The following is a 72,089-nucleotide window of genomic DNA, read 5'->3' on the forward strand; positions in this document are numbered from 1 at the left end:
ATTTCATTTTAGTGTTTTGAAAAAAGTTGAAATATATATTAGAATTTAATAGCATAAATTTTAGAAAATTGATATTTTAAAAAAAATGTTAGGAAAACTTAAATTTATAACTAAAGATTTATTGTTTTTATAAACCCAAATCTCATGAAATCAAACCAATTTTGTATGGATTTCACTTAGTTAAATGAAATCTCATCAAATCTCATCAAATACCAATCTTGTTTTAAAATTTCATTTAACCAAACACTAACACAGTATTTGCAGATCTAAATCTCACCAAATCCCTTTTAAATCTAGTCCACCAAACACAGTATCAATATTTGTATCCAAAACCGCCCACATGGGCATAGGCAAGTTGGTAAGGCCCGAGGTGACGTGGGAAGAAATTCCCCAGCGTTGCGGGTTCGATCCTCGTGTGGAGCATATTCCTCATTGAAATATTTGGGGGTATGCTCTGGGGGTTGGACCATGTTGTTCCCTCCCTCAGGTCCCTGCCTACTCGTGCACATCCTTCGATTTAACCCCGCGTGAGCCAATGAGCCTCTAACTCAAGTGGGATTTATTAAAAAAATATATATATTTGTATCCAAAACCGAACCAAAAATCGAAAAACCAATCCTAAAAAACCAAAATTTTAATTTCGATCGGTTTTTTTCATTATATCAAAATAATGAACATTAATGACTGAACGGTATTTCCCTTGGAAATTAAATAATAAATAAATATCGTGCATCCCAATAAGATATTTTGCGGCAAACGGACAACTCAAACCGTTTGTTTCCGTCATACTAAAATATGCAGGTACATTACACCTCTCACATGCCGCCACCTCTACAATCAGATTCACGATTTTCAAGAAACCCACTCCTCCTTGATGTTCATGGCTCAATCATTCTGTTGTATTGATGCGTGAGATTTTGGCTTTGGTGGTTGTAGAAAAGGGTTAAGCATTAGAAATGGTGAGATTTTAGTTTGACTGTTTATGTTGTTTACTTGCTTGTTGAAATGCCCAGGTGATTTTTGGTTATGGAGAAGCAGGCTTTGTATGGAATCACGGAAACTTATTGGCCTTAGCCCTTCTATTTTTCTTGGCTTGATCACGGATTGTTGTTTAATGGGAGGAAGATGTGGTGATAGGGTCTTGATTAGCTAGTCAAATTGATTGATAAGATGTCTGCACGAGTTCTTGTTTGTGTAAAAAAGGTAGCTTTCTGAAATTATTACTAAAAGTATGTTTCAATTGCTGAAGAGGGATGGTGCATTCTATAGTTTGGAATTCACCTTATTTTGGTGTTTCCCAAAGATTTAGCTTTGTTGCTATGTTTGATTGATAATTTCCGCTCTTGCTTCGGAGTTCTAGCGTGAACATCCATGGGGAATAAGGGGATTTTTGTATTTGAAAATGCTACTTTATATAAGTTTCTGGCACTAGTCTAAGCTGACCAAACACATTAACTTACTTTTTTCACTCTGTTATGTTATAGTCCATGGCGGTCTCATTGCGGCCCTCGTGTAAGGTACCTCTGTTAGTTTGTCTACCATCAAACAGTTGTTCCTTTAGTTGCTGTCCTCGAAGTTTAGATATCAGTCGTCATCATCAACCACAATTACGCCAAGCCATCAATGGGAAATTTAAGCTGAAAGAGGCACCATTATTTAGCCGTCCAGTCAGCTCTCACCATCTCAAACCAGTTTTTGCGCTAGATGCGAACCTTCCGCATCCCGCCGATGAGGTACTTTCTTTTGTTACGATATATAAAATCATGCTTTAGCAAATGTTTTGCTTTTCTTTCAACTGCTCGAACTAAATTTATGTGCATTACCTTATCATTTACACGCACACTGATACTCTTGAAAAATCATAGAATCACTCCTCTTTTCTTGTTGCCATTGCTGACTACGAACTAAATTAATATGAAGGAACCGGGTAATTTGAAAAGAGGCGAAAGCTTTGAGCAATGGGATTCGCTCACTGGAAAATTTGCAGGAGCTGCAAATCTACCATTTTTACTGTTGCAGCTTCCCCAGATCATACTAAATTCCAGGAATCTTCTGGGTGGAAACAAGTCAGCACTCCTGGCCGTCCCGTGGCTTGTAATGCATTTAGTGTTCCATTACTTTAAGATATGGGTTGTGGTTAATATAACTCATGAGATGTGATTCGTATGATTTTTTAAATTGTTTTTAAGGGTATGCTGACTGGAATGCTTGGGAATCTTTCACTGCTGTCATACTTTATTAAGAAGAGGGAGACTGGAGCAGTGGTGGTGCAAGCATTAGGAGTAATATCAACTTATGTCGTGATTTTGCAGCTGGCATTGGCCGAAGCTATGCCTACATCTTATTTTATTGGCATTTCTATTGTGGTTGCTTCTGGTCTCTTATTAAATTTTATGAAATATTTTGATTTGCTCAAATCAGAAATCTGGCTCTTTTGGGAAGAATTTATTACCATTGGTGGGCTCTCAGTTCTTCCCCAAGTAATAACTTCTGTCATTGCACAAAAATGCATATACTATATGGTTTCAATGCTACATTAGTTTCTTAAAAATCATGTCAATGATGTGTTTAGGTGATGTGGTCAACCTTCATCCCCTATGTTCCCAACTCTATCCTTCCTGGGATCATTTCATTTGTCGCCGCGATACTCGCTGTTCTTATGGTAAGCATGGCATTACAGGCTTCTGCTTCATTGTTTAACCGCTAATACGCATTAACGATCAACATGGACAGATTGAACCAAATGCATTACCATTTACCACACTAAATGGTAAGATGTCTGACGATGCATAAGCAAAAAAACCCACCTTTTGACCATGGTTACCTGATTATAGGCATTCAGATCTTAAAATTTTGAGTCTTATTTCTCTCTCTCTCTTAAAAACTGACAGTACAAATAAAAAATTAACTACAAAGGAATAGAAAAAGTAAATCAGCAAAAATGACATGAAAATGTGAAGAAAACAAGTTCAAGTACCAGTTCATTGTCTTGACATAATAATAATTACATCAGAGGATCAGTACTCAAATGCAATTATTAAGTGATTCTGAGTCATCATCTAAATCCTTGTGATACTTACCGGCTTACTTTTTGGGACATTTCATTTTTCATTCCGCCTCGAGAGAGAACCTGGAATTTTTCGTTATAGTTCCAAAAAATCTTCTCATCTATGTGCTAGCATTTAATAGGTCATTTCAAGGCAGTGATTCTAGCGCGCCACCTCCTGGCTGGGATGAGTTCATTTGTGCGTTTTGTTTTTATCGGATTATCAGTTGCCAACATTCTTAGTATTGTGATTCATCCTATATGATGCTAGAAGTTACTCTTAGCCTGAGTCTAATTATTCGAATGAATGGGCTGCTGAAAGCTTTTAGAATATGTGATCAGTAATTTTTTAACCTGCTCGATAATGAATATGAGTTTTGTTCGCTCCATTTCTTATCTTGATTTGCAAGAAAGAACCTTAATTTGATATTCTTCTTATGTCGCAGCTTCTTAATTTTTTCAGGCTCGGATGGGCAAACTCCCTGATAAAGGTGTCAAAATTTTAGGATCGATATCTGGATGGACTGCCACTCTTCTTTTCATGTGGATGCCCGTTGCGCAGATGGTAAACTTTACTCTTCTTTGCAGACTCGTTTACATTCTCTATGGCCGTAAGAGTTACTTTGACTCAAAATAAATCTTTTTTCAGTGGACGAATATTTTGAATCCTGACAACATAAAAGGATTATCAGCTATTACAATGTTGCTGGCGATGATAGGCAATGGACTTTTGCTCCCACGGGCCCTGTTTATTCGTGACTTAATGTGGTATGTTGATTTCCTCTGTCCCATCTATGAACTCAATTCCCTTAAAATGTGGTCTGGCTAGTATAATAAACAGAGGATATATTGACATCAAAATGGAGTACATCATGTTTCCTTTTTACTAGTTTAGAATCACAATGTTTTCAATCTCAAACGTGAACATTTCTTTTTGTGATGATATTTTGTTTTAGCACAAGATGTGTCAACTCCGTCGGTTACTTCAATCTTATGTAAACAATCCTCCACCTTGTTTTCATCTTAATCACACATGTTAGTCTTGGGACGGAGAAATTGTTAAAGCAGAGAATTGGTGAGTTGACCCTGTCTTAATTTGCAGGTTCACTGGCTCAGGCTGGGGGTGTGTTTTCTATGGATGGGGAAACCTTCTATGTTTGTACTGGTAATCTGTTCAATATTATCTAGACATTAGTTCCTTTTGGCAAAATCAGGACGGAAGTTCTTAACTGATTTACTAATAATGTTCTTTGATATCAGCTTAAACAGTACAAGCAAGGAGCTCTTTGTGGCTGCAACACTTGCGTTTTGTGCCTGGATAGGTGTGTCCGACAATCATGTTTCATTATGATTTAAGTTAATGTCGTGCATGTTGTTGTTAAAATACACAAAGTATTGTTTAAACATGGAATATTGCTAGCCTCTTCTCATGTTCAATAGACCTAACATTCAAGATTTATCTTTTTTTCCCATTTTATGTCCTTTCCTTCTCTTAATTTCTCTCCGACATGCACATTTTCCAAAATGGAATATTGCTAGCCTCTTCTCATGTTCAATAGACCTAACATTCAAGATTTATCTTTTTTTCCCATTTTATGTCCTTTCCTTCTCTTAATTTCTCTCCGACATGCACATTTTCCAAAATGCTTAAAATTTTCTGATAATCAATCATAGAATTATTAAGGCCCACTATTTCCAAATCTTCGTTTTTTATTGTCCCCTTCCATGTTTCCTCAGGACATACTTTCTGGAAAGATTCGCAAGTCTATGGACTTCATTCCCCATTCTCATCTTTCAAGGAGCTCATTTTCGGTCCTTGATGTTAATGTCTCGCTCCATTGTTAAATGAATGATGCTGCATGAGAGATTGGCGATCCTTTTTTCCAGCTCCATCAAGATTATATGTTGACAGCACGAAGCAGAAGCTGCCTTAGACTGGTTTTGATGCTTACTGTTCCCACCATCACATGATATCCTGGTGCTATCATCTATGTAAATGAGCCGATCCTATCGCTATAGTCTTGTATCTATTCTGAATAATTTGTTGTAATTAGGAAACTTAAGCAGTCAAAGATGCATGCTCTCTTCTTTATGTACCATCGCCTCTTCAAAAAATATTTTTTCAGCACTTCTTGATCTTCTCTGTTTGTGATTGCTTCTCTGTTACTGTGTGGCGATTAACATTCAAGTTCCTCGCAGCGTTTTCAAGTAACCATATGCTTTCCGGAGTTGAGAACTATTTTGGAAATGGAATTAGTATTGCAGTTGATGTATTAATGGTGTTTGTAAACAAGGCAAGATCAAGAAATGGTTTTTATTGGAGCTGGCTCATTATATTATGGAGATGGAAAACTTGCACTTCATACTATAATACATAAAAATGGTAAAATTTAAAAGAATATTCATGTGGAAAAGTTAATATTCAAGTTCAGCTCATTTAAATATAATTTGGAAAACAGAAGGATACTAGGGGGAAAAAATGGAAAATCACGTAGAACATGCTAAGGGGATGGTGGGGAAGAGGTAGATGATGAAGAGAAAGTAGATATTGATATTGTTTTACATAATGGCATTTTCTAAGTTTTATCCATAATGAAATGGAGAGTATTTAAGCCCCCGGTGAAAATTTTTTAAGCTAATAACCCCCTGTGATTCTAAATTTGTAGCATACACACCATTTTCAGTTAAAAAATGACGAAAATACCCCTACATAAAATAAATGATAAATTAAATAGTTCATAAAAGGAAAGGGCATTTTCGTCATTTTTTAGCCAGAAGGGGTGTGTATGCTACAAATCTAGAATCACAGGGGGTTATTAGCTTAAATTTTTTTCATAGGGGGTTATTAGCTAACACGGGATTTCACAAGGGTGATATATGCAATTTTCCCATGATAAAATATAATCACCAAAGAAATAAATATTTATTCGAAAAAAGTCAAAAGAAAATATAAATATATATATATATATATATATATATATATATATATATATATATATTTGATGTTGCACTAAACCTTATTGCCTTGAAGAGGGTCTTTCGCGTGCTTCAGTCAATTAGAGATAGAGTAAACCACAACTCTAGGAATATACATGCTCTTTGCGTACCCAATCCAGCTAAACTAGGGTCGTCATCTGCATCATAAAGTGAGGTTAGAGGCGTCGGGGTATGTCCAACGAAAATCCTCTGACGCTCAAGTCAGCGATCTACCCAAAATATATACTCACAAAAACTAAAAAGCTTTTAGAGTATAAATTGAAAGAAAGTGAGAGAATGTACATTGAAAATGGGGAGGAGTCTTATATTTATAGAGTTCTTTGGGTGGTTCTATGCTGCACCGATGAATTTCACCCGATGAAACATCCACTATTCATGGGGTCAGGACCCCACACAATTTGTGTGGGGGGCCCGGGCCATGAATGTCCAAGATCCACCGGGTGAATTGGGTAAATTCACCCGGTAGAGGATAGAAAAACCCGAGTTCCTTGTACATGGGTCATGGGCCTCCTAAATATATGGAACTTTATGAACAAAAGCACAAATAAGTTAGATGGGATTTTTAAATTATTATTATATATTTAAAAACAATTTAAAGAAATATAATAAAGCGGGGCAAACCTCAAACTTTGAAGACACAATTTAAATAAAAAAATCCACTATTATCGAAACAAAAATAATTATATATAAAATAATATTAAATAGTAGTAATATTAAATTTTAAAATAAGAATATAACAAATTAATAATCAATGTTTTCATAATTAGGCCGATGATTAAAGATGTAGCCACCGTGAGGTTAGTGGCTGCAATTGCCACCCTTCAACTTTGTCATTTACAGTATTATATCCTTTAAATTTACAACAATATTTCATTTTTTAAATGATTTATTAACGCAATCCTCCATCATCGAATAAAAAATCAATTTTGATTTATCTCTTGCTTGAATTTTTTAGCTCCGTCCTTGCCGATAACGTATCAGTTAATCTTTCAACAATATTTCAAGCGCTTCGGACAGGTTCAATTGGACAGTCCAATCGAGAAACTAATATATTATATTAAATAATAATATAATATAATAGATAAATATATTTAAAATTTTAGAGATCTTAAATATGTTTATAAATAATAAAAGTATATATTTTACAAGTTTAAAATTCAAACAATAACATACATATAATCAAAATATGAAATATAAGTATATATTTTTTAGGAAAAAAATATAAATCAAAATACACTTAAATACTACTATAAAACAACATTTCTAACAAATTTTAAAATCCAAACTATCATACATTTAATAAAAATAAAATTTTAGATAAAATAAATATGTTTTTTTAAATAAACAAGAAAAAATAAATATTTAAAAGAAAATTAAGTTTGACCGTAATATTTTATGACTTGATCGGACCGAACCCTAACCAGTTCTCCTACAAAATCGGTTGGTCCGATCCAATTTAGACTTAGGTGTTTGTCACTTTGGTGTTCTTATCTTGTTTTCATTATTAGGAGCAATTCTCCTCATTGTAATGTTTCATATTTATCAATAAAATAAGTAGCTATGATCACCTTTTATTTAAAAAAAAAAAACCGATTTGATTATCAATCTGATTATGAAAATACTATAAATTAATTTATTAGTTTCTTATTTTAAATTTAAATATTATTACTATTATTTAAAAATATTTTATATATTTATATTTTTATCGATATTAATATGTTTTTTTAGTTTAATTATCCTTAAGATCTAAAGTTGTATTAAATTAAAAAAAAAAAATTTTTGTCTTGTTACTTTTTCTGACACAAGGTGATGAGTCGAGGTCTCAAACCCCGAGACTCTTCACATAATGTGGGTCTAGGATCCCTGTAGCGATCCAACCCGAATCCACTACTAATCAGAGAATTAGAGCTTAATTAAGCATGCAATTAATACTAATCAGAATACACTGCGGAAAGCTTAAATAAATACTGACCGGCAGAATATAACAGGTTAAATAAATTCAATATACAACCCAATCGAATGAATTTTAATAACAATAGAACCTACATCTAATCCTGATGTCCTCTCTGGTCACCGACTACTTCAAGTCACTGGGCGCACTACCTGCACCTGCACCTGCCCCGTCGAATGGGGTTTGGAACGCTGTTCCTGGATCTGTGTGATCCGGCACCCAAGGCAGCGGAAGTTTAAAATTTTATGATCTGGAACAATTCCAGATCTATGGATGTCATATCCTTTGTGATTAAAACAATTGAGTAAAATAATAATAACAATTATAATTTTACCTCTTCAAGCTATGGCTTGATCTATGGACTCCAATAGATTAAATCTGCTCTTGTTGTAAATCCCAGGAACTGAAGTCTGGATCAACTCCTTAATCAGGTCCACGAATAGAAAACTAAACCTTCTGATAGATTGCACTAGAAAATCTATCAGATGTTTCTCGATGAGATTTACAGATCTGATCTGTCAATTCAGAATGTAATTTTTCAAAAATCACAGACTGAATTCTCTCACGAAAGGGAGAAGGGATTTTCGAATTCCTAGCTTGGAATAATAATAATGTGTGTTCGAAAATCCCATCATGTACTATATATAATTTCTGTACTGGACTAACTTATATGTCTAATGAGACACTAACACCTTAGGGCCCATTAGTCATAACTTAAGCCCAACAAACCAAGCCTGTTATTATAAAAATTAATATAAAATTCATCATGACTCCGATTGATAAACTGATTTAACCAATGTGCACATAAATCATTTTTGCACCTTTTAAAGTCAAGATAATTTTTGTGAATCCGAATTCAGTGATTTCCAAAAATGTCCATCCCTATGTCATTTTAGGAAACCTTACTCCCTTTGCTTTATTATGAGAAGTCCAACTTCTCTGTCGCTAAATTTAACTCTTTAAATTTAACTATCTCAACGGGGATTAGAAATCCATTACTTGTGTGACCCTCATTGGTTCAGGGATACAGCTAGCCGTGGGTTCACAACTCCTTGTGACTCGAAACATCATTTCCGACTTACCCATCGAATCATGGTATGAACGCCTAGCAACATCGCCCCATGATTCCCTAGGTATCACTGATAGCGCCTGCAAGAACCAGTAAGTTTTGGTTAGCGTACAGTACGGTCTCTTCATCCAAATATCCCGATCGAATCAACAACCATTGGTATATCGAGAGTTGTTAGAGATTCGATAACTATGCAATACATCTGAGATCAAATAGTGACATCGCATATGCAACTAGGAAACCACGTAACCTAAAGCATATCAAGTACTTTGGCCAGAGATTTGTCACACTAATATCTACTCAGATCACATAGGATATCCACTCCCGTAGGTGTATGGTGAATCCTTGACAACCAATCATTGACTCATATATGTGTCGTGACTGCACCCAATCTCGACACCTGATGACCCTCACGGAGTCGGTAAACGAGTCAAAGTACAGTACTAGCATATAGAGTCTCCATGATGTTTCAAGTAGTAAGAACTAATGGTGTACAACCAAAACCACGAACTTCATCCACTCGATAAGTGATAACCACTTGAAAAGTCCTAGTAGGATAGTTCGATCATTCATCCAATGAATATCCATTTGCATGCTTTGAACATCTCCATGTTCCTTACCAATGAAACGTGGTACTCGGCATCGCAAATGCTAGTCTCAATCTCGAGCGATCCTTATCCTTATTACGGACGGCCCAAATTGACTAGGAACGGTTTAGAATATACAGTGACTATAAGATGTGTTTCATGATAGTGTTCTCTCTCAATATTTTCTAAATTTCCTGCAGAAGCTTATGAGATGCTTGAGCAAATGACTATTAATAGTTATCAGTGGCCGAGTGAGAGATCTGCAATAAGGAAACCTGCTGGAGTTTATGAAGTTGATGCGTTCACGACCTTGACTTCTCAAATGGCTATTATTTCTACACAGTTGACTGCATTGACCAAAGGAAATAAAGTTTCTACTGAGACGGCATCTCTGGCGAATGCCGTAAATTCTGCTTAAGGATTTGAGAGTGTGGAGCAAACTCAATATGTGAACAACATAAATTACAAAAATTATCGAGGTAATCCTGCTCCCAATCAATATCATCCTATTTTACGCAATCATGAGAATTTTTTCTATGCAAATAATAAAGCTATATTTTATCTTGAGTTCTCACTCATATGCATTGATTTATTTGATTCTTCTGTGAATAATTTTGGTGTAGGAATAGAGTTGAAGAGTGCGCGAGATCCGAAGGTGGCGAAGAAGGTGAAAAAAAAAGCTAAGTCCAAGATGATTTTTGAGTATGTTTGGAGGGTGAAAGAGAGGAACAAAACCTCCAATAAAGTAACAGGAATTGGCTAAAATCAGCTTCAAGTCGAGCTGACGACTTTAAACCAAACGCTTTTTGGGAGGCAACCCAAGTTTTATTTTATTTTTGTTTTGTTTTAGTATTTTTAATTTTTTTATTTATTTAATTTTTAAATTTTTTTGAAGGCATGTCTTGTTCACGCGCTAACATTGAATTTTCTACTCTAGGTCCTTGTAAATTAATATCGAGTATCCATGTACCTGCCCCCGAAATTATGATGGGCTATGACTACTGACAGTCATGCCACAGGTATGTGCATTCATCCGTTCTTGTTATTGAATTATCGTACATTGATGACAATGCAAAATTTATGTTTGGGGGGTGTTTAAAAATTGTGAAAAATTTGAAAATTATTCATGAGTTAGTTTGAGTTAAACGCATGATGTGTAATTGTGTTGTCCTATGATGAAAATAATTTTTTGTGCTGAAAGGTCAATGTTAGCTATATTTTATCTTGAGTTCTCACTCATATGCATTATGCCTTGATTGTTGACACTTTAGTGATTAGAGAAGCTTTGTGATTTTGTGAGTGGATTGAATGATTTGATTCTTAACTTTGGTGATTTGTATTCAAAACCGAGGTAGACTTCTACAATCTTAGAAATGATTTAGACAATTTTTTTAAAAAAGAATTGATAACTAAAAAGTTTCCAAAGCAACATAGAAAAAAAAATTTTTACAACTCCATTCGGGCCTGGAAAGGGATTGAAATCCTAATCACCAATCCATGACTAAGTTTGCGGACAAAAATGGGGTTGATGCTCCATCCGGGCTATATACGAGGGGATTGAAATCTGAATCCTATCTTTAGTTATAGATAAGTTTGCGGGTAATTTATGAGGCTAAAATAAAACTGGGTGAAAAATCCAGCGATGTTTTGAAAAAAACTATGATATAACTTGAAAATTCCTTTTGATCTTACTGAGTAGAAGATGAACTTGGTGGAGAGTGTTTTGAAACTAGAGAGCAGAATTGATGAATCTATGAAACAAACTTGTTGCATTAGTGTACCGAAAGCGAGGAGGATAGACAAGATTGACAAATCACACACGCACATGAGAACTCTTAAGAAAATTAGTGGACATGTGTATTGAATCTTGAAATGTAAAAATTCGGAGGTCGACTATATTGTTCATTACTGTTTTGCTCGGGACTATCAAAAGTCTAAGTTTGGGGGGATTTGATAAGTGCATTTTATGCACTTAATTTGCTTATGATTTGACTTGGCTTTTGTGATGTATCGAGTAGATTTTATGCGTATTTGTTGTTGTTTTTGTTAGATGCAAGGATTGAAGGAAAAGTACCGAGAAGAGACGAAAAAAGTAATTACGGAGCTGCAAGTTTACAAAAATACTGGAGCTGGTAGATACATCAAAATCCAATCTGCACTGTTCAAAATGAATTTTGGGATGTTTTAGAGCTTCTGTCAAAATTTCAACTCGATCCGACGGCTAGAACTCAAGTTATGATTTTTGCAAGAATGGTGCGCGAGCTGAATGCGCTTTAGCGCACCCGCGCCCGGAACCGGCGCACCCACGCCCTGTAGCTCTTATTTTTGAGAAAATTATCGGCGATCAGTGCACCTGCGCCCTATTATAGCGCCCCTGCGCCATGGAACCAAAAAATGCGGTGTACCTGCGCCCGAGGGTAGCGCTCCCGCGCCTGACGTGTCGTATTTTCAAAAACTTTTAGTCTCGAACTTTAAAAGGACTTTTTGGCATATATCAAAGTATTATTGAGGGTTTGCATAAGTTTTTGAAGGCTAGAGATGGCTAGAGACCAAGGAAAATGGAGAAGATGCATTCTTGGCACGGAGACGGACGAAGCGACTACCGGAGACGGAGAAACATCATCTACTTTCGTTTTTATTTCATTCTTTCTCCTAATTTTTGAAGATGTTCAAGAACATGCTTTGTTTGATTTTTATTTTCGTTATGAACTAATTCCTTTGTTTAGAGGAACGACGTAGCTTGACTTGAAACCATGTTTTTGATATTTTGATTGATATATTAGAATTATTCATTCGGTTTATTTGTGTTTTCGTGAATTGATTGCGTTCAATTAACTAATCATTATTGAATTATTATATTTATTTGAAATATAGCACTCGAGAGAGGCGATTTTGAATAGGATCATAGAAAAATACATAATTGGTGTTTATAAAGTTTGAAAGGCCTATAACTCCATTGAAGCCTTTGTAAGAATTACTGTGTCATTTATCGGATTTAATAGTCGAACTTAGATAGAGATATTGAGTTTACTATTGAATACGAATTTCTGCTTACACTCGAGAGAGGTAGTAGAAAATAATAGGGATTCTTGGCTAATAAACTAGAAGAATTTATAATTAAACAATCATTAGAAATAAATTATGGTGGACAGTCAAGTGAAGTCGAACCTCTAGCATTCATCTCGTATTGAATTTTCATCTTGCGAACTCTTCGTTATCTAATTTTAATTATTGCGTATTTTAGTTATTTAAACTCAAACCATTCTCGTAGCTCCACATAGGATTAAGATTTGATTAGTTGCAAATATTTAATATAATATCATTTTATTCATTCTCCGTGGGATCGACTTGGACTCATTTTCTATATTAAAACTTGACACCGTGTACTTGCGGGCACAAAATTACGCAACAATTGCATGTAATTATAATTTTTAAGCAAGTATAATTCAGACTAAACATTAAATTTACAGTGATAATTTTTTTAAGATGTTTAAAAATTATTAAATATTAGTGATCATTTGCATATGTTTTCTGCTTGTATAATATTTTTTATAACTAATTCAATTTATATTAAAATTTTTATAAAAGGTAGTGGAGAGTCATACTGCAATTTGATATGATCATATTTAAATGGGATCATACCTTACTTATAAAAATTAATGAGTGACATAATACAAATTAAAATAATGAAATTAGAAAAGTAAAAAGACAAAGAGACCAAACTATAATTTAAAATGATAAATTAAAAAAAAAAGGAAACAACAAAAACCGTTTATGACACCAAATTTTGTCTCTATTACCTTTGAACATAATAATAACTAGCATAATCTTATATATGTGTTGCGTGTGTATAAAATCATATAATATATTTAATATTGTATGTTATGTATAAATATTATTTTTTGACAATATTTAAATTTATTTTTTTCATTTATAAAATAATATAAAATTAAATTTAAAATTTATTTATCAATTTATCTTGTCTATAATGTTTAGTTGACAAAAACATAAAAATTTGAAATATCGAAATTTTAAAAAAATAAAATAAAAATAGAAGTGTAATATTTATATCAGATAAGGAAAATTTCGACAAATGAAAAGATGATGTCTAAGGGGAGATTCTTTATATATAGAGAGATATAATAATAATAATAATAATAATAATAATAATAATAATAATAATAATAATAATAATAATAATAATAAAGAAGTAAAGATATATGTAATTACTAGATCATTCTATTAAACGCTTCAACCAAGTATCAATCGGCAACCGGTAATCGTCATTAATTATTTAATTGATTAAATATGATGGGATACATACAGCATCATTGAATTTGTAATTGGGACCATTTTTGGAGTCATTGGAACTAATTATAGCTTTAATCTTAAGCTCGTTCTCTGTATGATATCTAAGTCTAAATTCATGTTTTTAAACTTTGCGGGTTTGGAATAAGTCAAATCACGAAACTTACAAAAATAACAAAAGTCGTCCCGTATGAGATAATCTTATTGATCTATATGTATGAGATAAATTAATTCGTCTCATATTATGAGATTCGTCTCACAAAATTGACATGACTATATAACACTTTAAAAGTTAGATTTGTCTCACAAAATTGACATGACTATATAACACTTTAAAAGTTTTGTGAAATAATAAATGATGTTACTTAAAACTTACCAAAACCATTTAAAGAAGGTGGAATGGAAAAATGAGCAAAACCATCAAAGCATCTTTGAAAGATGGTATTATAGAAATGGCCCACCTTTGGCTCATTATTATTATGATTTTATAATCTAGAAGAATAATATTATTGTGCAAAGTTCAATGATGTAATAGGTGGAACAAATACATAACAGCGGCTGTTTTGTATTACCGCCTCATGGTTAGTATATTTGATTTTTCTTTCTGTGCACGATACAAACTCTCGTAATGATGTAACAGCCTGTAAACCGAGCTAGTTAGATCAATCGTATTAGGCAAACTTTATATAACAATTTCGTTCAAGAAATGTTGGTATGAAAAATCATTCTAGTCTGATCATTGGTCAAAACTCAAACGTTCACCTACTCTATCAAATATCAACCAAGTTTATCTTTTCAGAAGTTATCATGCACAAAAATTGTAACGTGTCAGGAAAATAAGTGTTAAATACACAAGATAGATTAATACAAAACTACACAAATATTAAACATAGGATATGATATTCAAATAGAGATGAAGATATATATATATATGTTTATATATTCGACTTAGAGTACATGTTTTGATATCACGATGTAATCTTATGATGGTCATAGGACGTGCATAGCCCATAATCTAAAAAAACAAAAAACAAAACAAAGCACTCTAAATTTTAAAAATGACAGAAGATTATTCTACTCAAATTTTAACATCACTGAAAATTTTTAATTCAATCCTTAGATTTTAACTCAAAAAATGTTAAAATGCCTAATTTATGATAAATACATGATTTGTGCTCATAACTACTAATTTTATAATAGGTTAGAAGACTTCAATTTTCAGTGAATATAACTATTCAATTATATATGTATGTGTGTGGACTCTTATAAGAATACCATGAAACGGAACAGCGAAAACAGAGGGAATCCAAGTAAGAGCAAAAACCTGGGACTGCCTAGTGTATTATCAAATACAATTCTTTATCGGAAAATGTAAACAAATCGAGACCAATCAAACCAATTGCATGATTCATTTTCCCACTATAAATACCTCACCAAAAAGTGGCATTTCATTTCATATCAGCGATCAAAACAAAAAAGAAGAAGAAAAAAATCAATCTTTTCTAACCATTTTACAGTGATCAAGAAACAGATATGTCGAGCACTGAAGGGAAAGTGATCAAGTGCAAAGGTGTGTATTAATGGCTTCGAGATTCTTGGATCATTTTTCGTTTTCGGGTTGTTTTAGTAATGTAGGGCTAATTTCTTCTTTCTTTCTTTCTTTCTTTCTTTCTTTTTTTTTCTTTTTTTTTCTGGATTTTATTTCTGTTGCAGCTGCGGTGGCATGGGAGGCCGGAAAGCCGCTGGTGATTGAGGAAGTAGAGGTGGCGCCGCCGCAGAAGATGGAAGTGCGATTAAAGATTCTTTACACCTCTCTTTGCCACACTGATGTTTACTTCTGGGAAGCCAAGGTAACCAGAATGTTATTATTAAAGTATAGATACTCTTTTTTATATAAGATGCATCATCATCATCATCATTATATGTTTTCCTTTCGTTTCTTGAATTTTATAGGCTCAAGACTCGATCTTTCCTCGAATCCTCGGCCACGAAGCCGCAGGGTATGTTCCATGATCTTTATTTGTTGCATAGATCTATGTAGTAATGGGGATGTTGGATTTTGGATGAAGGGGATCTGTGTGTTTTGTATGACAGAAACTTTTGGTTTTTGAACAATCACAAAAGAAATTTTAAGTATTGCTTTTGTTGGAATGGTGTGAAAGGATGGATTTTGAATGTTTTCGTGGGGTTGGATAGGATCGTTGAGAGCGTAGGGGAAGGGGTCACCGAACTCGCGCCAGGGGATCACGTGCTGCCAGTATTCACAGGAGAATGCAAAGAATGTGCTCACTGCAAATCAGAAGAAAGCAACATGTGTAGTCTGCTGAGGATCAACGTCGAAAGGGGGGCCATGATTCACGACGAAAAGACTCGATTCTCAATCAATGGGAAGCCCATTTACCATTTCCTTGGCACATCTACATTCAGTGAATACACTGTCATTCATGTCGGCTGTGTCGCGAAAATCAATCCCCTTGCTCCTCTTGACAAAGTATGCGTACTGAGCTGCGGGATTTCAACAGGTTTAAACTCAATCCCAAAAGGCATCGTTTTTTCGTTCTTTGGCTGAAAATCTTTGGTAGTGAATGACTTATTGATGACTTTTGTATAGGACTTGGAGCAACATTGAATGTTGCAAAACCGAAAAAGGGCTCATCAGTGGCGATTTTCGGGCTTGGTGCAGTCGGACTTGGAGTATGTTTCTTGATTTCCCTTTAAAAATTCTGGTTATTCCGCAAAGACATATTGCTAGTTTATGCAATTTTTTTTTTAAAAAAAGGCAGTAAAAGTAGACAAAATCTGTCATTTGATCTTATTTTCAATGAGATTTCAGGCAGCAGAAGGAGCTAGACTTGCTGGTGCTTCAAGAATTATTGGGGTGGACTTGAATGCCAGCAGATTCGAAGAAGGTAAAAATATGAAAATGTTAATATTATACCAATCAACACAAGAAGTAGCTGCAGATTATTCTTGAATTAATATTTTAGAGTTTTGGCAAATTACATTGGCACTCTGTCTTAATACACGACACTCCCGAATCCCTTCAGTTCGAAGACTTAAAAACCGACATGTACTGTTGCTTGATAAAACCGAATATCAAATGTTGTTTTTATGTGCAGCAAAGAAATTTGGTGTGACTGAGTTTGTGAACCCCAAAGACCATGACAAGCCAGTCCAACAGGTAATACATTTGTCTCACAACGAGTTGTTCCAAACACACCGCCCCACATATCACGCGTATTATTGACATTTTTCTTGTGGTTGTATCATGTCCATAGGTTCTAGCCGAAATGACGGGTGGAGGAGTGGACAGAAGTGTTGAATGCACAGGAAACATCAATGCAATGATCTCTGCATTCGAATGTGTTCACGATGTATGTCCCCCCAATCGCATTAATCTTAAATCAGACTTACCATTTGTTGGATAGCAATAGTTTCCTGGATTGTGCTTTTTTGGCTGTTTATCAGACGTAATGATCGAAACGTGGTGTTTAGATTGCTGCACAATGAAAAAAATTTGATTTGTGTCACTACTAACATCTATATCTTTTTGAGACAATGCCTAGTGTTTGATCCTGATCCATTATCACAAAACATTTACATTGGTCACTTGATAAATAGGGATGGGGAGTTGCTGTTCTGGTTGGCGTCCCACATAAAGACTCTGAATTCAAGACTCATCCGATGAACGTGCTGAACGAGAGGACACTCAAGGGAACTTTCTTTGGCAACTACAAACCGCGATCTGATCTTCCATCCGTCGTTGAACTGTACATGAGAAAGGTATGTGTTTCAAGATCCCAGATGAAATACTAGACAGTTTCTTTTCTCATCATAGTCGTGTTTCTTTCGTGTTCAGGAGCTCGAGCTTGAGAAGTTTATAACCCATGAGGTGCCGTTTTCTGAGATTAACAAGGCTTTCGAGCTGATGCTGAAAGGCGAAGGGCTTCGTTGCCTCATCCGGATGGAGTGATCTTGATGTTTCAGCAGCAAAGGAGAAGAGAATAATGAAGTTTGTTGTTATGGTTGTGGAATGTCTCTGTGTTTTGTTTTGTTCTGTTTTTCCCCATGTCTTGTTGATAGTGGAATAAGAGTTGTTGGCTGAATTTGAACAGTTTTTGATCCAGCAGTCAGGGGATAGCTTATGGATGTAACAAATTTTGATTATTCAATCCAGAGTTTTAATGACTTTCAGTGACTTTTTAAAATGATAGACTTTTGTAGAGTTGATGGATTTTTATTGACTTTTATAGAATCTCACGGATTTACAAACAGATTTCCGTGGATTCTTTGTAGACTTTTGCAGGATTTTTATACAGATTTGTAAACTTTTCATACAATTACGTGAATTTCTATCTTTAATATATCTTATTATTTTTATTTTTTTATTTGAAATAATAATTATTTGACATAAATAATAAATTTATTTGAAATATTTTTTTAATTTATTGATGAAATGGATTTCATTTATTTTAAATATATATATATATATATATATATATTAATGTAACAAAATTATAAACTAAAAACTTTGTTATTGTGTAAAGTTAAATTATTTTATCAATTATATCATAAAAATTTGTTTGTCAATTTTTTATTTTTTATCATGTCTGTTATCCGCTATTCAAATATTTGAATTAAATCATATTATAATTTTTTGAATCATATATTATTATCATTAAATATTAAAATTATTGGTATAAATCATAAATTAAAAAGCACAAATTATTTTGAAAATTTCAAAATTTTAAATAATTTATTTTATTTTTATTTTAGGAAAAGAACGAAAATATATATATAGATATATTAATTCATTTTGAATATGAGAGAAAGTGAGATAGAGGAGTGAGATAGTGAAGAGTGAGGAAATGTGAGAAAAAGATGGAAATTATAATTTAGAAATCCATCCAAATCTTTGGGTTAGACCAAAGATTTTTTTTTACAAAATATAGTTGTACCTTAAGCATTAATGTTTGTATGTCCATGATTTTCATGGAGTTATTAAAAGTTCATTGACATTTTGAATAACACTAGACTTTTGTAGAGTTTTTAAAAGTCAAGGTTGAGTACCACTTGACTTTTAAAACTCTAAAAAAGTCTATTTTGAATACCACTAGACTTTTATAGAGTCTGATTGAATACTACTATACTTTTAAAATCCATAAAAGTCATTAATTTTCCAAATTGAATACACGTGTTTATTTTCGTGCACACGTTGTGTTTTTTGTACAACCCGTATTTTTGTAACTAAAAAACATAAATGGTAAGTGGTAACGTTTAAAAATGCAAAAAATATAACATTTTCATAAATAAATAATCACAAAAGCGCAACACATACATCAATTTTATAAAAGTGAGTGACATTTACGTAAATAAAAAAAATCAAAGGACATAAAATGAGTGTCATTTTGATAAATAAAAAGCATTAAAGAGATTTTTTTTTAAAAAAGTCATAAAAAATGACTAATTTTCTTAATAATTTTCGTTTTGCTTACGATCAAATATTGATTTATTAAAAAAGAAGTACGTCTATTGTGAAACAATCAATCTTACGAATTAATATCCGTGAACGGGTTGATCGATTCATACTTATAGTGAAAAGTAATACTTTTTAAAATAAAAATAATAATTTTTCATGAGTCGCATCTGATCGAAGATTCATCAAACAAAATTGATCCATGAGGCAATATCATAAAAAAATATCAATAAAAATTATCAAACTGTTTGTTTGATAAAATAATAATAATAATAATAATAATAATAATAATGGGACATGCGAGTTTGTAATTTTTATTGAGTTTTTTTTTAAAAAAAAAACGTTTTTTTTTATTTAAATTAAATTAAGATTTTAGACTATTTTCTTTGATTTGATGAACCATCTGTTCAATACGACGTCGTCGCCAGCTTCCTTTCACCTGCAAAATCTCACTTCACAGTAACCTTTCAAGCTTTCAATCAATTGCGAGCATGAGCACAAACACCAAGAGCACCAGATTATTCTCTCCCCACCACCACGCCACCGCCGCCCAGTGCACCCGAACCCACCAGATCGGAGCCCTCGTCCTCGTCGCCTCCACCTTCTTCCTTACCAGACTCTTCGACCACTCCCTCGGCCCCTGTCCTTCGACTCTCCGCAGCTCATTCTCCGCCTCAAATGGCAATGATTCTCCGCAGGATGCCGCATTCGGCGTCCGTGGGTTTGGCGCGCACCTGGATTTGAAGATTTACGTGTACGATGAAAACGAGATCGAGGGTTTGAAGCTGCTGATGTATGGTCGTGATGGGAAGATTTCTGCCGACGCTTGCGTTAAAGGCCAATGGGGCAGTCAGGTGTTCTTTCTCAGTAATTGTTTTTGGTAATCTTGAAGAGTGTAGTATTTGATAAGATTTCGGATTCGGGGTATACTAATTGGATGAGAAATAGTTGGGGGGATATAAATCGTTTAAGCTGAAGACTCAGAAATACATTTGTAAAATAGCAGATTCAAGGTGACGAGGAAATTCAGGCCAATTGTGATTATTAATGTAGATAAAAGATGTAGCAGCAAAATCTTCAAAAAATGAATTTCATGTCTCCGATTTTCTTTTATTTGAGAAGAAATCCATGAAACAAACTATAGTACAAAGGTAAAGACTAGTCATCTATTTGTCAACCGAGAATCAAATGCTTTTGCATTAACAGTTGAGTACTAAATAGCTTTGTGTGTTCAACGTCTGTGTGCTAAAACATCGTTCAACTGTTCTAATCAGCTCATGTCTCTAATATGTCGGTTGCTGGCTTTTCAATTAATTCATCTTAATTCTCTTGGCCATTACCACTCTTTAGCTTCGATGCACTTGATTTATTCTGCAAATGATCTATATATCTCTATTTAGAAAGGTCGCTTTTCCAAATATAGCTGTTATAAAATAGTTGTTTTCAACTAGCCGTTACAAACTCCTTTGGATGTTTGCTTATACTGGTTCTGTATGTAGTAATATTGTCTTAACTGTCTGCTGTGCAGCACCTTTGTTATGCTTCTGGTCAAGAGAATTTCTATTATGCTTATGCCTAATGGTGAGAGCAAAGCATATTCCAATAACTACACTATTAATTAAAATGGCGTGACACCCTTGTTTGGTAACGATCAAAATAAATATGTTTCCGATAATATTGAGACATTATCTTTGCTTCGTAAAGATCTGTCGTTTCAAATTTGACGGAAAAGTAATAAGCCTGCGAATATTCCAATTTAATGTAGGTTTTTTTCAGGAAATAAACATCTAAGATTTGCCCCTCTTCTTTGTCTATGCTCTTTGTCGTTTCACTAAATGATTCACTTCTTGCTTGCTATCTTATTCAAATTCTTTATCAATGTAGCAGGAATTACAAATGCTAAGAATATCATAGATAAGATTATGGTATGTGAGAGAGATTATCTCACATAGTTTTCTTAGATTAAGAAAAGAATAAAAGATACAAAAGATACAGTACTCTTTTGTAATTTATTAGTGGAAAATATCTTTTTGATGCATGAACAGTACTGGAAATTGTAGAATTAATACTTCCAAGTATTTGATGATAAAATTATCACTGAGTAGATGAGGAGTGTTTGTTGTTTTCCTTTGTTTTTTTTAAAATATTGGTGAAATTGCCGCAAGCTAGTATTTGCAGCTTCCCTTTTGCACCTTCTTTCCTTCCTTTTCATTATTTGTGCTGATTATTTAGTTTCCTTCAGGTTAAAATACATAGGCTGCTTTTGCAATCTAGGTTTCGGACTAGAAAGAAAGAAGAAGCAGATTTGTTTTTTGTGCCGTCTTATGTTAAATGTGTCCGAATGATGGGTGGCTTGAATGATAAGGAGATCAACCAAACTTATGTCAAGGTAATGGTGTGATTCATTTTTTTTGTAAAATGGGCAGTTTCTTGGAAATTATGCTGATGCTATTATTATTTATATCAGCATCTATTTGGTTTCAGGTTATAAGTCAAATGCCGTATTTCAGGTTATCTGGTGGCCGCGACCATATTTTTATTTTCCCAAGGTAGCTGAGGTTATAGTACCTTTCTGTCATTTGTATGAGCTACTTCATTGAAATATTCGTAAGATCAATTCAGGAAAAAGGTGGAAAAATGGATAAAAAATTTAGTTTGAATTATCTTATTGGTTTCAGCTTTTTTGAATCTGATGAACTAGGAGGATCTTGTATTGCTTTTCATCTGTGCTTTGTTTATTTTGAATTGCAGTGGTGCTGGAGCTCACTTGTTTAAGTCTTGGGCTACATATTTGAATCGTTCTATTATTCTGACTCCAGAGGTATAGTCCTTTACAAACACATGTCTTGTGTTTCCATGGTGAAGAAAAGTTTAAGTTATTGGCATTTCTTTTTATCTTGGGGGTCGCATCCTAGCACTGAGTGTTTGCTGTCTGACTTAAAACTTTAATAAGACAATGGTGTGAGATTCAACACATCATTCTTTGGATACTGAGGTGTGATTACCCGGGAACAAGAAGTTCATCTTCACAATTATTTTAAGATAGTTGCATAATATTTCTAATTAACATCTGATTTGAAAAATCTATTATGCTTGTGCTTGCAGGGAGACCGCACAGATAAACGAGACATCAGTGCCTTCAATACATGGAAAGATGTAATCATACCTGGAAATGTTGATGATGGGATGACTGCTGCTACGGCTAGACTCGTTGACCCTTTACCTTTATCAAAAAGGAAGTATTTGGCTAATTATTTAGGTCGAGCACAAGGAAAGGTTGGGCGTGTGCAATTAATAGAGCTTGCGAAACAAAATCCTGATAAGGTATGTATTTTCTAATGGTTGGTTACGTCTTATTTTTCCATTTGAAACTCCTTGGCTGGTTAATTTAACGGGAGGAAAACAGTTAGTCAAATGGCAGATTTTATGGATTTATACGACCATTTTTAACTTATTGTTTAATTGAGATAATTATGAATCTTTTCTACGTCAATACCAAAAAGAAAAAAGTTGCCTATAGGCCATACATTAACATCTTTCTGAAGTCTTTGGACTCCTGCACCCTACCTCCAAAGAAGAAAACTAAAAAACCGAACCTCAAAAGAATCATAATTGATTGGAGGAAAATTTTAGGAAGATTTGAAGAACATTTGTTGTAACTTGTGGTTTAATTGAGAAGGAATCCATGATTAACTTAGATAATGGGATTAGTTGATTGTTCTTGTCATTTTCTGCACCTTGGTAGAAATGTCAAGAGGGATCACCTAAAAGAGAGAGTTGAATCTGCAACAGTGAAATGAAATCAATGCTACTACCCAGGGCCTATAATCTGATTTCTATGATTTCAAGAAAAGTAAACTTGTGTTCTCATGATTTTAAATCCTTCGAAAAGATATGCATGTTGATACTGTGAACAGTTGGAATCTCCAGACTTGAAGTTCAGTGGCCCAGATAAACTCGGAAGGATAGACTATTTTCAACACCTCCGCAATGCCAAATTTTGTCTGGCTCCTCGTGGGGAGTCATCATGGACTCTTCGCTTTTACGAGTCATTCTTTGTGGTATGTGTCTTACCTTATTCTTACAAGTGTTCTTTATCTCTAACACAAAATTATATTGAACACGCTGCTGCCCATTATTTGCACCAAACAGGAGTGTGTCCCAGTTGTCCTGTCAGATCAAATAGAATTGCCCTTTCAGAATGTAGTAGACTATACCCAAATATCGATCAAATGGCCATCAACTCGTATAGGTCCTCAACTTTTGGAATACTTGGAATCAATTCCAGGTGAGACCACTGAATTCCATTCTTGTTTCTCTCTTCTTTACAAGACCAAATGAATCAAGGATATATATATATATATATATATATATATATATATATATATATATTTGGGCTTCTTGCAGATAAAACTATCGAAGAGTTAATAGCTAACGGTAGAAGGGTAAGATGTTTATGGGTTTATGCTCCAGATTCCGAATCTTGTTCTGCTTTTAGTGGAATTTTGTGGGAACTTCAGAAGAAAGTAAGACGATTCCATCAGTCTGCAGAGACGTTCTGGCTGCACGATGGATCTATCGTCAATAGAGATCTGGTAGAATTCAAGAAGTGGAAGGCACCCATGCTTCTGCCTTAGCTGTGGCATGGGAGGTTTTTGGTTTTGGCTCATCTGTACTATTCTCCTCCCATTTTTATTCATTTCATTTGATATTTACAAATACGTAAACGAACAATGTATAGTAATTGTTTGAGTACGAGAATATAGACCTCATGTAGTCATGTTCCAACTTTTTGGGGTAACATCTTCTAGGGAAATTCTAGCATATCCACCGGGACCAAATCATGCATGGCGGATGTTGTACCGGTGAAATCAATCATCCTGTGTAACATAGCATTTATCGAAAGCGGACTGATTCACCCGCACATAGAAAACACATCAATGCAACGAGATTCTAAGGACGGGCTTTATCGAACTTCATGAAATGAAATATGAACCGGCTCAATCCACCACATTTTGATCAACCAGAAAACCCCACGATTTATATGTTTATCCGATCTCGAATTACAACTTAAACCTTAAAATAAATACCACCATGTTTCACGTGTCGAACTCTTACATGCCTGATCTACTCTATCATAATTCATAGATGAGCTGTTTGGCTGTGGTTCAGATAAATTACCTTTTTTTTTTTTGAAGAAAAAAATAGAAAGGAAGAACGAAAATAAAGAAAGGAAATTTGATTTCCCAACATCGCTCAATTCTTCCACCAAAAACTAAAACAGTCTAAATTTCCACATTTTCTCCTAATTTTTTTTTTTCTCTTATTCCTTCCCACCAAATTCCTCGGTTAGGAGACTATGGGAACCATCATACAGACCACATGTTGCCTTTCTTGGAAGAACAACAGCCAGCACAATATGGTATCGGCTCAACTTGGAAACGGGAAAGTTCACTCAAGAACTATCAAAGAAACTACAGATTCAAGTTCAACCAACAATACGGGTGTCGATTTCGCAAGATATGAGGAACTGAGAGGGTTGTTTGGTAGAAGGGCAGCTGTAGTTTCTGGGGTGGTTTCTTTAGTTTCATCAGCAGCTCTGGGATTTGCTGGAGAAGGATTGGGGGTGGTGAAACAAGGTCTTCTGGCAGGGAGGATCCCTGGACTCTCTGAACCTGATAAAAATGGTTAGTTTTGATGGGCTTTTGTGTAGACTACTTGATTATGTATGTTACAATTCTGTTGGATAGGATTTGAATGAACAAGGATGTACCAAGTGCAGTTTTGGATTCAAGGACGCAGTGAAAAATTTGCGAAGAAAAGCTCATACTCACTTGTTTTTAGGCAAACACTACCTATATCCCATGTGGTAACCACTAGAATTTTATAAATTTTTTTAAAAGAAAATTATTTTCTTATGAGTGATATCTCGCCGCTGGTGAGTCAAAAATGTGGTTAAAAGGTGTTTTGGTGTGTTTCAGGCACACAAATTATAGTTTTCAATAGTTATATATTGAATTTTTCATTGAATCCTCTGTGTTCAGAGGTGTGGTAATAACTCAAACATCTAACTGAAGTGTTCTGGTTCTAACAACTTCGGTGAATTGACCTACCTAGCTCATATTTGTGTGTTTCTTTAAGTAAGAGTGTAGGAATCTCCGTTAAATGTTAAAACAGCTGCAAATGTATGAATGTTTTTTTTCTTGGGATTCATATATTAATGGTGACAAAACTTTAGCTTCTTTATATTTTTCAATTAAGGAGATGCAATTTTTATTAGATAAAAAATGCTCAGACAGGTTGGAGAACATACCAGAGACCAGATGATAAGTCGGGAGGTCACGGCGTTGGTTGGAGTCCCATCATTCCTTATGCATTTTCGGTGCCTCAAGATTGGGACGAGGTGATAACTTACACTGCTTAACCTCGCAGAACCCTGCTTTGTTTCAGGAGTTTGATACCGCCTATAGGACTGGGACACACTTTATAGCTTTTTGACTACTCATTTACACCTAATGAGGAAATGAAAAAAATTGCTAAGTCGTATTATGCAAATTGTAAAGTTCCAGATACAGATAGTAGATGCTATGACATGAATCAATTTTGTGTTACCCTTTGATCCCATGTTGGTCTCTTATGGTGTGCTGTCTGCTGGACAGGTTCCCGTGTCAATTGCTGACTTAGGAGGCACAGAGATTGATTTGAGATTTGCTAGTCCGAAAGAAGGACGTCTCTCTGTCATTGTTGCTCCTGTTTTGAGATTTGCAGATAGTGGGTTTTACTTCCAAGAATGTTTCACTTGCATATATTTTTTATTCTTTCAATTTAAGGAGTTTTTCATTAATAACATTCAAAAGAATCCTAATCTGGTCGCACTATGATCTCCAGATCTTGGTGATAATGCAACTATAGAAGCTATAGGGAGTCCAGAGAAAGTTATTAATGCATTCGGGCCAGAAGTGATTGGAGAGAATGTAGAAGGAAAGGTTTTAAGTTCTGCAGTAGTTGAACACTTGGGAAGAAAGTATTACCAGTTCGAGTTAGAGCCGCCTCATGTTCTAATCACAGCAACAGCAGCAGGAAATCGACTATACTTGTTCAGCATCACTGGAAATGGTAAAGATTCAGTTTTGCCGTTCAGGTCTCACATAATTGATTTCAACATTCAACAAGAAGCTAACTAGATTACGTGTGTATGTTTCTTCAGGGCTCCAATGGAAGAGACATTACAAGGACTTGAAACAAATAGCTGATTCTTTTCGGGTAATCTAGTAGAATTACCATAAGATATTGGGGAATGTATTAGTTGTGTACGCCTCATATTCAATCTACCGATATTGTTTAGTGCACTAGAGGTTCAACCTCTAATTTGGTTCCTAATAACATATTCAGTTATTGGCGTGAAATGACATGCATTTCGGGACGAGTCCACCTTTTGTATTACAACACTATGGATGTTTTTTTAATGATTGTTTGTACCTTTCTTGTGCATGGCGAACTTCTTCCCAGTTCACATCACAAACAAAACCCTCCAATTACCGTCAGAAATTCCACGTAGGCTGGAGACCTTGGGTTATAATCTTTACGTAATTGCGCTGCATCCAGGTATTATATCTGACCCTTTATCAGCAAATACAGCTCGCAACCGTTCAGCTGTCTCCCATCTTTCACAAGCTGCGTATATGTTCGACAACACCACATAATGCCCATCATCATGGGAACGATGATCAGAAATCAGCTTGCCTACCAATTCTAGCACCTTCTCTGCCATGATTGTGTCGGAGTGAATTTGACATGCCCCAAGAAGTGATCCTAGAACTGTGTCATTTGGCTCTAAAGGCATCCCCTCAACCAAGTCCATAGCCTCTTTTAGTTTCCCGGCCCGTCCTAGCATATCAACCACACACCCATAATGCTTTGTGTTGGCTGTCAATCCATATTGTTCCATCTTAGAAAATACTTCTAAACCTTCTTCCACTAAACCTCCATGTGCACAAGCAGATAAAACAGATAGAATTGTCACACCATCAGGTTTTATACCAGACACCTCCATTTTCGTGAAGAATTCAAGAGCCTCTTTAAAATGACCGTGAATGGAAAATCCTGTGATCAAAGAATTCCAAGTGGCATAGTTTATTGATGGACTCCCTTCAAAGATCAATCTTGCATTTCCCAAATCTCCACATTTCGCATACATGTCAACCAATCCATTGACAACATACTCATTCAAATCAATCCCTTTATCCACTATCATCTCATGAATTTCTTTACCAACTTCAAGCATTCCTGACTGAGCACAAACTGATAAAACACTCACTATTGTTACTTCATCTGGCTCAAATCTTTCCCCCCTCATGTTCGTGAAAGCATCCAATGCCTCCGCAGACATCCCATTTTGTGCGTAGCCAGCGATCAAAGAATTCCAGCACACCAAATTCCTTGAACGCATCCGATCAAAAAATTCTCTTCCCCTCACCACATCCCCTTTCCTGAAATACCCCGAAACCATCACTGAGCAGACATAAAAGTTCCTCTCTGGCATCACCTCATACACTTCTTCTGCACCCTCCATATTCCCATTCCTAACATACCCATCGACCATCACTGTCCATGTCACTACATTTTTCAACCCCTCAGGCACACTCTCAAAAACTCGCCTGGCCATTGCCATATCCCCATTCTTTCCGTAACCACCGATCATCTCATTCCAAGTCACTGGCGTCCTTCCCTCCATTTTCTCAAACAAACCAAAGGCAGATCCCATATCCCCATTCCTAACATACCCACCAATCATAGCATTCCAAGTGACCACGTTTCTCTCAGGCATATAGTCAAACACATTCCGGGAACTCACGATATCACCACACTTACCGTACATGTCAACCAAGGAAGTCCCCACCATTACATCCCCTTCAACTCCAGATTTTATGGATTCGCAATGCAACGCTGTTCCAAAACAAAGATTGAAAAGGGAAGCGCAGGCTTTGAGAACCGAAGGGATGGAATCCAACCCAATGCTGCCATTACCATGGTACCGAGAGTATATCAAGATTGCTGATTTGGGTTTCTTCTGATCAATGCAGTTTCTTATGCAGTAAAACCAGTCTGATGATAGATTTTGAGGTTCAAATGCTTGAGATTTGATGATTTCTTGTGCAGCAACTCTAGTTTTCATATCATATACGTAGCTCAAAATCACCAAAAATATTATTATTATATACAGTATCGTATTGTCTCGAATTAATATTTCACTTCATGTGATTTATCTTCATTTAGTCATCGAGCTAATTGCATTAATCTCCCATGTTGAAAGTGTAAAAATCATAAACTCCTTAAAAAATATTAATAGGCTAATGCATCCTTTAGTTTTTTAAAATGTAGCACATTTCACTCCTATGTTATACAAACTCGGGCACATTTATACTCTCTCATAGGGGGTTTATGCTAATTTTTTTTAAAACATAGGGTTTTATTAATTTTACACAGGGTGTTTTATGACTTTTAGACTTTTCACAGGGGGTATGAATGCAATTAGCCCTTAGTCATCTAGAAAGGAGAATAAGCACGTGATACAAATATAATAATCTCATCTCCATTTTTTTTTTTAATTTTCCCTATTTATGGAGTGTTTGCAATCACTAAAAAAAATAATTGTTAGCTTTTGGCTTAAAAAAATCATTTTTGTGTGTTTCTTAAACCTAGATTATGTGTTAGCTTATGCTTAACTTAATTGAAATCCAAAAGCTAGTCATGTGGTGATTATGATTCTTCAAAAATGATTCTAATAAGAAGGTCATTGTTAAAATCACTCTAATCACTTATTTATCAAATACTACCCAACTTTGATTTTTAGATTTTCACATTTGTTTCCAAACACTACCAACTTTTGATTTTTCTTAACTTTTTTATAATTTATAAATTAATCACTTCTATAAAATCACAATCTATTGTAAACACTCCCTTAGTTAGTGTTTGTGATTGATTATAAATATTTTTGTTTCGTAGAAGCAATATCAAGCGCTACCATAGTCATTTATTTTTAAATGTATCGTGTTAGTTTTTCATTTTACATAATTTTTTCGGGCGTAGTCTCTTGTTACGATTTAATAAACGGGAAATAAATATTTATGTAATAGTGGTCATGGAATATATACAGACTACAATGAATAAATATCACCAAAATTAGTTATAATGTTGGGTGATATTTTAATAAGTAGGTCTGTTGTGATTTGTGAGACGATCTTACGGTTTTACATTTGCGAGATAGGTCGAACTGACAGATATTTATAATGAAAAATAATATTTTGGTATAAATAGTAATATTTTTCATGTGTCGAATGAAATAAAATATTTGTCTTACAAAGTTAAACGTCTCGCATGAATTTTTATTTTTTTTATTTATAGTTCGATAAAGATTATCTTCCAACCCCGTAAATCAGAGTCTAGCAACATACATGTGTCCGTAGTCAGTCATTTGATGACGTTTGCCCCAAACTCAAGGCACAACAATGCTCTGATCCCGATAACGCTTTGTCACCACCTAGCCCTTGAATACGACGCCCGGAATCCTTTGGAACTAACTAGAGATGAGAGGGAAAAGTGAGGAATTGGCAAAGATAAGTGTAGCTCTTGGCCCCTATTTATAGACCACGATCGGAATGTCTTATCTCCCGTTCGGAGCTTCTGAACGCACTTCGAAACTTCCGATCATCCTTTTGAACTCCCTCTGCCGAACGTGTGTCTCTGATTAGACAACTCAATGCTGCTGACATAGTTCGGACCTTCCGAACTTAGTCAAGTCCAATCACCAATCAAAACTCATACCCTGTATGACTACAAGGAGATTCGGAGCATCCGAATTGATCGGTACGTCCGATCTTCCAACTCCGATCAAATTTGGTGCTTTCGAACCGCTCTTTAGAACTTTTGAACTGTCTCAACATAAGAACCCTTGGAACCATTTTCGATTGTTTTGAATTCGATTCTTTACTTCTTAAATCCAGTTGAGATTCCCTTAATCATGTGTTAACCCTTTAAACATGTTTAGTCAGTTGATTATCTTAAATCGAATTAGGTTACTACATTCTCTTAAAAGCGCCATGGTTGAAAATCTCTTTTCCATAACCAATCAAGTCAAAGCGGTCACCAATATGGTTTAACAAGTCTTTCTTGCTACTCCATTGCCCATTTCTGAACAATCTAGATGTGGCCATCAGGACACTCTAGGAAGAGGGTCTTCTTCCAGTTCTGGCCATCGGGGCTAAGGATCTCTGATAAGTCACCATCGAAGATATACGACTGCTCTTTATTTTATCTATTATTATCAATCGTCCTCTTGTATCTCTATTCAGCTATCTTTTTATGAAAATATAGATTTCTTATTTTATCTACTAGCATAAGTTATGTTTGAAAAAAAGGGGAAGTATAGTAAATTTGAAGTTTATGAGATGTAACAACATGAAGAAAAGAAAAATTCTTCTCGTATTTTCCACTGATCAGAATAGAATACGTACAAGTATTTAAAAGAATTACATCTACCTAATCCCTTAAAAAATGGTATCTGATAAGTACAATCCTAACCACTCCTAGAAATTTAAACTAGCAGATAAGATAACATTTAACTACTAGATAATGATCTAATTATTCAATATTCAACACTCCCTCTCAAGCTGGATCATATAAGTTGATCATGCCCAGCTTGAAACTCAAATCTTCATAATTAGGCCGAAAAAGTGCTTTTGTTAGAATGTCTGCCACTTGCAATTTGGTAGGAATGTAGTTTAGATGGAAACTTCCATTTTCGATCTTCTCACTTATAAAATGTCGATCCACCTCAACATGTTTGGTTCGATCATGATGTACTGGATTTCTTGCAATGCTAATAGCTGCCTGGTTGTCACACATCAACTCCACTGATTGATTCCCTTCTATCTTTAACTCACCAAGTAATTTCTTGAGCCACATTCCTTCACAAATTCCATGGGCCAATGCTCGAAATTCAGCTTCAGCACTACTACGTGCAACCACAGTCTGCTTTTTGCTACGCCAAGTTACTAGATTTCCCCAAACAAATGTGCAATACCCGGAGGTAGAGCGTCTGTCAATAGGTGATCCGGCCCAATCAGCATCACTGTACACGGTGATACCTTTGTTGGAGGCTTTTTTGAAAAATAGTCCCTTTCCTTGAGTACGTTTCAGATATCTTAACACTCGATATGCTACATCCATGTGTTCTTCGGTTGGATTGTTCATGAATTGGCTAATAAAACTCACAAAAAAGCCAATATCTGGTCGTGTGTGCGATAGATAAATTAGTTTGCCAACTAATCTCTGATATATTCCTTTGTCCACTGGTGGACAATCCTTTTTCAATCCTATCTTGATGTTCGGGTCCATTGGTGTATCCACTGGCTTGCATCCCGACATACCAGTTTCCTTCAAGAGATCTATCTCATACTTTCGTTGTGATATTGAGATACCAAGCGAAGACCTTGCCACTTCCATTCCCAAAAAATACTTCAGGTGTCTGAGATCTTTTATCTCAAATTCTTTTGACAACATAGTCTTCACATGAACCATTTCTTCTTCGTGATTACCTGTAAGAACAATGTCATCAGCATATACGATGAGAGCTGTAATTTTACCTCCCTCGAAATGTTTGACAAATAAGGTGTGATCAGATTGGCATTGTGTGTAGCCATCTTGTTTCAAAACATTTGTGAATCGATAGAACCAAGCTCGAGGTGACTGTTTGAGACCATAAAACGACTTCTTTAATTTGCACACTTTATTTTTGGTTTTTCCGGACTCAAAACCTGAAGGAATGTCCATATATACTTCTTCCTCTAAATCTCCGTTAAGGAATGCATTTTTTACGTCAAGTTGAAACAAAGTCCAGTCTAAGTTAGCAGCAATTGACAAAAGTACTCGGACTGTGTTGAGCCTAGCCACTGGAGCAAATGTCTCCTGATAGTCAATACCATAAGATTGTGTGTATCCTTTGGCTACTAATCGTGCCTTAAACCGCTCTATGCTTTCATCAGATTTATGTTTGACAGTGAAGATCCATTTGCACCCAACTATTTTCTTTCCCGGTGGAAGATTTGTAATCTGCCATGTGTTGTTCTTTTCAAGAGCTTTGATTTCATCAAACACAGCCTCTTTCCAACTCGGATAATTCAAAGCTTATTTTATAGTTGATGGGACCTGTACCTGGTCCAATTTTGAGATAAAAGCACGATATGCAGTAGAAAATTGGTCAAATGAGACAAAATTGCATATGGGGTGCATTGTGCATGATCTAACTCCTTTTCTCAATGCAATGGGCCTATTGTCAAGATCATCAATACCATGAGCGTTACCTTGGATGTTTTTCTTTAGGTCTTGCTCTGGAGAAGAGTCTTGGACAGGTTGATCTTGCACAAGATCTTGTATGTTCCCTTGATGAGGTTGTTTCCTTCGAGAATAGACCTGAAGTGGCTGATTGGGTTCCAGATGATCACGAATTACTGCTGGATTTGGCTCGGGTTTTGGTGAAGGATTGTCAAGAGTTGCTGATGGAGGAATTTCTGGTGAAGGATCAAGATGGTTTGTGGGTGGAAGAACTAGTGGTATGGGTTCCCAACTTTGAGATTCAACACTGCTACTCTCCCCCTGAAGCGAAGAAGTGGGAAAGAAGGGCTCAGTTTCGAAAAAAGTAACATCCATGGAAGTATAGAATTTTTTGGTGATGGGAGAATATCACTTGTACCCTTTTTGATTTGGAGAATATCCAAGAAAGAGGCACTTGACTGCCCGTGGTTCAAGTTTGCCCCTGTTGTGTGCATGAATGTGAACAAATGATGAGCAACCAAATACTTTGAGGGGAAGATTATGGAGAATATGTGTGTTGGGATAAAATTCGAGGAGAGATTTAACTGGAGTTTTGAATTGGAGGACTCGAGAAGGCATCCTATTAATAAGGTAAGTGGCAATGAGAATGACGTCCCCCCAAAAATGTTTTGGAACATTAGTTGTGAATAGCAATGATCGTGCGACTTCAAGAAGGTGGCGGTTTTTTCGTTCTGAAACCCCATTTTGTTGCGGGGTGTCAACGCAAGAGCTTTGGTGGACAATGCCATGGGATTCCAAGTAGTCACCCAAGACTGAATTAAAATAATCCCGGGCTCTATCTGTTCTTAAAATCTGGATTTTAGTGCAAAATTGTGTTTGAATCATTGCATGGAATTGTTTGAAGATACGAGAGGTTTCAGATTTCTCTTTCATTAGGAAAACCAATGACAATCTCGTATGGTCATCAATAAATAAGAGGAACCAGCGTGTACCACTCAAATTTCTCACATTAGAGGGGCCCCAAATATCACTGTGGATGAGAGAAAATGGTTTAGATGGTTTGTAACGATGCGGTGTAAAGGTGGTGTGAGTGTGTTTAGACAATTGTCAAATATCACACTGAAGGGAACGAGGAACTTTATTATTGAACAAGAAGGGAAATAATTTTTCAAGATACAAGAAATTAGGATGCCCTAATCGATAGTGCCCTAAAGTAATGTCACTATCCTTATTTGAGTACATAGACGAAACAGAATAAGACATCAAGGGTGAGGAAGCTGTCAAACTTCTCTTGGAAACAACCATCTCGAGAAGATAAAGTCCAGCACAAGGATCAGCACTGCCAATCGTCTTCCCCGATGCCAAATCCTGAAAAACACACGAGTTAACATCGAATTTGGTCATGCACTTGAGGCCTGCATTCAATTTACTCACTGATAACAAATTGCAATTAAGATCAGGCACATATAGAACAGATTGAAGTGAAATTTCTGGAGTTAACTGAACAGCTCCATAACCATCCACTTTGGAGCATGACCCATTAGCAATGCGGACTGTTTGTGAATCTGTGCATGGACAGAATGATTTAAACAATCCCAAATTTCCAGTCATATGGTCCGAGGCACCGAAGTCAACAATCCAGGAGGTGCATTGATTATACTGCGAGAGCAACGCATAAGAAAAATTACCTTGATGCACAACATTACCAGTACTTGGAGGCGGAGAGTTGGACTGCTTAGACTGACTGAAGAGTTTCTGGAGCACATCCAGTTGCTCTTTGGTGAAGGGTTGTGGTCCTGTGGAATTATTTTCTGTCAATGCAGCATTTGCCCGTCTTTCCCGAGCAGGCTTCCAATCTGCGGGTTTCCCATGGATCTTCCAACAATTTTCCAGTGCATGACTATGTCTCTTGCATTTTTCACACCAAGGACGGTCCGGTATAGGTCCTGTTTTGAATTTTCCAGAGGTGGACGATTGAGAAAAATGTCCAGATGTTGACACAGACTCATCAGAATGAATGGTTGAGGATTTATGTGCAGCAAGGGCGGAGCCTTCAATAGGCAGAGCGGTCGTGGGACCCAACATAAACTTCCTGCGGCTCTCTTCGTGTCGGACATCAGAGAATACACTGCGGAGGGTGGGTAAAGGTTTGCTGCCCAAAATCCGACCACGAACTTCATCAAGTGTACTGTTAAGGCCTAATAGGAATTTGAAGATTCGTCGCTTCTCTACGATGGCCTTATAACGACGTTCATCATCTGGGCATTTCCATTCATGGACCTCAAAGAGGTCTAGCTGCTGCCAGTGACGAGTGAGATATGTGAAGTATGAGATGACAGTGGACTCGCCTTGACGGAGATCTTGTAGGATGCTTTCAATCTCAAAGAGTTCAGACGTATTTTCCTTGGATGAAAAAGTATATCGAGCGACCTCCCAAATCTCTTGTGCAGTAGTATAAAGAAGAAAGTTTTCACCGATCTCCGGAGTCATGGAGTTAATCAACCAGGACATGACCATATTGTTCTTTGAATTCCAAGTTCGGAATTTAGAACTCGATTTTTCTGGACAGGTTGATGCGCCGGAGAGGAGTTCATCCTTCCCTCTGCCACATATGAACATCATAACGGATTGCGACCATTGAAGGTAATTGTGTCCGTTTAATTTGTGGTTGGTGATCGGGACAGGATTGTTGTCGGCGTTTAATTTGTGGGTGTCGGTGATTGGGGTTGCAGGTGGAGTCACCATGCCGTATTTGGTCATGGGTGTTTAGGTCTCTAATACCATGAAGTTTATGAGAAGTAACAGCATGAAGAAAAGAAAAATTCTTCTCATATTTTCCACTGATCAGAATAGAATACGTACAAGTATTTAAAAGAATTACATCTATATAATCCCTTAAAGAATGATATCTGATAAGTACAATCCTAACCACTCCTAGAAATTTAAACTAGAGATAAGATAACATTTAACTACTAGATAATGATCTAATTATTCAATATTCAACAAAATTAATCGATCCAGTCAAACTCAGTCGAGAAACTCAACACAACTGATACAAATTTTTCCTAAAGATTCTAAAGCTTAATTGACAAACAAAAAAGGGGGGAAAATTGTTGGATATAAATTTATCATGTTTTGGTGTTAAACAAAATAATTTAAAGCAAAATTAAAAGACTAAAATGAGTAACTCAACTGGACAAAATTTGAGAACTAAATTGCGTTACTCAATTAGACATTTCAGTTAAAGTAAATAAATGGTACTAAGCCCAAGAGGACATTCATACGATTGGACTAGATGACTGAAATTCTTGGAAGAATCTTGACTGGACATAGCAGTGTATCTAAAGACTGAAGACAACGACTGAACCAAATACCTTGACTGAACCATGACTAGAAGTATCTCGATCATTCAAGGGTGCTCAATTTAAGTCTTGACGATTGAAAATTAATCAAAATATATTCAAGAAAGTTAGTTCCAGTCAACAAAAAATTCCCTAAAGATCTAAGTTTGTCAGATTTAAATTGCTACCATTTATGAAAAATGACAAAAGACACTACAGACGCTGCAATAATGGTAGTGCACATAATTGTATTATTTTCAGAGATTGCCTCAAATACTTACAATTCAAGCAACATGAATTTATTTAGAGAAACAGATACATTTGTAAGCATTTATGACCATTGCAGATCTATGTCTATAGATAGGATTGATGATCTGTTGCGGAACTCTCTCCAACACTTGCGCATTCGAAGCTATCTTTGTGATCAAGAATTTGATAGAGCTACCAAAATCTCCAGTATCACACAACTGAAAAATCACACTCATTCAAGTCATATATTTGATCATTAAGGGATGTACTTTGTATTGAGTTCACTACTTCTATAGTGCTCGAGTCCACTGAAACAATTACACTTGTTCTTACAATTCCGCAGCTCTGAATCGCATGAAGAGACTTCAAGAACTTCCTCACATCGTAGAGCAAATCTTTCCTTGAGTGAACCAATAAATCTTACATATCTAGTCCTGAAAAGTCTTAGATCACTCATCAGTGTACTGATCCGAATCACTGTCAAAACGACTGACACCACTGCAACTCACAAAGTTTCACTTCGAACCGAATATAGCTTAGATATCTCACTGCAACTCACAAATTTCACTTCAAACCAAATATAGCTTAGATATCTTCTCTAATCAAACTTATATTCCAACTATCAAACATCTCTTCCTCTATTTGTGGTAAGGATATTCACATTCTGCCAATTGTACAAACCACCGGAATCTCTTGAGTTTAAACACTCTATTGGTATAAGTTAACGGTCTCCCAAGGGTAATCTTCCCTTGCAAATTCCTAAAGCACAACCGGCTCCGTGAACTCTTACCATCGTCGCTAGTGTCTACATTCCACTAAGACAGAACTGCAAGTCATTATTAATAACACAATTGTATCATCTACTAATATCAAAATATTGAGGCTCATATGTTGGAACACGGTCGTTCTCCGGATCGAGAAAGAAAGTGATACCCATTGCAGCAGAAGTTTTAAATTTTTTTTTTATATGGAACAATTCCATATCATGGGTATCAAATTCCTACGATTAAAATTGATAACATAAAATTTAAACAATGTAAATTTTACCTTAAAATCTCGAAGCGAGATTATGGACACCAACAGATTAATCTGCTCTTGTTGTATATCCCAGGAACTGATGAACGAACGTTTCTTCAATCAGGTCCACGAACAGAAATTTAATTCCTCTGACAGACTGCACTAGAAAGTCTATCAGAAGTTTCTACGATGAGATAGAACAGATATGATCTGTTAAATCAGACTGCAAATTCAAAAATTCACAGACTGATTTTCGAACACAGTAGAGGAAAGGGGGGGCGGCCGAATTCCTTGAGAGAAAGCTCTCTAGGTTTTTTTAAATTATGACCTTGTGTTGTCTAATTTCTGCACTGCAATAACTTATTTATAACGTGGGCTGCTAACAGCTTAGGACCCATTAGTCATAAGTTCAAGCCTGACAAGCAAAGCCCGCATGTTCAGAAATTAATATAAAATTTATCGTGACTCAGATTGATAAACCAATTTCACCAATGTGCACAGAAACCATTTCTGCATCTTTTAAAGTCAAGATAAATTTTCTGAATCCAAATTCAGTGATTTTCAAAAATGTCCATCACTATGTCATTTTAGAAAATCTTACTCCCTCTATTCTTAAATAAGAAGTCCCACTTCTTTATTCACTAAATTTAACTCTTTAAATTTAATTATCTCAACGGGGATTAGAAATCCATTACTTGTGTGACCCTCAATGGTTCAGGGATACAGCTAGCCATGGGCTCACAACTCCTTGTGACTCGGAACAACAATTTCCGACTTACTCAACGAATCATGGTAAGAGCGCCTAGCAACATCGCCCTATGATTCCCTAGGTATCATTGATAGTGCCTGCAAGAACCAATAGATTTTGGTTAGCGTACAGTACGGTCCCTTCATCCATATATCCCGATCGAATCAACAACCATTGGTAAATCGAGAGTCGTTCGAGATTCGATAACTATGCAATTCATCTTGAAGATCAAATAGTGACATCGCATGTGCTACTAAGAAACCATTTCTTAAAGAACATCATGTACTCTAGCCAGAGATTTGTCACACTAATATCTCCTCAGATCGCATAGGATATCCACACTCGCAAGTGTGCGGTGAATCCTTGACAACAAAGCATCGACTCCTATATGTGTCGTAACTGTACCCAATCCCAACACCTGATGACCCTAATAGAGTCGATAAATGAGTCAAAGCACAGTACTAGCATATAGAGTCTCAATGATGTTTCAAGTAATAAGGACTAATGGTGCACAACCAAAACCGCGGACTATATCCACTCGATAAGTGATAACCACTTGGAAAGTCCGAATAGGGTAGTTCGATCATTCATCATATGAATATCCATTTGCATGCTTCGAATATCTCTATGTTCCATACCAATGAAACATGGTACTCGGCATCGCAAATGCTAGTCTCAATCTCGAGCGATCCTTATCCTTATTTGTGGACGGCTCAATTGACTAGAAACTGTTTAGAATATACAGTGAACATAAGATGTGTTTCATGACAGTGATCTCTCTATATTCACTATCTTATCTTACTTTAGTATATTCAAGGTCTTTATCAAAATAGCAACAGTATATCATTATATAATAATAAGATAAAGTGAACGCCATTTAAAGAACGTATATTATATTAAACAAAGATTGTTTACAAAAAGAGAATCTCAAAGCCCTTAGCCACAAGTTGGCTAACGGGGCATCAACTCTTTCATCATATTCAGCCTCAAAACATCGATCAAGTTATGCCAACGCTTCCGGTTCTTGATTCCTACTGGAATATAACACTATGGATCAACATATTCTTGAACTTAGAGTTCCCTTTAATCCATTCATGGAATTATGGTTCAATCATGAAATTACCTGTAGTAGCCCGAACCCCGTTTTAGTGATTAACTGTAATTTAATCCAATAAACATGATTAAGGAGACTTATAATGGATTAACGGAGCCGGGATTAGACCCAGAATGATCAAAAATGGTCCGGAGGGTCAGGCAGAACGGAAGCAACATTCTAGGAACGGATGCAACGTTCGTTCCATCAGAAATGCATCACTGCTTACGTACTTGATGTGACATTGGCACCATCAGAAGCAACGATGGTGATCGGACGCAACGTTCGTCAGGCAGAACGGACGCAACGATGGAGGAACGGACGCAACATTCGTGGTCTATAAATAGGGGTGCCGAGGCTCACATTTGAGCACACCTTTCATCTATTCTCTCTCGATTCCTTAGCCTTCTAACTCAGATCTAGGGAGTTCTAGGTGTCCCGTTGGGAATCTGGAAGTGGCATAGCGATCCAGGCTCGTAGCGGAGATGTGGCCTAGTTTTGAGGCAATCAACAACAAAGGGCTAACGATAGACGAAGGTATAGCTTTTGCTTCCTAAAAATATTTAGGAGTATGCAATAGCCTAGTTAAGACTTTTAGAGCACTATAATGATATTATTATCATTTGGCAGTGTAGTGCGGATTATAGGCGTAGACCTAGAGCTGGTAGAGCGCGCCTAGTATTTGAGGTACGAAAGTACTGTTCGAGATATCCTGACTGAGTATGCATGTATTATGTGACTGCATGATTTATATGCCATGATTATATGCTGCATACATTTGCATCTTGTACTATCTCCTTTGAAATGTCTGTTAGTAGGGTTTTACCCTATTCTATTAGTGGATGGACTTCCATCGATTTGGGTCCCGCGTATCCACTGGTATCTTCGGTATGTGAGCCACCTCCTGAAGCAACGGCACAACGTGCTACATACCAGGGCCCGGTCTGTCTTTGTTATCTGATCCTTGACCTCGAGTTTTAGGGTGTTCACTTGCATGCATGTATACTCATACTCTCGTGCTGAGCATTTTATGCTCACGTCTCGTACTCCGTGTTTTTGAACACCCTATTCCATGGGGCAGGTTTGCGATTGGACGAGGCAGGTGGATCCAAGAGGGGCTAGGCAGTGATTGTCCAGCTGGAGCTTCTTCTAGGTTTTTATTCCATTGTATTGGATTTATACATTGTTCGATCTGGTTGTAAAATGTTTTTGGTTTCCGCAGTTTAATTCTGATTTACTGTTTGATTAAGTTAATTGCATGCCTAAGTTCTGTTTAGTAGGTGATCTCGGTAAAGGTCACTACATTACCTTTCCGAAGAATGCTGGAATCACAGAAATCTTACACCAAAGATTTATCCTTCCTACCTCTGACAAAGTCAAACGATAACTGCAAGTGACCACTGACATGAACCTTGCACCAGACTGAATTCTAGTCAAGGAATAGTCCTCTGTATCAGAAAATATTGTCAAAGAAAACCTTAATTCGTATCTATGACAAAATCAAACGATAAATATACTATAATTCCTTGGTACTAACCTAGTACCAAACTCAATCAAATTAATTCAGCAATCACTAAAAATCCTTCTGGTAGTTATACCCCTTTCTGCGACTGCGTAAAACATCAAGACTGAGATAGCCATCCTTGTAAGCCCATCTGAAACACGAAAATGCTTCCACAGAAAACACTAGCACAGGGTCGTGCCACTTCACACGTCTAACTCGAAAACTAACACAGTCCACAACACTTGTTATAAACCACCACTGTGCCCCCGATGATACTCGTCGTCTATGGAAAAAACAAACAGGGTCTCAATATTAAATTAAAAGTTCTAAGGAAACTGCCCAGATCAAACCATACTACAAACCAATATATATCATGCCCCTAATGAAACTCGTCCTCCCTGGCAACAACCTCAAGATCACAAACTTACCCAAATATTCTAAGAAAACGCCTAGAACTAATCACATGGCCAATAATTACAACCAGTTTAATCATATAATATATGAGTCATAGTAGTTGAACACTAATCAATCAGAAACAATTAATGGAATCAATCAAATAATCCAACACCAAAAACATTAAACCATTGAACCAGGTTTAATACAATTCAATTTCTTAGTTACAACCACTATATTTTTGGATTTTGGGTTTACCTCCTGTTCGTGAGGTAGGTTTTGGGATAGAACTTGTGCCAGGGACAACCTCAATTTCCCAAGCGCCTTATCGTCTGGTACCGTCAGAGATGAGGGAGTTAAAATATCAGTTGCAGGATCTTCTTGACAAAGGTTGTATTAGCCCGAGTGTTTCACCTTGGGAAGCTCCAGTTCTCTTTGTCAAAAATAAAGATGACTTTATGCGTCTCTGTATAGACTACAAACAGATTAACAGGGTTACAGTGAAGAATAAGTACCCTTTGCCGTGCATAGATGATCTGTTTGACCAGCTTCAAGAGATTTCTGTGTATTCCAAGATTGATCTGAGGTGTGGTTACCATCAGTTACAAGTCTGTGATGAGGATATAGCGAAGACAACATTTCGTACAAGGTATGGTGACTACGAGTTTCTAGTGATGCCTTTTGGTTTGACGAATGCACCTGCAGTCTTCACGGATCTGATCAATTGCATTTTCGAAGAGTTCTTGGATAAGTTTGTGGACGTATTCATCGATGACATCTTGATCTACTCGCATAGCGTTGATGAACATGTTTATCATCTGAGAGTAGTGCTACAGACTTTGGGAGAGAATCAGTTGTATTTCAAACTCAGCAAGTGTGAGTTTTGGATTGATCAAGTTTTTTTTCTTGATCACGTGATTTCTAGGGAAGGAGTTTCAGTTGATCCCAGAAAGACAGAGGCTACTCTATATTGGTCGCGTCCGACAACAACTTCAGAGATCCGCAGTTTCTTGGGTCTAGCCGGGTATTATCATCATTTTATTGAGAATTTCTCACAGATAGCGAAGCCATTGACCCAGTTGACGAAGAAAGATGTTCCATCGTCTGGTCTTCAGAGTGTGAGGAAGGTTTTCTCGAGTTGCGTTGACGTTTGATGGCAGCTCTTGTGTTAGCCTTGCCGTCTGGTTCTGGTGGCTTTGTTGTTTATAATGATGCATCACTTCAGGGTCAGGGTTGTGTTTTGACTCAAAATGGGCATGTGATTGTGTATGCCTTCAGACAGTTGAAGACTCACGAGGGCAATTATCCCGTGCACGATTTAGAGTTTGCAGCCATTGTCTTTGCTCCGAAAATATGACATCATTATTTGTACAGTGAGAGATTTGAGATCTATTCGGATAATAAGAGTCTGAAGTATTTGTTCACACAGATAGAGTTGAATATGAGACAACGCTATTGGATGGATCTGTTGAAAGATTACGATTTTGAGATCAAGTACCATCCAGGTTCTGCGAATCCAGTTGCTGATGCACTTAGTCGTAAAGTGTATGTGAGTTCTCTTTGTACCAGTGCTGTTTCTCGAGTGGTACAGGAGTGTTGTTCTTTGGGATTCACTTTTCATCATAATAAAAAGCAACAAGGGAGTTGAGTCTTTTCAATGCTTAACGAGCCAGCTTTGTATACTCGTATCAGGGAAGCACAGTATTTGGATCCAAAGACACAGAAGTTAGCCCGATTGGCTCAGGGAGGTAATACTTATCGTTTTCATTTGCAAGATGATGGTTTTCTGTGTCTATTTGGCGGTGTGGTTGTTCCTGAGGGTTCAGAGTTGAGAGACGAGATCTTGTCTCAGGCACACCGTAGTAGATTCTCTGTACACCCAGGCAGTATGAAAATGTACAAAGATTTGCTTCGAGGTTATGGTGGAAAGGAATGATGCGTAGTGTTTACCAGTTCGTTTCTCGACGCCTTGTATGTCAACAGGTCTAGGCAGAGTATCTACGACCCGGAGGCCTACTCCAGAGTTTGGAGATTCATGAATGGAAGTGGGAACACGTGACGATGGATTTTGTCACTCACTTTACCGTGTCTTCCAGGAACAATGATGCAATTTTGGTTGTTGTAGATCATTTATCTATCCGCGCATTTCCTTCCATATAACCGGGATTTTTCTTTCGATTGGATGTCACGATTTTACATTCAGGATATTGTTAGACTACATGAGATTCCATTGAGCATTGCCAGCGACAGAGACCCGAGGTTTACCTCTAGGTTTTGGGGTAGTTTCCAGTGTGCCTTGGATACTTCATTGAGCTTGAGTACATCTTATCATCCTGAGACTGACGGTCAGTCAGAAAGGAAAATCCGTATGCTTGAGGATATGCTTAGAGCTTTGGTGATGGATTTTGGTCGAGCCTGGCAGTATCATTTTCCAATGGTGGAGTTCGCGTATAATAACTGTTACCACCGCAGCATTGGCACGGCACCCTTCGAGGCTTTGTATGGACGACGTTTTTCGTACACCACTCTTTTGGGATGAGGTAGGTGAACGTCAGGTGGAGGGACCAGAGTTAGTCTAGCAGATTGTTGATAAAGTTGATTTTATCAGGCAGAGAGTCAAAGCTGCTCAGGACAGACAGACCTGTGATAAGAATCTTGGATGGCATATAAAACAAACACGATTATAAACGAATCACACCCTCAATTCAATAACAAAACAAATTCTAGTTGTTGTCCCAATCTTTTGATCAAGTAAGTTTTGGATATCCACCTCTAGTTTACTTGAAACTAGCAACAAATAATCACGAGATAAACAATTAATTACAACCAAAACTTCAGAAAACTTGTTTCTGACAATCCACGAAGATAATCAATTAACAAACGCCACAAAGTTTATAAAACTTTGATAAGTTTGATTTTTGGATACACAAAGCAAAGTTTTGTCATAATTCTAGAAAAAATTATAAATGATAAAAATCAATTTCCATAATTTTCATTCTCTATTCAATAATTAATGTATATGTTGTATTTATAATACAAATACAAAATAATAAAATATAAAACAAAATAATACAAAAGATATCATCTAAAATTTTTCTAATAGGCTTAGAATACTCAAAATAATAAAAAATACTCAAGATAATAAAAAAATACTCAAAACTCCAAAAACACACACTAAATGCCGAGTGTGTGTAAATCCCGAAAGGCGCTGGAGCGCTCCAGATGCAGTGCTGGGGTGCCGGGAGGCTTTTGTTTCGTGCAGGTTTTTTTGCAAAATTCATATCTCGAGTTCTAGCCGTCGGATCGGGCTGAAATTTGAACTGTAGCTTTATAATATCCTAAAATACATTATGAAAGGCGAGATCGGATTTTGATCTCTTTAGAGTCGCCAATAAATTTATGTCCTCCACCTCGAGCTTCACGCATTTTAACTTGGCTCCCTTGCTCTCCAACTTGATTGTCATAGATCCCAGTTCCTTCTAATATCGATGGAAAATTATGAGAAAATTTTGGAACAATATGAATCTTCGATAGCCTTCTAGATTCATATCAGACTCCCCTTCTTCAAAAGATTTGTCCTCAAATCTTATCCCATACCTGCAAGAAATTTAGCCACAAGTTTTCTCGCTTCTTCTCTCCTCTCTTTTTCTTTCACCTTTTTTTTCCTCACCAATTTCGAAATCCTCTTTTTTTTTTTCTGAATTTTTGAATTTTTTTTCAAAAAAAACTTTTAGCACAAGATACAAGAAACTTGGGCAACAAGATAGACAGAAATGACACAGAAATTTGACGAAGAGAAGACTCAATGAAGAACAAAAGAACAAGAACGAAGAACACGAAGAACGAAGAACACGAAAAAATAAGAATACGAAGAACGAAGAATAAAACAAAAAGATACGACTTAATTGGATCAAAGGAATCTTAAGCTTTGATACCAAATGATAAGAATCTTGCATGACATGAAAAGAAAACACGATTATAAACGAATCGCACCCTCAATTCAATAACAAAACAGATTCTAGTTGTTGTTCCAATCTTTTGATCAAGTAAGTTTTGGATATCCACCTCTAGTTTACTTGAAACTAGCAATAGATAATCAAGAGATAAACAATTAATTACAATCGAACCTTCAGAAAACTTGTTTCTGACAATCCACGAAGATAATCAATCGACAAACGCCACAAAGTTTATGAAATTTTGATAAGTTTGATTTTTGGATACACAAAGCAAAGCTTTGTCATAATTCAAGAAAGCGTTATAAATGATAAAAATCAGTTTTCATAATTTTCATTCTCTATTCAATAATTAATGTATATGTTGTATTTACAATACAACTACAAAATAATAAAATATAAAACAAAATAATACAAAAAATATCATCTAAAAGTTTTCTAATAGGCTTAGAATACCCAAAATAATCAAAAATACTCAATATAATAAAAAAATACTCAAAAATCCGAAAACACACATTACACGCTGAGTGTGTGTAAATCCCGGAAGGCGCTGGAGCGCTCAAGATGCAGTGCTTGGGCGCCTGGAGGCTTTTGTTTTGTGCAGTTTTCTTAAAAAATTCATATCTTGAGTTCTATTCGTCGGATTGAGCTGAAATGTGAACTGTAGCTTTATAACATCCTAAACTACATTATGAACGGTGAAGATCGGATTCTGATCTCTTTAGAATCACCAATAAATTTATGTCCTCCACCTCGAGTTTCATGCATTCCAACTTGGCTCTTTTGCTCCCCAACTTGATTGTCATGGATCCCAATTCCTTCTAATATCGATGGAAAATTATGAGAAAAATCTTGGAATAATATAAATCTTCGATACCCTTCTAGATTTATATCGGACTCCCCTTCTTCAAAAAGATTTGTCCTCAAATCTTGCCCTATACGTGCAAGAAATTTAGCCACAAGTTTTCTCGCTTCTTCTCTCGTCTCTTTTTTTCCACCTTTTTTTTATCACCAATTTCGAAATCCTCTTTTTTTTCCTTCTGAATTTTTGATTTTTTTTTTCAAAAATAACTTGTAGCACAAGATACAAGAAATTTGGGCAACAAGATAGATAAAAACGACACAGAAATTTGACAAAGAGAAGACTCAACGAAGAACGAAAGAACAAGAACGAAAAACACGAAGAACGAAGAATACAAAGAACGAAGAATAAAAAAATGACTTACTTGGATCAAAGGAACCTTAAGCTTTGATACCAAATGATAAGAATCTTGGATGACATGAAAAGCAAACACGATTATAAACGAATTGCACCCTCAATTCAAAAACAAAACAGATTTTAGTTGTTGTCCCAATATTTTGATCAAGTAAGTTTTGGATATCCACCTCTAGTTTACTTGAAACTAGCAACATATAATCAGCGAGATAAATAATTAATTACAACCAAACTTTCAGAAAACTTGTTTCTAACATTCTATGAAAATAATCAATTGACAAACGCCACAAAGTTTATGAAACTTTGATAAGTTTGATTTTTGGATACACAAAACAAAGCTTTGTCATAATTCTAGAAAGTGTTATAAATGATAAAAATCAATTTTCATAATTTTCATTCTCTATTCAATAATAAATGTATATGTTGTATTTATAATACAACTACAAAATAATAAAACCTTATTGGTTAAAATCGATTAACCAAGGATCCACTAGCACTTCGAACGTCTTGGCCTTGATGGCTCAAAGGATAGCCGTACAATTCAACACGATCACCGCGCCTATACAACTCGATACACTTGGCCTTAAGGGCTCCAAGGATAGTCTCAACAATCACACAACGCACTTGGCTACACACTTAAGTGTTTACAATGATCGCACAACCAACTCACAAATGATTTTTTCAAACAACTCTCGATTTTTGAGCAAATATATCGAATAACTCTTGATAGAACACTTTGAATGAGAGGAGATGCTTGCAAGAGATGAGAGTGAATTGGATATCTCAAATGGCTTGGAATGGTATCTATTTATAGTTGCAATTTCGAGCAAGTTTGGATCCTCCGAACGGGTCTTCGGGTCCTACGAAGTATTTTGATTCAAATTAAAATTTCTGCAGCTGTTGAACTGTTCGGGAGGTCCGAACTCATCTTCGGGTTGTCCGAACGGCTGCATTAAATTCATTCCGGCAAATTTCTTCCGACAAAATATTCAGTCGCCGTAAAGGAGTTCGGGTCCTCCGAACTTAGCTTCGGGGCGTCCGAAGTGTGCATTTCGTGACCTCCAAGAGTGCCTCCGAGCAATATTAAATTTCAGGAAATACTTCGGGCCGTCCGAACTGTCTTCGGAGCGTCCGAACAGGTTTTTCGTGGCCTCCGAGCTTGTCATCCGAACATATTAAATTCTTGAATAATCTTTGGACGGTCCGAACCTCCTTTGGACGGTCTGAACCTGGGCAAATTCGAACATTTCAAATTTTATCTCCAATTTTTGATTATCGGTTCTTGCTTCCAATATTGTCCATACACAAAAATATTATTATCTGCAAATTTCTCACTTTAAACTGTTAGTAATAATTAACCGAGTTTTGTAATCATCAAAACATAATATTTTGAAACTTGTTAATGCATTAAAAATATTAATCTCTTTACACGAGATTTGTATGCGTTTAAGGGGTAACAATCAAGACAAATCAAAATTAGGGCTGTCAGCGTGGCCTCACACACGAGGAAATCCGCACGCACTCATCGAAAAAGAAATAAAATCTCAAGGCATAATCCGATGTCAACAAAATAAAATCGAGATCACAATGGAATAGAATAACAATACTCACCCAAATCAATTTCCATGTCCATATTTAGAATTCAAGTTCTCAAGAAATATGAATTTTCGAAATTCATAATCGAAATATCAATCGATTCCAAATTGACTGAATATTCAATGACCAATGTCATGCGAATCAAGGAATGCATGAACTAAAAGAAAGATTCTAATATTTCTAGAAAGAATCGATAAAATGGCTCAAGTAACTGATTTTTTCGCTATCCCAAAAGAACTTTTACAATTCCTCACAAAATCAACTAAGCATCAATCAATGCTGAACTCAACCTCTCTAACTGGTGGAATTCAGGCTACATCCTTCGAGAAGACGTCTGAAAAGTCGCGTACAACGTCCACACCCTCAACAGAACTAGTAGACAGTTCTGCCACTGCAATCACACTAGAAAGAAACTAGCAAGAAATCTCTGGCAACCCCTACGTAAAAACTTCTTCTCACATACACAAGAGATGACGTGCGGAACGCTGCTGCTCTGGGCTGTATAGAAGATAATTGGATCTCCACTCGTAGGATTCAATGCCACAGTCCTCTTCCAAAAGTCAATCGAAGCTCCATTGACGGTCAACCAGTCCATACTTAAGATGAGATCAAATCCTAACATCGGCAACACAACCAGTTCGGCTATAACCTAATGCTTCTGAAACTCCAACTCTAATCTACTGAGAACCCTTGTGGTATAAAGTACCTCACCAAATGGTACGATAATATCCTACCGCGTACTAGACACCTCGAGTATATTTCCAACCCGCTAAATGAAAAATTGAGAGATACAGGCAATGTGTAGCTCTAGAATCTAACAACGCAAATGTAACAATACCTCTAATGCTAATTTTTACCCCGTGATAAAAGAATTACCAAGGTCTGCCTCCTCAACCGGCATCACAAACAAGCACCTCGTGGTCTGCCCTTTCTTGGGACAGTTCTTCAAAATATGTCCCAGCTCCTTGCAATGGTACCACCTGCCTGAGTCGACCAAACACCCTCCAACATGAGGCCTCTAACACTGCCTATAGAAAGGTACCCTTCCAAAGCTAGGGCAACTGCCCCATGATGCTGCTGGCCCTGCGGCCTTTGCTGTTGCTGCTTCGGTCTAGGAGAATATGGGTCCTTAGATGATCCAAGATAAGGCTTATTTGCTGAAAAACTGTCCTCTAGATTACTGCTGTAACCGTCTCTTCCTCTGGAATTCAGCTTGCATCTCCTTCTTCCCCTTCTAAAAATGTGCACGCTCGATTCACCGATTCATTGTACGTTGTCACGTCCACAATGGAAACATCATGCTTGATGTCGGACCTCAAGTCATCAGTGAAATGTCGCAGCCTCTCGCTCTCCAATCGTGGGCATGAAGTTACATCCCAGCTCGAACTGCCTCACAAACTCAGCCACAGTCCTGTCTCCCTGTCGGAGACTCATGCATTCATGAATCAGCTGGCCTCGCACATCTTCCGTGATGTACTACTCAAAGAAAGCCATCTTGATATTCTTCCACGTCATCCTAGCCAGGTTAATATCAGTCATTGCGCCCTCCCACCAAAGTGTTGCCTCATCCTTCATCATGTAGATTGCGCATCTGACCCGATCGGCATCCTGGATCCCCATGTAGGCAAAGATCGTCTCCGATGCTTGAATCCACTACTTTGCCACAAGTAGATCACTGGTCCACGCGAACTCCTTTGGTCTCTGCTTGCGGAACCTCTCGACGATGTTGTTGAAAAAACGTGTTCAGATCAATTAAGAATTGATACCCGGTGCAGCGAAAGTTTAAAAATTTTTATTTTTTCGATATGGAACAATTCCATATCATGGGTATAAAAACTTTACGATTAAATTTATGCAAGTAAAAATAAAATCACAATTAAATTTTTACCTATTCAAGCAACGGCTTGATTATGGACACCAACAGAATTTAATCTGCTCTTCTTGTATATCCCGGGAACCGATGGCTTCACGATCAATCTCCGGAATAAGGTCCACGAACAGAAAACAGAAACCCTCAGATTGATTGCACTAAAAATCAATTATATGTTTATCGAAGAGAATAAACAGATTTGATCTATTAATTCGAAATGTAATTTTTCACAAAAATCACAGACCGAATTTTCTCTAAAGGGACAGAGGATTTTCGAAAATTCCCCTTTAAAATATATGTGTGATTTCGAAAATTGCAAGAATAAATTGTGTCAATTTTCGAACACTACACATGTATTTATAGATAATTTCTAGACTAGATTAAGTTATAATTGTATTTAGACTCTAACTCCTTAGGGCCCACAATCCATAACTTAAGCCCAACAAGCCAAGCCCGTTGTTATAGAAATTAATATAAAATTCATCATGACTCCGATTGATAAACCGATTTCACCAATGTGCACAGAAACCATTTCTGCACCTTTTAAAGTCAAGATAATTTTTCTGAATCCGAATTCAGTGATTTCCAAAAATGCCCATCCCTATGTCATTTTAGGAAATTCCACTCCCTTTTAGTTAAGAAGTCCAACTTCTCTTTCATTAAATTTAACTCTTTAAATTTAACTATCTCAACGGGGTTTAGTAATCCATTACTTGTGTGACCCTCAATGGTTCAGGGATACAGCTAGCCGTGGGCTCACAACTCCTTGTGACTCGAAACAACAATTTCCGACTTGCCCAACGAATCATGGTAAGAGCGTCTAGCAACATCACCCCATGATTCTCTAGGTATCACTGATAGTGCCTGCAAGAACCAGTAGATTTTGGTTAGCGTACAGTACGGTCCCTTCATCCATATATCCCGATCGAATCAACAACCATTGGTGCATCGAGAGTCGTTCGAGATTCGATAACTATGCATTACATCTTGGAGATCAAATAGTGACATCGCATGTGTTACTAGGAAAACCGAGTAACCTAAAACACATCATGTACTCTGGCCAGAGATTCGTCACACTAATATCTCCTCAGATCGCATAGGATATCCACACTCGCAAGTATGTGGTGAATCCTTGACAACAAAGCATCGACTCCTATATGTGTCGTAACTGTACCCAATCCCGACACCTGTTGACCCCAATAGAGTCGGTAAATGAGTCAAAGTACAGTACTAGCATATAGAGTCTCAATGATGTTTCAAGTAGTAAGGACTAATGATGTACAACCAAAACCGCGGACTTTATCCACTCGATAGGTGATAACCACTTGGAAAGTTCGAATAGGGTAGTTCGATCATTCATCATATGAATATCCATTTGCATGTTTTGAACATCTCCATGTCCATTACCAATGAAACATGGTACTTGGAATCACAAATGCTAGTCTCAATCTCGAGTGATCCTTATCCTTATTAGCGGACAGCTCAATTGACTAGGAACTGTTTAGAATATACAGTGACTATAAAATGTGTTTCATAATAGTGATCTCTCTTTATTCACTATCTCATCTTACTTACACTATAGTATATTCAAGGTCTTTATCAAAACAAAAATAGTATATCACAATATAACAATATGAAGAAAGATAAAGATAATGTCATTAATTAATGTAAATTATATTAAACAAAGATTGTTTATACATAGAGTCATAAAAGCCCTTAGCCACAAGTTGGCTAACCGGGCACCACTCTTTCAATCTCCCACTTGCCCTAAAGCCAGCTAGTCATACTACGTAATCTCATTGCTTCGCGATGTTTGTCAAACAATGGTCCTGGAAAGGGCTTAGTAAGTGGATCAACGATATTTTCTGTAGAGGCCACTCTCTCGACAGTGATGTCTCCTCTTTCCACAATCTCCCGGATGATGTGGTATTTCCTCAGTACGTGTTTGGATCTTTGATGAGACCTTGGTTCCTTTGCCTGAGCAATGGCACCAGTGTTGTCGCAGTACACCGGAACTGGACCAACAGCTTCAGGAATTACGCCCAACTCTTGGACAAAATTCCTCATCCAAACGGCCTCTTTAGCAGCAGCTGATGCTGCAATATATTCTGCCTCAGTGGTGGAATCCGCTGTGGTGTCTTGCTTGGAACTCTTCCAAGATACAGCACCGCCATTGAGCATGAATACAAATCCAGAGGTTGACTTCGAGTCATCCACGTCGCTTTGAAAGCTAGAGTCGGTATAACCTTCCAATTTCAATTCTCTTCCTCCATAAACCATGAACATATTCTTAGTCCTTCTCAAGTACTTAAGAATATCTTTCACGGCTTTCCAATGCATTTGACCGGGGTTGGCCTGATATCTGCTTGTGATACTCAGAGCAAAGGCTACATCTGGTCTGGTAGATATCATCCCATACATAATACTACCTATGGCTGATGCATATGGTATGTGTGTCATTTTCTCTATCTCTTCGTCAGTCTTGGGACACATAGACTTGGATAGAGAAACTCCATGACACATAGGTAGATGTCCTCTCTTGGACTCATCCATAGAAAACCTTTTTAATATGGTGTCGATGTAGGTTGCTTGAGTGAGTCCTATCATTCTCTTAGATCTATCTCTATAGATCTGTATCCCTAGAATATAGGAGGCCTCACCCAAATCCTTCATCGACAATCTACCTGATAACCATATATTTGTTGACTACAACATCTCTACGTCATTCCCAATGAGTAGGATGTCATCAACATAAAGCACTAAGAACGTCACCGCATCCTTAACTACTTTCTTGTACACGCACGGTTCCTCCGGGTTTTTGATGAAACCAAAGTCCTTTATTGTTTCATCAAATTTCTGGTTCCAACTTCTTGATGCTTGTTTAAGACCATAAATTGATCTCTGAAGCTTGCATACCTTATGCTCGCTTCCCATGGATGTGAATCCCTCGGGCTGCATCATATAGATTTCTTCCTTAATGTTTCCATTAAGAAATGCAGTCTTCACATCCATTTGCCATATCTCATAGTCATACCATGCTGCTATGGCAATAAGGATTCTTATGGACTTGAACATTGCGACTGGTGAAAAAGTTTCATCATAGTCAACTCTTTGTCTTTGAGTATAACATTTTGCTACCAATCGTGCCTTGTAGGTTAGAACCTTGCCATCAGGCCCAAGTTTTCTCTTGTAGATCCATTTACACCCTATTGGAACAATTCCATCGGGAGGATCTACTAAAGACCAAACTTGGTTTGTATGCATCGAATCTATTTCCGACTGCATAGCTTCAAGCCATAAATTAGAATCCGCATCAGAAATTGCTTTCTTGAAGTTTTTTGGATCACATACAATGTCGGGTTCACTTTGATCCCCTTCAAGAAGAAGACCATATCGAATAGGAGATCTAGAAGTCCTCTCGGATCTCCTAGATATAGGCGTGTCAATCAATGATTCCTGAGGTGTAGGATCGTTATTTTGTATCTCTGGTTCTTCTCGAATTTCTTCGAGTTCCATCATCTTGCCTTTCTTATCTAATAAGAACTCCTTCTCCATGAAGGTGGCATTCCTTGAAACAAACACTTTTGTTTCAGTAGGATGATAGAAATAATATCCGATTGAATTCTTCGGATATCCTACAAAATAACATAAGGTGGATCGACTATCCAACTTATCTCCCACTGTCTGCTTCACGTAAGCAGGACATCCCCAAATCCTTAAGTACGAATACTTAGGAGCTTTTCCATTCCATAACTCGTATGGAGTTTTATCTACTGCTTTAGTGTGGACATTGTTCAACAACAATACCGCTGTTTCAAGCGCATAGCCCCAAAACGAAGGTGGGAGCTCAGTGAAGCTCATCATAGATCGAACCATGTCCAACAAAGTTCGATTGCGACGCTCCGAGACACCATTCAGCTGAGGTGTCATAGGAGGAGTCCACTGAGAGAGAATCCCATTCTCTTTTAGATAGCTCAAAAACTCGGTACTTAAGTATTCTCCACCTCGATCCGATCGAAGTGCTTTAATACTTCTACCTTGTTTGTTTTCTACTTCAGCCTTGAATTCTTTGAACTTTTCAAATGATTCAGACTTATATTTCATTAAAAATAAATACCCATACCTAGAATAATCATCAGTAAAGGTAATGAAGTAGGTGTGACAAAATTTAGTACCGATACTAAATGGTCCACAAACATCTGTATGGATCAAATCCAACAGGTTTTGACTACGCTCAGGCTTCCCTTTGAAAAGAGATTTAGTCATTTTTCCTTTTAAGCAGGACTCACAAGTAGGTAGAGAGTTAATATCAGACATATCAAACATGCCCTCTCCCACTAACTTGTTCATTCTCCTTGAGGAAATATGACCTAGCCTAGCATGCCAAAGGTTTGCCGGGTTTTGACTATAGTTTTTCCTTTTATTTGTTGTTACCGATTTATCAACATAATCAACTGGAACGTATTTTAATTTTAAGTTATATAGATCGTTTTAAATTGTCCATTTCAAATCAAACATTCATTCTTGTAAATATTACAAATCCCATTTGCAAATTTTCAAGAAATATCTTCTCTAATAAGAATAGAGAAAGAAATAATGTTTTAATGAAATCTTGGTACAAATAAAAAATATCTCTCTCAAAATATAGCTTAAAATTGTTTTTGCAAAATTAAACAAATGTTTCCCATAGCTTTTGGATTCAACTCTGGAACCATTCCCGAGCCTTAACTGAGTCTCACCCATCCTAAGCTTACGACTTCTTGTCATCATCTGCAACTCATTGCAAATGTGAGATCTACATCTGGTATCCAATACCCAAGAAATAGTATTAAGTGAAATATTTATAAAATATATCCTTTGTAGTTCGTAACTACTCGATATACATTCTTTGCAGTTGCGCTTCCAGTAACCGGGTTTCTTGCAGTGATGACAAACTTATTTAGACTTGTCCATCTTTGCATGTAACATTTGGCCTTGAGATCATGGTCCTACCATTTCTCTAGTTCGGCTAACCTTTCCGAAGTTACATCAGCCGGGGCTGTTTTCGGAGGAGCCTTTTCTAACACTTAGAAAATCTTTTCCGAGCTCAGGACAATCTTAATTTATGGAACCATTCCATATAGTTTGCGCCAGAATATTTGTTTTGTTCGAGAATTGAAACATGTGGATTACGAAGATTCATCATAATGATATACTGAGATGAAACAGACAATAATCGATGATTGTTTAATTAATTTACTAAGACATAAAATATGGCGAATTTTAATTTTATGAATTACACTCCCACTATTTTAACGATTTCACTACCCTCTAGTGAAAACGGAAAACTCCTTTCCTTAGTGGGAACATGGAGTCCAATTGACAAATCATAGTCACGAATAATATCAGCCAACCATAATTTTCAAAAGGTAGAACCCAATTACTTCCAAAGTAACCCCCATGTTTTTACCTCATGTCCAATAAGGGCCCAATAATATGACGCCGTTTATTGTGACATGTCAAGATAACCCATCAATATTAAGTTGTGATGGACGGTCGCCATGTGGATCCCCCAATAATATGAGCCAATCCCATGGGATTTCCACCCAACTTACAACATGTGTCGATCCAATGTACAACTTTCCGACGAATGGGCCCCCCCAATAATATGAGCCGGACCATATTCGCGGGTAGCATCTCATACATTGATCGTTGATGGAAGGTAGGAACATTTAAACAATATTAAAATTCCCTTTTATAAATCTTGATATCAATTTTAAATCATATTTAAAATGAGGGATTTTAATTTTTGAAAATTTGTCTCATCATGCAATTTATGTATGCTTGCGGGATTCATACAATTTAGTCTAAACATGCATACATCAATAATATCATATATTATTTAAGGATGATCGATCCCATTATCTATTCGACCCGTGGTTGCCAATCACGAGTCTAAGTTCAATCCTAGGTGATATGCAAGTATGCAATGCAATCCTATTACATTGAGCTTCCATTTACATTTCTTCGGTCTTTATCGTCTGCTGGGCCCACCATTGTCTTCAAATCTTTATCTCCCACTAAGTCTAACAAATTTACAATAAATTTCGATAACAAGTAGGGGATACATATTTAAGGGGTGGGAACGGGCCATAAACCAAGCCCACTTTTTATTACAAATGACAATTAAAATTGGGCTATAAACCAAGCCCATTAATAAAACCCAACAACAATAAAACTAAATGTAAATTACCTAACATACACCTAAAACATTGGTCATGGCAATCGATCATCCTCTTATCCAATAATTAATTCAATAATTAAAACATTGGATAACATGCAATGACATCATAATTTAAAAGATAAAATCATATTTTATCTAATACTTTCATAAGATCATATCTTATCATCAATTGTACCAAAATAATTAATTTTATAAAATCTAATTTAACGGATAAAATTTAAAAATTTTCCAAAAATTCAAATTTATCCAAAAATCAATTTTAAAAATTTTGGACTCAAACAATTTGATCCGATGCCTCGTGGACCAATCAAAAACAATTTTCGATCGGACCAAAAACTAAAACTTCAAAAATTTAAAATTTTAATTAAAATTAATTTTAATTTTTCCCGGGCTGCCCGGGATTGCGCCCCAAAATGAGGGTCGGGCAGGGCAGCCCGTCGCTGCCCTTGGGCAGCGACAATCGCTGCCCGATGTGCCCATTAAATTTTAATTTAAAATTTTGTTTTTGTTTCAAAAACCCGAGGCCAAAAATTTTGTACAATCGATTAATTTAATCGTTTGATCTGAGCAACCTGGCTCTGATACCACTGTTGGAAAAACGTGTTCAGATCAATTAAGAATTGATATCCGGTGCAGCGGAAGTTTAAAAATTTTTATTTTTTTGATATGGAACAATTCCATATCATGGGTATCAAAAATTTACGATTAAATTTATGCAAGTAAAAATAAAATCACAATTAAATTTTTACCTATTCAAGCAACGGCTTGATTATGGACACCAACAGAATTTAATCTGCTCTTCTTGTATATCCCGAGAACCGATGGCTTCACGATCAATCTCCGGAATAAGGTCCACGAACAGAAAACAGAAACCCTCTGATTGATTGCACTAGAAATCAATCAGATGTTTATCGAAGAGAATAAACAAATTTGATCTGTTAATTCGGAATGTAATTTTTCACAAAAATCACAGACCGAATTTTCTCTAAAGGGACAGAGGAATTTTTGAAAATTCCCCTTTAAAATATATGTGTGATTTCGAAAATTGCAAGAATGAATTGTGTCAATTTTTGAACACTACACATGTATTTATAGATAATTTCTAGACTAGATTAAGTTATAATTGTATTAGGACTCTAACTCCTTAGGGCCCACAATCCATAACTTAAGCCCAACAAGCCAAGCCCGTTGTTATAGAAATTAATATAAAATTCATCATGACTCTGATTGATAAACCGATTTCACCAATGTGCACAGAAACCATTTCTGCACCTTTTAAAGTCAAGATAATTTTTCTGAATCCGAATTCAATGATTTCCAAAAATGTCCATCCCTATGTCATTTTAGGAAATTCCACTCCCTTTTAGTTAAGAAGTCCAACTTCTCTTTCATTAAATTTAACTCTTTAAATTTAACTATCTCAACGGGGTTTAGTAATCCATTACTTGTGTGACCCTCAATAGTTCAGGGATACAGCTAGCCGTGGGCTCACAACTCCTTGTGACTCGGAACAATAATTTTCGACTTGCCCAACGAATCATGGTAAGAGCGTCTAGAAACATCGCCCCATGATTCCCTAGGTATCACTGATAGTGCCTGCAAGAACCAGTAGATTTTGGTTAGCGTACAGTACGGTCCCTTCATTCATATATCCCGATCGAATCAACAACCATTGGTGCATCGAGAGTCGTTCGAGATTCGATAACTATGCATTACATCTTGGAGATCAAATAGTGACATCGCATGTGTTACTAGGAAAACCGAGTAACCTAAAACACATCATGTACTCTGGCCAGAGATTCGTCACACTAATATCTCCTCAGATCGCATAGGATATCCACACTCGCAAGTATGTGGTGAATCCTTGACAACAAAGCTCGACTCCTATATGTGTCGTAACTATACCCAATCCCGACACCTGTTGACCCCAATAGAGTCGGTAAACGAGTCAAAGTACAGTACTAGCATATAGAGTCTCAATGATGTTTCAAGTAGTAAGGACTAATGGTGTACAACCAAAACCGCGGACTTTATCCACTCGATAGGTGATAACCACTTGGAAAGTCCGAATAGGATAGTTCGATCATTCATCATATGAATATCCATTTGCATGTTTTGAACATCTCCATGTCCATTACCAATGAAACATGGTACTTGGCATCACAAATGCTAGTCTCAATCTTGAGCGATCTTATCCTTATTAGCGGACGGCTCAATTGACTAAGAACTATTTAGAATATACAGTGACTATAAGATGTGTTTCATAATAGTGATATCTCTTTATTCACTATCTCATCTTACTTACACTATAGTATATTCAAGGTCTTTATCAAAACAACAATAGTATATCACAATATAACAATATGAAGAAAGATAAATATAATGCCATTAATTAATATAAATTATATTAAACAAAGATTGTTTATACATAGAGTCATAAAAGCCCTTAGCCACAAGTTGGCTAACCGGGCACCCACTCTTTCAGATGTTCCCCTCATGCGTCCTCCTATGCTGCCCAGCCTGATGCTCAAGTAACCTCGTGGTACCAGATAACATGTCCATGTTGGCCCTCTCAAAAGCTGTGAGTGGTAAAGCTGCAGGTGAACGTAGAGGCAAAGGTGGATCCTGATTACTCGCATTGCAAACTACACGACTCAGAGGCATACTATAATTCCCAACAATCCCTCACACAACCGCATTAACCAAGTATTTTAATTTAAAACCAATATAACAAAAATTCAGTGGAAAATCTAACTCATGAGTCTCATTCTTATAACATAATTAAAACCATTTAAAACTCTAAGGCTGGCAGTGCGACTTCTGACCTCCACGTAGCAGGCTAGCCAACCCTCCAAGGACCTTGATCTGATATCATATGAAACAACCCTAACTCATATTTTTTTTAAATATTACATATATGCCCATACATATATGCATCTATACTTAAAAATATATTTCCATAAAATTTAATACATAATAAAAAGTGATTTCATGTCAAAACTTAAAAACTCGAACACATTATAAATCCATGCGTAAATATTCAATAACATAAAATGCGTAAAATAGTTTGATACAATCTCATAATCATTGAAACATAAAAGCGCGAAGGTCACGGGTTTGCTAGCTTGCCACGAATGCTCAAAGGTCCTCGCCGCCAGTCGGGACCACAACCTCCTGACTAACATCATACTCACCTGCACACCATTTAGATCTAATCAGCTTAGAGGCTCAGCATGCTCTACCTTTTAATAAAAAATACTAAATAATAAAACCGCATGCAAGCACATATCGTATCAAAATATCTTGAGGTATTTTATGCATGCATGATCATAAAAACGTTTTCATAATGCTGAATCATAAACATAAACATCATCGTAATCTTGATCATAATCATAATACGTAACGTAAATAAATAACATAATCATTGGCATGTCATAAACATAAAAATCATTTTCTGTGGGTCATGTCAGTGAAGTGTGACCATAAACATAAGCGATTGATCAATCTATAAACCAACGTACGCGGCGACGAGGTTCACTCAACCTTAACACGGGGATTCCCTAAGCCTCTTATGCCACTTCACTCAACCTTAACACGGGGATCCGTAGGCTCCTGAACATAATTGCCACAATTCACATCAACTTTCCAAAAATATTTTCTTTACATGCCCTTAATATTAACATAAAATACATGCATGAATCACGAATTTAAAAATATCATCTTCCTTAAAATTATGCCCGTAAATATATATTTAATTCATTTTCCATAAAAATCATACTTATATCAAAATATACATATACATCTATTAAATATATATTTACGGACTATTTTGTTTGTTACTGGCTAGTTCGAGTTGTTGCCCCCCCCCCCCCTCTCTAACTAAAGTCCTTAAACTCAGATTCGTTGATAACACTTAGATTGACCCATTAATACTTAAATTGACCCATTTAGACTTAGATTGGCCCAATAGTACTTAGTCCAACTTAGAACTTAGCCCAACCAAATAAATTAAACAACTTAGGCTCATTAACAAATTTAGCTCAATTATTAAATTAAGCCTCCAATAACTAATTTAAGCCCAATAAGCTTGGTTCAATAACTAAATCAATTCATTCAAACCCAAATAACACTTTATCCCAAATAAACAACTCAAGCCCAATAAATAAATTAAACCCAATAAACATTTTATGCCCAATAACTAAATTAAGCCCAATGAACATCTTAGGCCCAATAACGAATATGGCCCAATGAATAAACTAAACACTTAGACTCTTAAATAAATTACCCGGACCAAAATAAAATAATCCGGATCCAAACCATAACATATGACCCTAATACACTTGACCCGACCCGGACAACTCACTTGCCTGAGCCCTGCCTGAGCTGCCCGCTAGATAGACCACCCTTACAACCATCCAACTGTTCACTTAGCCGACAATAGTTCAACACATCTTAAACCAAGACCCAAAGGGACCTAACCCAGCCATCAACCAGTGAACAACAGCTAAGTCCCAACCATGATAGAAAAATCAACAACAATACATAAAAACGTGAATAATACATGAGTTAAAATTTGAGTTACTATATCCATATACAAATGCAACAACACAATTTAATCATCAAAATATTGAATATATTGATCTAAACGGGTGAGCAAGGAATAGTATAACATGCCTTTGCATTTAAAACGCACGAAAAACTTATACAGTTGCGGTTGCATATATCGAGAATCAGGAATCTCACAACTTCCAATTTTGGAAGCTCAAATCCCTAAATAGTTGATTTTTGCTTCTACATATCCTCAACTAGCTTTCGATCTGTGAAAAATCACACAATGGTCAAAAGTAAACCCTAGCCTACTCTAGTCAAACTTGACAAAAAATTACCAAACTTTATTGCGCTCTCACCGCTTAACGATTTCGAATATCGACTCGAAACTTGGATATTCGGATCTACCACGTCGAGACGATAAAAAATGGGTAACACATTGGAGGTTGCCGGAAAATGGGGAAGACGGCGGCGACGCGGCGGCGGCGATCCAAAAGTTGTCCAAAAATTATGAAATTTTCCAGGTTTGTAGAGCTCGACGAGACGATTCCAACCATCTATGCCACGATCGGAACGGAGCTCAGACGTGCCATATATCTGATAAAAACAGGACGATTCTGACAAAGTTCCGAGCTCCGATTTGCCTGATTTCGACCATAAAAAGATGCAATAAGCTTATGAAATGTTCTACACATCACCTCCTATCATCTAGAAACTCAAAAACCAACAAAAACGAGGTTGAATCGCGAATTTTCAAACAAAGAAGATGATGAACAATACCCGCGCAAATTCCGACTGTTCTTCGTCAATTTATCGGCGATCCAACCGTCGGATCTTTGATTTCTTGGTACCAATAGACTCGTATTGATCTTGGCTACAAATTGACCGGTAGGATTTTTTATCGGAGCTCCGACGTACGACCGGCAAAGCAAAAACATGGACTGCTACAGTAATGTAGATAATTTCAGGAAAAATTCGGGAGAAAATCTTTGATCTATGTTTTCTTGAGTGTGTTTCAGTGTGTGTTTTGCGATCTATAACATATCAATAATTTTTTGATCCAGACTAATTTATTTTATATCCAACTGGTAAAATTAGTCTCTATTATAATATTTTTCTGGTACACAAACCCCACAACTATTAACACAATTTTTTGAAATTATTGACTTTGACTTGTCAATTAGACTTATAATTTTTCAAGTTAATTATTTTTAATTTCATTATCTCAATAATTATCTCAAAAATGCTAATATTACCAGATATCCAGAAATAGTCAAACTCATTGTCTAATTGACACGTGTATTTTATAAATACACTTTGTAACTCAGTTGGCCGCAATAATTATTTTATCCATTAAATAATTATTTTTTAATTACCAATCAATTCGGTAAATAAATTTTGGGGCGTTACAACTCTCCCCTCCTTAAATGGAATTTCATCCTTGAAATTGAAGTACGTACCGATAAGCTCTGGATAACGCGTCCGCACATCGGCCTTAGCCTCCCAGGTTGCCTCCTCCTACCAAAACACATCATGCCCTTCATGGGCGCAATCCTCACAAACACATGGTCTCCAAAAACAAACTCGAGATCTCGTAGTCGTCGGTTAGCATAACTCTTCTAACGACTCTGTGTGGTTCTCAACCTATCACGAATCCGAACCACGATGTCTGCAGTCTGCTGAACTAACTCGAATCCTAAGAGAGTATTCTCGCCAACGATGTCTCAATGCACTGGAGATCCACACCTTCTCCCGTAAAGAGCTTCACATAGAACCATACCTATAGACGCCTGGTAACTGTTGTTATAGTTGAACTATATTAGAGGTGGTCTCGACTCCAACGAACCTCAACAGTCGATCTCACAAGCCCTAAACAAATCCTCGAGGATCCGAATAACCCGCTCTGACTGTCCAAATGTCTGGGGATGAAAATCAGTATTAATCAATAACTTTGTCCCCAAAGCTGCATATAGATTTTTTTGATTCTCTTGCCTAAATCAAATCGGATCAAGACATAGTTATTCGAATAGACTGCGAATCTGCTTTCAAATCTAACTCAGAATAATAAAATCCTCGATATCAATAGTCTCACGATTCTATCTGTGTTCGCCAAACACTAAATTCTAATTGTGCTATCAATCATTATCAGTTACGAGCCAAAACAATGTCAAGACGACGTTCAGTATAACTCAGCTCAATAAATAACTTGCTGGGTCATAATCAAATCAAAATCGAAGGGATATGGTTCAGAACAATATCAAAATACAATAATCTGGAAGAAAAATCTACTAAAAGGAAACAACTTGTGTGCAGTTTAATATAAGAGGTGAGCGAATCAACTCAAGGCTCCATGAACAAAGGATGCGAGCCAATCAATATCAAATCAGGTGCTCACCCGTCAACGGTTATGACATCACGCCCATCATCAATGTTAGAACCTAATTGGGGGAGGGGATTTAGGTTCTATTGGCAACTTTAGCAATTTAAAGCGATTATGCAAGTACGCAAGCGGAAGACTTAAAGCAATCAAATATAAATGCGGTAAATAAATGCGTAAAGTAAATAAAGAATTAAAAGGGATAAGAGATGTTTATGGAAGTTCGACGATAAATCGTCTATGTCTCCCCTTCTTGGTTAAGATCGATTAACCAAGGATCCACTAGCACTTCAAACGTCTTGGCCTTGATGACTCCAAGGATAGCCGTACAACTCAACACGATCACCGCGCCGATACAACTCGATACACTTAGCCTTAAGGGCTCCAAGGATAGCCTCAACAATCACAAAACGCACTTGGCTACACACTCAAGTGTTTACAATGATCACACAACCAACTCATAAATGATTTTTACAAACAACTCTCGAATTTTGAGCAAATATATCGAATAACTCTTTATAGAACACTTTGAATGAGAGGAGATGCTTGCAAGAGATGAGAGTGAATTGGATATCTCAAATGGCTTGAAATGGCCTCTATTTATAGTTGAAATTTTGAGCAAGTTCGGATCCTCCGAACGGGTCTTCGGGTCCTCCGAAGTCTTCTGATTCAAATTAAAATTTCTGCGGCTATTGAAATGATTGGGGGGTCCGAACTCATCTTCGGGCCGTTTGAACGGCAGCATTAAATTCATTCAGGCAAATTTCTTTTGACAAAATCTTCAGTCGCCGTAAAGTAGTTTGGGTCCTCCGAACTTAGCTTCAGGGCATCCGAAGTGTGCATTTCGTGGTCTCCAAGAGTGCCTCCGAGCAATATTAAATTTTAGGAAATACTTCGGGCCGTCCGAACTGTCTTCGGAGCGTTCGAACAAGTATTTCGTGGCCTCCGAGCTTGTCATCCGAACATATTAAATTCTTGAATAATCTTTGGATGGTCCGAACCTCCTTCGGACGGTTCGAACCTGGGCAAATTCGAACATTTCAAATTTTATCTCCAATTTTTGATTATCGGTTCTTGCTTCCAATATTGTCCATACACAAAAATATTATTATCTGCAAATTTTTCACTTTAAAATGTTAGTAATAATTAATCGAGTTTTGTAATCATCAAAACATAATATTTTGAGACTTGTTAATGCATTAAAAACATTAATCTCTTTACACGAGATTTGTATGCGTTTAAGGCGTAACAATCTCTCCCTTTTTGATGATCACAAAACTTGGTTAAATAGGAGAAATAAAATATAAGCAATAGAGCAATAATAAATAGAAATATAGTAAACAATTAATCAAATATTGTTTAAGCATTCAGATGTTTAAAACTCCCCCTCAATTTAATAATTAATTATTTAACCAAATTAATTCTCCCCTTTTTTGCGATAATAAAAAAACAATTAATAAAAAAAATAAAATAAAATACACAATAATTTCATTAAACTAAACTTGAATTTTACATAAAAAGCATAAAACAAATACAACTTAAAATGCAAAATAAAATCTAAGAGTCATCATCGTGCTGCGGCGGAAGATAGCGGGAGATAAAGTCATCAAAGCGAGTCTCCAACGAGGCAACTCTCATAGTCAGTGCATCCATAGAGGCAGTAGAAGATGCGAAGTGGCTGGCTATATTCCTTTCAATGCGCTGAAAAGTCTCGAAAAGACGATCAGACTGGTGAGCGGGGGTAGCAGGTATCTCGGGAATCTTGAATGGAAGCTCGCCAAGATTGGCCGAAAAAGTCTGAAACCCAGAAGAAGAAGGTCCTTCTTCTACAGGCGGTCCATTGGGAAAGCCCTTAGCCTGAGAGGAGGGTGAAAGACTCGAATAAGGAATTGAAAAGTGTTTATCCGGAAGATATTTCTTAAAGGCACGAGTTGGGTCATCAACCCAACGAGAGAAGACATGATTCCAAGACAATTCCATCTTGGTGATCGAAGAATGGTTGAAAATGTGGGAATCATCGATGGAAAGGGGATCCACGTGATTGAAAGAGATATCAAAGTGAGTTAAAATGCGGTTGATGAGATGAGCAAAAGGAAGGGTGACCTTCCCTGTGGATTTAGCTGCATTATGCATGACTTGCATAATGAAGCGAGGGACCATACTGTGTACTAAATAATGTCTTGAAGATATACTCCTCTCTAACCCGCAACTGGTGATATCCGGACCGCGGATCAATCTTTGAATAAACAGAAGTACCCTGTAGCTGATCAAACAGATCATTAATCCGTGGAAGAGGATACTTGTTCTTCACGGTAACCTGGTTGAGCTGTCGATAGTCTATACACAGACGCATCGAACCATCCTTCTTCTTGACAAATAGTACTGGGGCTCCCCACGGTGAAACACTAGGTCGGATGTAGCCCTTATAAAGAAGATCCTGCAATTGCTTCTGTAATTCCCTCATTTCTGAAGGAGCCAATCGGTAAGGAGCTCTTGAAATCGGAGAATTCCCTGGAAACAATTCGATGCCAAACTCGATCTCCCGCACAGATGGTAAACCTGGAATCTCCTCTGGAAACACATTTGGAAACTCTCAAACCACTGGTATCTCCTGGATGTCTGGTCCCTCCAAGGATGCATCAACGACATAGATAAGGTAGCCTTCTCCGCAAGAATCTAAAGCACGCCGGGATTTCAGAGCTGAAACCACTGGCATCGGGGTTGCGCTCCCTAACCATAGAAATACCATGCCTCGCCATCCTCCGGACAAAACTGAACGAACCTCTGATAGAAATCCACTATCGCTCTGTAGGTGGTCAGGAGATCTATCCCAATGATACAATCGAAATCCTCCATGGATAAGATCATCATATTAGCACTCAGTTGATGTCCCTCGAAGTCCAGAATGCAAGCCATGACTAGACGCTTAGCCAATACCTCTAGACCTATAGGAGTCGAAACAACTAGCAATATGCCTAAAGGAATGTAGGGTAGACCATGTCGCTTAGAAAATAATGCCAAAATGAATGAGTGTGACGCACTAGTGTCAATCAAAACACATGCAGGAAATCCATAAAAAATACAGGTACCTGCAATAATCATGTTGCTATCAGCCTCTGCCTGCTCCTGGTTCAGTGCATAGACCTGCCCATGAACGCGTGGCCATAGAGAAGAGCGACGACAGGAAGAAGTTTGAGAATGCTGCAGCTGAGACTGTTGCTGCTGCTGGCGCTGATGTTGTAAAAGCTACTGCTGATACTGTGGCTGCTGGACTGATCGAGCAAATACTACCATAAAAATCAACTTATATATATATATATATATATATATATATATATCAATTATGCTCGAATAAATTCGCAAGTGCACGAGTCAAGTAATAATATAGTGTACAAAGTACGAGTATCGTCCCACAGAGACTACGTCACAATGATTGAATTTTTTTATTTCTATACCCCAAAGTAACGAAAATTTGATTTTGTTATTATTCTAAAATTATAAAGTAAAGAGTTCGATTTAAATTTACTTGAATGAAAATAAAATAAACCACAACAATGCTTAGCACAGAAAAATATAATATGAAGAAGTTTTGTTGGAATCTCGGTTCACCTTCCCCCTAATTGAATCTGGACAATTAAAATTACTTTTACACTCATAGATTTGACAAGAATCCCTGAAATATCGACACTCTCTCTCGAGTTTATGTCAATCTAATTCAAGTTAATGAAACAATCAAATCTCTTTGATTATTTATCATTACTGATTGCTTTGCGTTCATTGAATTCCTACAACTTTCAACCTCATGGTCTATGGTTATCAACATGTACTAAATATCATATCTCTATGCATATTTTAAGTCCATGGATTTTATCACTCGTCCTAATCATGAATCTATCTCTCGACAGCAATTCACAACTTACGAATCTATATTGAAGTTAGCTACTCCTTAATATAGAATAATAAAACATGATAAAATCAAATACTCGCATAAAAACTCAATCAATTTGTCCAATGATTCAATCACAAAAACATGTTACGGGGTTAGGATCCCCTAAATTCCAACAAAATAAAGTTTAGCTACTACAACTCATAATAAAATTCAAACTATAAAGTTTTCAACATAAAATTCAGAAATTGTGAAGAAGAAGAACTTCCAACGAGAAGAAAAAACTTCGATCTTAAGAGCCGCCTCAGCCGTTCTTTTCTGTGTTTTTCCAACCCTCAAAACGTCTGAAAAGATGCTATATATATTGTCCCCAGAGTCCTTTCCTTTTAAAACTCTCGAAATAAAAGTTTCAGCAAATACGCGCGGGCGCTCGGTCTGCTAAAATTTACCGACCGAGCGCCCAAGGTTGGCCAACCTTACTGCCCAAATTTTTCAGCGGGCGCTCGGTCTGCAAAAATTCACCGACCGAGCGCTGCCTTTTCTTCAACTCTCTGCCTCCGCTTTTTATGCCAGCGCTCGGTCTGCTCTTTTCTGCAGACCGAGCGCACCCCCTTGTGAAGCCAGAAATATTTCTTTTTTCTAGTTTTCCTGCAAATTTAACCACAAATCAATAGGAGTAGACAAAACACACAACATTACACTAAATGCAAATAAAATTAGACGTGGACATAAAATTCGAGGAATTTGTCATTGTGACGATTTTTAGCAAAAATATATATTCATATTTGCTAATATCACCCACTCCTGAAAAGCTCGATCCCTAAGCAAATTCACGCTGTTTCATCGTTCCTTAGATAAGCCTACACTGCCGGAGGAATCCATGCATGTCATCCGGTATCATAGACGACGGTGACAAGACATCGATCGCAACCTTCGGGATGAAAATAATATACTACAACAATTTTAATTTCTTTGATATTAAGTACAAATGAGTCGATCTTGGGTCGATGTTTTCATGTTCCAAACCCAATTATAACGGCTGTTCTTCCTAAATTTAAAATAAAATAAATGAAAATGGTATGATTTGATAAAGTAAATACGTTAAAAGTATAAATATATTGTCACTCATTCACAAATCATTATTATGAACTAATACATTAATGCTTTTTATTTAATTAGCCTTTGCTTTATTAATTAATATACATGAAATAAATTTCAATATATAATTTGTATCCTTGTCCAACAGTTAATTATAATATATAATACTAATTTTCTTCAATGCCTTGGGTGAATGTGAAGAACACTAGCATTAGAAGACGATTCTCCACCCTCAATATCAAGTTCCTTAGATTTTGAGGCCATTTGCTTCCCAGATTGGAACTTTTCAGTCTTTATGATTTCTTCCTCAACATGCTTATCATCTTCAATGGACAAAACAATTGCTTGTCGTCCATAAGGTCCCTCTACAATTTCTTCCTTTATCTTCAAATGCTCGTCGGCACGTATGATGTCGGTTTCTTGAATCGTCGTCTTCTTCCTCTTCTTCATGAAACACCACAGAGCCAGCAGGCAGAAAGCGAGGAAGAAGATGCATCCGAACGACACGAACATGACTATAATGATTGTCGGGCCGTGATCAGGAGATGGTGGAGGTGGCGGTGGTGGAAGAATGGGTACTGGTGGTGGGGAGATCGGGTGGTGGGGTGGTGGTGGTGGGACGACATGGGGTGGTGGCGGGGCGATCGGGTGGAGGGGCGGTGACGGTGGGACGACATGGGGAGGTGGTGGTGGGATGGGGAAGTAGGGGAAATTGGCAATAGAGGACATTTTGGAGATGATTGATGAATAAGTGTTGGTTTTGTTGGGAATTTATAGAGAGTAATATTGTTGTATTATGGCACATGTCGCTTGTTACAATTATTTAAAAGAAATTGAAGACTTGGATTTCATGTTAAGGTTGGGGTATCTTTTAGTCTTCGTGTTGATTGCATTGGAAAATACTACTGCCCTCTTGCAAAGGACAGTGCAATTTCTACCCTAAAATTCTAAATTTATTAGGAAATCAATAAATCTAGTTAATTAACTTTTTTAAAAATAGAAAATAAAAAAAAAATATCACCCGATATAGTTAAGGAGTAGCTTAGCTAGATGGAATGAGAAACAACAATCTTGTTCATGGAAAATTATTTTTTAAAAAAAATTAAATTGTACATGGTTGCTTATAACTTTTTATTTCGACCATAACTATTGTTGATAGAATTGATTATCGAGTTTTATTATAATCAATTGTAATTTGAATATTCATATATGCAGTGAAAAATTAATATTTTTTGATAAGTTGGTTCTGGTCGGAGATTCGTGTCACAAAATTGATTTATGAAACCGTCTAATATGAGTTTGTGTGAATTGAAACAACACAATATTCGTTAATTGTATATATGTGATTTCTTCTTTTCACAAAATGATTTATAGAAATTTCTTTATGAAGTTGTTGCAAAGTTTTTAAAGTATTTAAAAAATAAAAGAAATTATGAATTTAGAGCATACAATGCCTTTTATAACGTAATAAATCAATTTTTTCGGTAATTCCAACTCGGAGATTCATGATTTCGGGACCAAATAGTTGAACATGATATTTCTTCCTTCGCCTCAGTGCCAACTGCCAAAATGATATGAACTCGGACTACATGAACAAATATTAGTTACATAGGGAAATTGTAATTTCGATCATGTAATTTTGTTAATTTGTGATTTTGGTCATTTATATAATCATATTTGAGTTTTAATCTTGTAATTTTTTATTTGTTGCAACTTTAGTCCCTTTTCAATGGGATTTGGGAGTGTCGATCATATGTTATATACATCAGCACTATATTGGTTTCATGACAGAGTCAAGTCGAGAAAATGAGTAAAAGTACCGCACAAAAAACAAAAACCAAAACAAAAACAAAAACAAAAACAAAAACAAAAACAAAAATAGTATACTAAAACTGAAATTTATAATATAAATGACCAAAATCGTAAAAAGACAAACATATATGACCAAAAAATAATTTTCTCTACTATATTCAAAAATAAATTAGACGGCATGTACTGTAGTATATAGGAGTCACACCCAGGGGTGTAAACGAACCGAATCGAGCCGAATAATAATAAAAATTAGGGACTTATTTTCCAATTTGAACAATGCCATATCCCGGGGCTTCGGGATTCGTGGGAATTGGCAAAAACGAGACAAACAAAGGTTAGTGTTTGGTGTAATGGATTAGAGAATGATAAATGTGTAAACCATTGTTTGTCTCGTTTTTGGCCAATTCCCATGAATCCTGAAGCCCCGGGATATGGCACTGTTCAAATTGGAAAATAAGTCCCTCATTGGACATGAATTTAGGAATCAGAAATTGTACAGTAAATTGGATTATGAAAGTCAATTACCAATATGCCCTTATTCTATATTTATTCATGGTAGTGCCCTTATTCCACTTTTATTTAAAAATTGCCCTTTATTTTATATTTAATTAATTTTTGCAAACGTTGAAAATTTTCCATGATGTATTTTTTTAAACATATTTAAATAAATGGTAATTATGATTAAAAAAATCATTTTTTTGGGTGAATGAATAAAAAATTTCAATTAATCTGCAGAAAAATTTTCAATAAAAAAATGGTTGAATTAAAAATTTATTTTACATATTTAGAAAATTAAAAAGTATCTATTTTTTTTCTTTTCAATTTAGTTATTTTAAATTATTTACATATGTTTTTGTGTATATTTTTCATATTTTTCATTTTGTTTTTTTAAATAATTCAAATAAATAATAATTAAGATAAATAAATATTTTAATTAACTCAAAATGTCATTGAATCTAATAAAATGTAAATTTACATATTTTAAATATATAATATAGTTATTAATATCGTCAACCTTGATTGACGATTCACTGCTTACTGTTTTTAATTTTTAAAAAAAATTTCAAATAATTTTATTTCGTCAAAAAATATGATAGTATTATTCAATTATAAAAATAATAAAATATTAATAAAAAATATAAAAATAAATAAGATATATTAAATAAATTAAAATTAAATAATTTAATAATATTATTTTAATAATAATAATTATATGATGAGAAATAAATGTATCATAAATAATGGCCTAGAAACGACAAGAATAGTAACAATATTAATAAGTAAAAGTAAGAAATGAATTAATAATAAGTATTGTGATATATTATAAATTAATAAATAATAAATAAATTAATAATATAATTTTATAATAAATAATAACAATGACGAGTAAGAAGTAGTAAAATAACAAATGAATTAGTAACAAATAATAATAAGATTTAAATTAATAATAATATAATTAACTGGAAAAATAGTAAGAAAATTATATTAATGGATAGTGAGAGTTAAGTAAAAATATTAAAAATAGTGACATTACATGTAAAAATAGTAATAAAATTCACGGATAGTAAGAATTAAATTAATAATAATATATTAATTATAAAATAAAAAAAATTAATAGGAATTAAATTACTGATTAAGAAATAATATCATATATTATAATGAGAATAATAAATGTATAATAAAAATACACTTTAAAAATTAATTAAAACGAATTTTTTATATTAATATAAGAATTATTATAATTAGAATAATAATATAATAATAATAATAATAATAATAATAATATTATTATTATTATTATTATTATTATTTTTATTATTCATAGATATATTTATTTTTATTCCTATTCTTTATTATTTCTTAGATATATTTATTTCTATTCCCATTCTTTATTATTATCAATTTATTTTCGAAATTCTTGTTATTAATATTATCAAAATACTTAATTTTAATATATTAGACTTATTTCTTCATTTTCTATTGTACTTACTATCGATAATATTAATATTTGTTTAAAATTATCTATTTATTTATTTCTTATTATTACTACTATATTACTTTATTTCATATTATTTAATTGTTTTTTTATTATATTTACATTAGGTAATTATTTACACATCATGAGGATATTTTAGTCATTTCATGGTAATACACAAAATTAATCCTTAATGTTAAAATCATACCAAAATCATGTATTTTATCTCATCATGTTATTTATCCATATTTTTTATTTTTTAATCCCTCTTTTTATCAATCATTTGTTTATCTCATCATACGTACCAAGCCGTTAAAATTTTAAAAGAATTTTATGAAAAAAAAATGAAAAAACATAAGACATAAAATTTATTTTTTATAGTAAAACTTATCAATATTCCAAGAATTTAATTTTTTAGGTTAAA

The 72,089-nt window shown here is 36.0% G+C and overlaps 6 protein-coding genes across 7 annotated transcripts; 4 read left to right on the top strand and 2 right to left on the bottom strand.

The window, feature by feature from the left end:
- The first annotated feature begins 761 nt into the window (after positions 1-761).
- Positions 762-5,234, top strand: LOC140881437 (maltose excess protein 1-like, chloroplastic). Its single transcript, XM_073286753.1, has 10 exons — positions 762-959; positions 1,485-1,733; positions 1,921-2,094; positions 2,190-2,480; positions 2,573-2,662; positions 3,510-3,611; positions 3,696-3,814; positions 4,149-4,211; positions 4,307-4,368; positions 4,784-5,234. Exons 1-10 carry the CDS (start codon positions 957-959, stop codon positions 4,864-4,866), a joined length of 1,236 nt encoding a protein of 411 aa, XP_073142854.1. The 5' UTR covers positions 762-956; the 3' UTR covers positions 4,867-5,234.
- Positions 5,235-15,374: 10,140 nt separating this feature from the next.
- Positions 15,375-18,152, top strand: LOC140879765 (alcohol dehydrogenase 2-like). The gene is made up of 10 exons (XM_073283655.1): positions 15,375-15,528; positions 15,672-15,808; positions 15,912-15,958; positions 16,155-16,480; positions 16,570-16,652; positions 16,792-16,867; positions 17,078-17,139; positions 17,237-17,332; positions 17,580-17,741; positions 17,818-18,152. Exons 1-10 carry the CDS (start codon positions 15,492-15,494, stop codon positions 17,929-17,931), a joined length of 1,140 nt encoding a protein of 379 aa, XP_073139756.1. The 5' UTR covers positions 15,375-15,491; the 3' UTR covers positions 17,932-18,152.
- A 1,705-nt stretch (positions 18,153-19,857) lies between these two features.
- Positions 19,858-24,210, top strand: LOC140880472 (probable beta-1,4-xylosyltransferase IRX10). Of its 2 annotated transcripts, none has more exons than XM_073284953.1 (8): positions 19,858-20,288; positions 21,677-21,823; positions 21,919-21,983; positions 22,186-22,255; positions 22,540-22,758; positions 23,352-23,495; positions 23,587-23,722; positions 23,842-24,210. In XM_073284953.1, exons 1-8 carry the CDS (start codon positions 19,926-19,928, stop codon positions 24,069-24,071), a joined length of 1,374 nt encoding a protein of 457 aa, XP_073141054.1. In that variant the 5' UTR covers positions 19,858-19,925; the 3' UTR covers positions 24,072-24,210. The 2 variants fall into 2 exon arrangements, with proteins under 2 accessions (XP_073141054.1, XP_073141055.1); XM_073284954.1 differs by lacking the exon at positions 19,858-20,288 and adding an exon at positions 20,344-21,015.
- Positions 24,211-24,295: 85 nt separating this feature from the next.
- Positions 24,296-26,900, top strand: LOC140880473 (psbP domain-containing protein 4, chloroplastic). Its single transcript, XM_073284955.1, has 5 exons — positions 24,296-25,121; positions 25,734-25,837; positions 26,094-26,205; positions 26,323-26,550; positions 26,642-26,900. Exons 1-5 carry the CDS (start codon positions 24,794-24,796, stop codon positions 26,704-26,706), a joined length of 837 nt encoding a protein of 278 aa, XP_073141056.1. The 5' UTR covers positions 24,296-24,793; the 3' UTR covers positions 26,707-26,900.
- A 116-nt stretch (positions 26,901-27,016) lies between these two features.
- Positions 27,017-28,627, bottom strand: LOC140880471 (pentatricopeptide repeat-containing protein At3g21470-like). The gene has a single exon (XM_073284952.1). The coding sequence runs from the start codon at positions 28,607-28,609 to the stop codon at positions 27,017-27,019; it is 1,593 nt and encodes a 530-aa protein (XP_073141053.1). The 5' UTR covers positions 28,610-28,627.
- Positions 28,628-67,896: 39,269 nt separating this feature from the next.
- LOC140885367 (uncharacterized) lies at positions 67,897-68,635 on the bottom strand. Its single transcript, XM_073292330.1, has one exon. It carries the CDS (start codon positions 68,605-68,607, stop codon positions 68,056-68,058), a length of 552 nt encoding a protein of 183 aa, XP_073148431.1. The 5' UTR covers positions 68,608-68,635; the 3' UTR covers positions 67,897-68,055.
- Positions 68,636-72,089: the final 3,454 nt, after the last annotated feature.

This window comes from Henckelia pumila, chromosome 2, assembly GCF_033568475.1.
Source record: "Henckelia pumila isolate YLH828 chromosome 2, ASM3356847v2, whole genome shotgun sequence".
In the NCBI taxonomy this organism is placed as follows: Eukaryota; Viridiplantae; Streptophyta; class Magnoliopsida; order Lamiales; family Gesneriaceae; genus Henckelia; species Henckelia pumila.

Coding starts and splice junctions, on each gene's coding strand:
- LOC140879765 (XM_073283655.1), top strand. CDS start 15,492: ATGTCGAGCACTGAAGGGAAAGTGATCAAGTGCAAAG. Junction 15,809..15,911: donor TTTACTTCTGGGAAGCCAAG/GTAACCAGAATG, acceptor TGAATTTTATAG/GCTCAAGACTCGATCTTTCC. Junction 17,742..17,817: donor TTGAACTGTACATGAGAAAG/GTATGTGTTTCA, acceptor TTTCGTGTTCAG/GAGCTCGAGCTTGAGAAGTT.
- LOC140885367 (XM_073292330.1), bottom strand. CDS start 68,607: ATGTCCTCTATTGCCAATTTCCCCTACTTCCCCATCCCACCACCACCT.
- LOC140880471 (XM_073284952.1), bottom strand. CDS start 28,609: ATGAAAACTAGAGTTGCTGCACAAGAAATCATCAAATCTCAAGCATTT.
- LOC140881437 (XM_073286753.1), top strand. Junction 3,815..4,148: donor TTTATTCGTGACTTAATGTG/GTATGTTGATTT, acceptor CTTAATTTGCAG/GTTCACTGGCTCAGGCTGGG. Junction 4,212..4,306: donor AACCTTCTATGTTTGTACTG/GTAATCTGTTCA, acceptor CTTTGATATCAG/CTTAAACAGTACAAGCAAGG.
- LOC140880473 (XM_073284955.1), top strand. CDS start 24,794: ATGGGAACCATCATACAGACCACATGTTGCCTTTCTTGGAAGAACAAC. Junction 25,838..26,093: donor TGCCTCAAGATTGGGACGAG/GTGATAACTTAC, acceptor TCTGCTGGACAG/GTTCCCGTGTCAATTGCTGA. Junction 26,551..26,641: donor GTTCAGCATCACTGGAAATG/GTAAAGATTCAG, acceptor ATGTTTCTTCAG/GGCTCCAATGGAAGAGACAT.
- LOC140880472 (XM_073284953.1), top strand. CDS start 19,926: ATGAGCACAAACACCAAGAGCACCAGATTATTCTCTCCCCACCACCAC. Junction 22,256..22,539: donor CTATTATTCTGACTCCAGAG/GTATAGTCCTTT, acceptor TTGTGCTTGCAG/GGAGACCGCACAGATAAACG. Junction 23,723..23,841: donor ATACTTGGAATCAATTCCAG/GTGAGACCACTG, acceptor GGCTTCTTGCAG/ATAAAACTATCGAAGAGTTA.